The sequence below is a fragment of the Pezoporus flaviventris genome, unplaced genomic scaffold (genome assembly GCF_033815535.1).
Source record: "Pezoporus flaviventris isolate CSIRO_AGI_PZ_B2104156 unplaced genomic scaffold, CSIRO_AGI_Pfla_v1 ptg000031l, whole genome shotgun sequence".
Lineage (NCBI taxonomy): Eukaryota > Metazoa > Chordata > Aves > Psittaciformes > Psittacidae > Pezoporus > Pezoporus flaviventris.
The window spans coordinates 62,028,778-62,079,684 of NW_026892579.1; the positions used below are offsets into that span (position 1 = coordinate 62,028,778).

The 50,907-nt window shown below is 46.0% G+C and overlaps 1 protein-coding gene and 2 long non-coding RNA genes across 3 annotated transcripts; 1 reads left to right on the forward strand and 2 right to left on the reverse strand.

The window, feature by feature from the left end:
* The first annotated feature begins 17,055 nt into the window (after positions 1–17,055).
* Positions 17,056–21,913, forward strand: LOC133273503 (uncharacterized). The gene is made up of 3 exons (XR_009744847.1): positions 17,056–17,421; positions 20,591–20,733; positions 21,752–21,913. It is a non-coding gene; the product is annotated as an uncharacterized LOC133273503 (long non-coding RNA).
* On the reverse strand, positions 18,789–20,738 carry LOC133273502 (uncharacterized). Its single transcript, XR_009744846.1, has 3 exons — positions 20,600–20,738; positions 19,116–19,247; positions 18,789–19,016 (listed from the first exon to the last, which is right to left on the reverse strand). It is a non-coding gene; the product is annotated as an uncharacterized LOC133273502 (long non-coding RNA).
* A 5,642-nt stretch (positions 21,914–27,555) lies between the features above and the next one.
* Positions 27,556–47,149, reverse strand: ISM1 (isthmin 1). The gene is made up of 5 exons (XM_061461533.1): positions 44,758–47,149; positions 36,662–36,929; positions 33,367–33,510; positions 29,855–29,944; positions 27,556–28,218 (listed from the first exon to the last, which is right to left on the reverse strand). Exons 1-5 carry the CDS (start codon positions 45,103–45,105, stop codon positions 27,701–27,703), a joined length of 1,368 nt encoding a protein of 455 aa, XP_061317517.1. The 5' UTR covers positions 45,106–47,149; the 3' UTR covers positions 27,556–27,700.
* Between the last annotated feature and the right edge of the window lie 3,758 nt (positions 47,150–50,907).

The following is a 50,907-nucleotide window of genomic DNA, read 5'->3' on the forward strand; positions in this document are numbered from 1 at the left end:
TTCATCTTAACTTCTCCCCTTGCTGTCCTTTTGAGGAGGGGAAGGAAGAGGGTGGCTGGGTGGGCGCTGGCAGCCACCACAGGTACCAGTTACAATTGCACCAAGAACCCTGTTCAGGACTGAAAGCAAAGCATTTGCAGGAGGTATTGTTTTGGTAGGTTCGTTTTCTCTTGGGCCAGTGAATTGATTTTTTTGTGCTCTGCAGCTGCGTGTTTGTTAGAGCTAATGTAAAGGAAACACGGGAGCACACAGCTGGAAGAGAGATGGGGAGGGTGGGGTATAAAATTAAACTGCCTTCTCATTGTGCTCGCTATGATTATTCATCTTGTTGGTTGTTGCCCTTATTGCTTCCAGTCTATCTCTGGAAATCACTGCTACAATGCAAGCCGAAATGGATGTTGTTGGGAATAATTCACTGTGTTTATAAAGTTGCATTTGTGTCTCATTTCACAGGAATAAGCTCTAGTTAAGTGCAGTTCTCAATCTGATGAAGAAACAGACCCTAAAGTTTGGAGGCCAGCCCTTTTGAAGCACAGTGAGCTCCTCTGGGGAGATAAGAGCATGCCAAAGCTTGAGGTAATTAACAGTGTTGTGACATGATGGCCTTTGAAAGTAATACTGTGTGTGTCTGAGGAGGGGAGAGTGTTTCAAACCCCATGTTTAGTGTATTAATGCATCACGTAACGTCCATGAAAAGAAATTAGCAAACCAAAGGACAATGCCATGGCACAGCAGAAAGTGCTTTGTGATACATGATCTGCAAGATGCTAGAGTGTGAGAGCTGCAGTGCAGTTCATTCCCCAGCGAAAAGGATGGAGGGATAGAAAAAGCATCATTTTGAGCGTCTTCTTTGCATATTAAGACATTAGCTATTCCCAGGTAGGTTTCAAGAATCTCAACAGAAGGGAGGTGCCTAAATTAGAAGAAAACTCAAAAATAAGGAAACTCCCAACTGTGAATGATGAACAGAATCCCAGGATGAAGTTCACTGTTAAAAAAGAATATACAAGGGGCAGAAGGTCACTGAATTATCCTGTTGTCCAAACTGTGACTCAGACAGAGGTTTAAGTTCAGGTATGAGCTAATGCTGTTTTCTTCTTTTGGTACTTCTCTATTTTATTTGTTTTCACTTTTAAAACTAAGATGCTTTTTTTCCCCTCCTTGTTAAAATGTTTTCATTTCAGGTATCTCTAAACTCACATAAACTCATTTAAAACAAAGATGTTTTTACTTCAGTGGAGATGAGTAGTAGGTAGGGGCTAACCCTAAGGGGAAGTGGCACCCAAAAGCAATCAGGTGTCTGAGGAAATGGGGTGGGTTTTCAGCACTCCCTTGTTCTTTGTCTTCAACCTAGTTTAAATTCTGGTCCTTCATCTATTTAACCAAAATAGATGATCTTAAGGTCCTTCCCAACCCTAACTGTTCTATGATTCTATAAAATAAATAGAACAAGCCATAGACACATTAGGTGGTCTCGTAAATGATACACAGAGGTAAAAGGCTTCTTTTTACTCCTCCTAAGAGATAATGAAGAACACAAGACTTGTTGGCTTGTTTTTGTCCCCCAGAACCGAAGTGTACCACTCACCTGGCCTGAACCCTGCCCTGAGGACATCAGAATTTCTCCAGCATGCTTTCTGGATGTTGCAGTGGTGATTTGCAGTCGCAGTACGCAGAGTACTCAGCCTGTTTCTAACACCCAGATGCTGTTGCCCCTTCTAGCAGTGAGTTACTGTCAAGGGTCAGCAGAATAATTTGATGCCTGAGAAAACCCTTGAAGCCCCCATTTTAAATAATTCAGGGTATTCGCCATAAGCTACATTTTAATGATGTTTTAGTTATAATGGGTCCAGGTTGGGCAGTGTGATTACCTGGCAAGTCCTAGGAAATCCTAGGTGAGGGATTTTCCAGGCTAGTGTGCTCCTGTAAATGAGGATTTTGTGTGCATGTGCTGTCTCTGTTGTATGTTCATCTTTCTTCTCTCTCCCCACAACAGCATCACTTGTACAATACTAGGAAAACAATTAAGTTTCCCCAGTTTAATTAATGATGTGGCTAGGAAGAATAAAGAACTACAATGAGTTTCTGAACTAAAAAGAGACTGATGAGTCCCTTGAGGATCCATGCAAGAGCAAGCCTTTATAAAGGGTTTTTTTCCCCAGTTAGGGCTAAAATCTAGGTTGCTGTGAGTTCCAGTGGTCACAAATCTGGAAGAAACCAGGCGTTGTTTGTTCCAGTGATTGCAGAACAGCTTGATTCACACTTTGGTTCTTTTAGGTCTATGCAAAAGTTGGTTTGTTTTGGTTTCCCTCCAGTTTATTTGCCTTTCTCAGATATTTTCACAACTGGTAAAAATCACCTGCACAACAATGTAGTGCTAGGCTTACACTGAATAGGAGCTGCAGAAACCAGTGCATCCCTGCTGGCATCAGTGGAGCTGGTGAGGGTGACAAAGGATCCGTATCTGCTGTCTGTACTGATGCAGTTAAACTCTCCCATAAATTCTCCGTCACAGATGACCCTTCATTAGTGCTCATGCAGTCCTTTTGCTAAGAACAGTTTGCTGATGACACCGAGCTGTGTGGTTCGGTTGATACGCTGGAGGGAAGGAATGCCATCCAGAGGGACCTCGACACGCTTGTGAGGTGGGCTGATGCCAACCTCATGAAGTTTAACCATGCCAAGTGCAAGGTCCTACACCTGGGTCGGAGCAATCCCAGGCACAGCTACAGGTTGGGCAGAGAAGAGATTCAGAGCAGCCCTGCGGAGAAGGACTTGGGGGTGTTGGTTGATGAGAAAATGAACATGAGCCGGCTTCAGTGTGCGCTTGCAGCCCAGAAAGCCAACCGTATCCTGGGCTGCATCAAAAGGAGCGTGACCAGCAGGTCGAAGGAGGTGATCCTGCCCCTCTACTCTGCTCTTGTGAGACCTCACCTGGAGTATTGTGTGCAGTTCTGGGGTCCTCAACATAAAAAGGACATGGAACTGTTGGAACAAGTCCAGAGGAGGCCACAAGGATGATCAGGGGACTGGAGCACCTCCTGTGTGAAGATAGGCTGAGGAAGTTGGGGCTGTTCAGCCTGGAGAAGAGAAGGCTGCGTGGAGACCTCATAGCAGCCTTCCAGTGTCTGAAGGGGGCCTATAGGGATGCTGGAGAGGGACTCTTCATTAGGGAGTGTAGTGACAGGACAAGGGGTGATGGGTTAAAACTTAAACAGGGGAAGTTTAGATTGGATATAAGGAAGAAGTTCTTTCCTGTGAGGGTGGTGAGGCACTGGAATGGGTTGCCCAGGGAGGTTGTGAATGCTCCATCCCTGGCAGTGTTCAAGGCCAGCTTGGACAGAGCCTTGGGTGACATGGTTTAGTGGGAGGTGTCCCTGGCCATGGCAGGGGGTTTGGAACTGGATGATCTTGAGGTCCTTTCCAACCCAAACTATTCTATGATTCTATAATTCTAAGATTGCAATGTTCAGGTGTAATTTTGCCATCAAAATCCCATGTCCATTGTATAAAGGTAGATACAGGGGCTTTTTGGAACAGGGCTTACAACAACAGCAACAAAAAAAAGTAATCTTTTCTTCTTCTTTGCTGAAACCTTTTCCTCTCCATTTGCTCCCTGGTGTAGCAATGCAGCTTGCAAACTCACTGTCCATACGTGAGCACAAGCCCAAGAAGGGTCACCTCTTGTTTACTCTTTCCTGTCCTCCTCGTAGCCTGTAACACATCCCTGTCTGCTGGTGAGCTCTGGAGGCTTCATGCAGTGCTTGTGGCCTCAGTTTTTAGAGGAAAGGGTTGAGGATTTTGTTCCAAATCCCAGGAGATGATGGGGGAAGCTCTGTGATTTACCAGTACGTCCTGGCTTTGAAGTCTGGGATTAGCCTTGGGGGGGGGAAGGAAGAAGTCCTGCATGATGTATCCTTTGATTTGATGCTCTGGTGAGTGATGATGTGAGTCCAGCGCAGGACTGTGAGGCTTCAACCCTCTGCTGAATGGGTGTGATGAGCCCTTCCTCTCTCCTGGGACAGGATATCCTCACATGCAGGGATGGAGAAATCCTGGAATTCCCCCATTCAGCGCTATAGCTTTGTTGACAGGCTTATTTTTCACTTCAGCATAGTAAACAGGGCTCGTCTCCTGCTTGGACATGATTCATCTCTCATTATGTTTAATAATCAGAATTCCATGCTTGCCTGCTGCTTCCCCCGTGCTCTGCCAAAGTGAGCGCTCTCTGCTCTGAACAGCTCCATCTGTTGGCACCGCGTTGCCATATCAAAAGGACAAAAAAAGGCTAAAATACAAAAATCCATGCCCCCACACCCCAGGAGCACCTGGAATAACCTTTCTGCTTGGGCTGGGAAGAGAAATGATGGCCGTGGGGCCTGGTGCACCAGCCGTCTGCCTCTGAAACGTGCTGGGTAAGACTCCTGCATCCCTGGGCTCCTCTGTGTCTTCAGCATCCTCCAAAATCAGGAGTGCCACGTGTGAGCTGAGCCCGCTGCAGATCTGGGCAGAGGTGAGGAAGAAAGCCCTGTGCACCTTGTGTCCTCACACCACGTCCTTTCAATCCCCCAGCCCAGACTTGCATTGCCGAGGGCTGTCAGGGTCTGTGTGTGCTGCAAAGGGAAGGGATGGAGGTGTCTGGTGATGTGCAGTGACAGTGTGGGGCTTTTGGGCCCTGCTGGGTTGTAACGTGTGGAAAGAGGCAGGAGCCATCACTACCAAGCTGCCCAGCTGGGAAAGAGCAGCTCCATTCCTCTGGGCAGCCAGGGGCTGCTGTGCCCTGGGCCCGGGGAGCTCTGCTCTCACTGAGGGCTTAGACACCGGGGGGACAGTGCAGAGATGCTGGGGATGGCTTTGAGGTTGCTATGGATGAACGTATGACAGAGACAGTGGGGGATGAAGAAGTGCTGCGTGTGGCGCTGAGGTTGCTATGCATGACCACAGGGCACTGAGAGAGCTGGGGGTGAAGAAGTATTGCGGGTGGTGAGTGATACGGGTGAAGCAACCCGAGGAGATGCCGTGGAAGAAGAGTGGCAGGTGGCACGGAGGTTGCTATGTCAGACCTGGCCACAGGGGGGTACCACAGACAGTGACACGTGTAACACCGCATCTTGCTGCTCCCTGTCCCCTTCTGGGCAGAACTAACACATGTAAGATCACATCTTGCTACTCCATAGCTCCCACTGCCCCTCTGCTACAAATACTTGAGAGCAAGGTGTGAGCATGGCAGAGCAACAGCCTTGTATATTGAACCTCTGCAGTGTTTTCTCCCCGTGGCTGTTGGGAATGCATCTTCAGCATTAAACCTTCACGTTGCTCTTGAGGTGTTAGCAGAGAGCTGTGACTGCTGCGGGATTGCCTGGCACACCAACTGGCACACGGACCGATGCTGCTTCCCAGCTTGGCTTTATAAAGACGCTGAAAACGTCCTCAGCAAAACCGTGTTGCTCGGGGAGGTTGAAATTCAACACATTCCTCGTTCTGTTCGTAAGGACCTGGAGCCCGGTGCTGAGTGCCAGTGAATTCAGTCATCTCCCTGGTGGCTCCGTGCACGCTGGGCTCGGCTCTGTGGCTGTGTTTGAGCAGCTGCCTCGCTTGCACTAGGCTGGCATCAAGGAGGGCAGCTTCAGCCGCCTGGAATCGTCCAAAGCTGGAGCTATTTAAAAACCAGGAGGTTAGGAATATGCTCACAAGCAAATAGTTTTCCCTTGTATGGTTTACATGAGCTCCTGCTTCAAAGAAAGCATTATCTGCCTCCTGAAAATGTTGTCTTCTTCCAGCTGCTTGTGGTGTAGGTATGATCAGGCTCACAGAGCATCCAGTGCTTGACATCAAATCTGGATGTTTTCAATATTGACACCTGGTCCTAAAGCAAGGATGAGGCTTTATGCATTGTACATGCTTATTACTTTTTTTTTATGTAAGCATCTTCTTTAAGGGGCTTCAGGATATCAGAAAGCAGGTTTTTTTAATGATGAGACTCAGTATGCTGGTATTTTGATGGAGGCTTTGTTTTTTCCCTTCATAAAAGGCAAAAGAAATCTGCTAGCTAAATAAATGCAACGGTTTGGTTCTCATGCTATCAAATGCAGCATTCCATATGATCCAGCCTTATTTGTGGAGGAACAGTTCTGGTTACACAGATGAAAAATTATACTTAAAAGGCAAAACCAAACAGAACTGTGTAGCTTGTTTGCTTATCTTCAGTTGTGATTGTCCTTTGGAGACTGAAGCCTGGCCCAGAGCTGACATTAGCACAAGATAGATTGCTTCCATGGATGTCAGTGGGAGTTTGGATTGGGCTGTTTGGTGTTGCAAAACTATAAATGGCTCTCAGAAGGACATGAGTAGAACTTAATTCACGATGGAAAAAAAAGTGGGGTATGAAAACTGAGGCGATGGCTGCAGATTCCCAGATTTCTCTGTGTTGAAAAGGTGTACCTGCAGATTCCCAGTGAAGATGGCCACTTCCAGAGGAGGTCGGGCAAGCTGGATTTGAGTTTTCCCTGCAAATAACACCTCTGGGTGCTCTTTGGTACGGTTTGAGTTGCCTTGGTTCCAATGTGGGTACTGCCATCGCAGGAAGAGCAGCAGCCCTCAGCAGGCATTGGCATTTAGGAAACAGGGGGCTCTGGATTCTCATGGACAAGCAGGCACCCAACCTGTGCCCTCAGCAACACGTTGGCTGTGTGGTTGAGAGTTCAGAGAAGAGCAGTATCCCCACTTTGACAGATGGAAGGTAGAGACTCAGCAGTGTCAGACAGGGAAAACGAAACAGGAGTTCACTGGGTGCCCCAAGAGCAACCTCATTGTTTTATATCCCTTGTCACAGCACTGGGACAGTCTCGAGCCTGGCACTACAAACCAGCACTTGTCATCACCAGGGCAGCAGCACAACAGGTTAATCTCCCTGCTATTAAAGCAACTTTCCTCCTGGAGTTAAAGAAGAGAATAAGAAAGCTGCTCCCCCTCACTCTCTTGCTGCAGTCTCCCCATGTTGGGAGGCAGGAGGCTTTGCTGACTTTTGTCTTCAGTAGGACTGCTGGATGCTTTCGCAGCTGCCTGATGTTGCTGTGTGAATTCCAGCCTCCTGCAGGATGCTCTGCACTTCTGCATCCTGAGATGGCTGTGGCCATAGGGCTTGGGACTAATTCTTGCTGAAGAGCTGAGCTGTAAAGAGACAAATGCCAGTCGCACCTGTGCGTGCATCTCTAGAAGGTGCTTGGATGACGCTGTGTTGGGAGCTTGAGAAGAATGAGGAGTTGAGCACCTTGTAGATGGGGATAAAGGAGGGAAATTAAAAGTGAGCTGGTTTCAGTTTGGAAGCTTTGGGGTTGTACTTCTAACAACGTGAAGTCTGCATCACAGAAAGCAGCTATGTCCTCCAGTCAGCCCCAAATCCTGCCTCTGTGCTGAGCTGCCCTAACCGATTTGAAGCAGCCTTGAGATGTCTTCACAGTTTGAAGGAAAGCCACTGCCAGGGCTTGGGAAATGTGAGCGAGTCTGATTTTGGTTATGGAAAAGCTACTAGGCAGAAGTATGAAAAGCTTGCTGGTAAATCATTTACAAGAAAATATCTTGCTCAGCATGGGGTTTGCAATGAGGGGGTCGGATTTAATGACCTGCTTCAAATGTAAGTATAAATCATTGCTTCCTCACCAGCTAAATCACGGCTGGCTAATACTCTGTGTGCTCTCGCGTAGAAATGTCACTGACTTGTGAAGATGCTGGAGTTCGGAGCCACGTGGCCCCTTGGGATGGAGAGGAAGTGCAGGCAACATGAGGGGCTGTCAGGCATCCTGAGGGGGTGATGCCTGTCCCTGCCTCGGCTGCACAGCTCCTGTGTTTTCCCAGCAAAATGCAAGACCTTTGGGAGCTTTTTGACAAGATGCTAAACCTGAGTAACCTAAATGAAAACATGTCCCTGGTGCAGAAGCAAGAACAGTTTTCAGGGGGATAAAGAAGGCGAGTGTTTAGCTTGGGTTCAATGATGCCTTTGATTTACGCAGGGAAACGTCTTCCAAACTGCTTAGTACAGCTCATGCCCGCCTTGGGGCTGTCAGCAGAGCTTTGCAATAAGCTGCTCCAGAGCCACCCTGGGTAAAACCTCTGAATCCTGCTCGGGTTATGCGTGATCTGCAGCAGTCAGAGGTGCAGGAGTGATGGCTGCGTGGCCAGAGGATGTCTGTGTATGGGGAGGGGGATCTTCCTCCCCTTCAGATCCAAACATCTCGCCTCTAAAAGGCAGCAGCCACTGCAAACATGAGAGAACACAAGTCCCACACCCATTTCTTGACTGCGGATGCACTTTGTGCTGCTTTCACCTATGTATTTTACACAAAGAAGTGGGGGAGAAGAACCTCAGTGTAGTGTCAGCAGAGGTATTAATGCCTTATAAAAGTGCACAGCAGTGGGGATGTCAACAGACAATTGGTAGCTCCTTACCTTTTTCTACCTTTAGATCATGACTTTAAAACCAATCCCTGCGCATTGCATATTCTTTGTCCTTGCTGTCTGTGAGAATCCCAGGCAGCAGGGTCATTTTGAGGGATTTTATGGTAACAGTATGCAAGTGAAAGCACTGTTTTGATGGATATGTTTAATGCAATAGTGCTTTTATTTAAGAGTGAGAAAAGTGAACTTTAATATTACCTCTTCAGCCCATAGCAAGCCCAAAAACCAAAGTCAAAGCACATTTAAGGTCTTACTTTCTTAAGAGAACAATCTTAGCCAGGGAGATGAAATAAGGCTTATGATCTGGCTCCAAAGTAAATGGATGATTCTGGATGTGGGGTGAAGGTGGAGGTGGGGAATGTTGTGTGAATGGGAAAATGAAATCTTCAGAATCATAACTACCATGAATATAACTGTGAGAGGGCCAGGAGATCAGCAAAGGACCTACCCTTGCTGGGATGTCCTATTCCCCACACAGACACCAAGGCCGGTGTTTGCCAAGTCTGCGGGCATCGTTATCCATTTTCCTGTCTCTCTTTTTATCCCTTCTCCTTTATGCATGAGTAAGATTTTAATTTTAGAGGGAATTCTGGAAGGCTTTTGTGGTCAGTTTGGAGGAGGGGAGACAGAGCACGGAGTTTTGTTTCTGCATGCAATTGCAGGGAAGTTTGAGCTCATCTGGCAGGGCCAGCATCAGGCAGGTGTCACAAGCTCGGTTCGTGTTTAAGTTCCCAGGGCTTTACTGAGAAGAGAACATTCAAAGTCAGCGTGCATAGGCAGGCACAGAGCTCAAACCAGTCACGCCTGTATGTGAATTGTACACTTTTACATTGTACACTGGTACCAGTCACCCAGTTCTGCCTGACTCTACCTCCTTCTCCACACCAGGCTGGACCTGCTTGTATGTCTGTCGCTCCAGTGCCTCCAGAAAGTGGCTTTGCAACCCCAGGTCTCTTCCCTCACCCGTGGTTGGACAGGAGGGTGCCCAGGTCCAGCTCTTATTGCCGTGTAGCTCTGTGAGGGCAAAACCTGTTAAAAAGTATGCGACCCTGCTTATACATTTTGCAGCTCCAGATGGGCCAGCATCCACCTGTATTGTAGAGGAATCTCACTGACCAGAGCAATGCCTCCAGAGGCTGAGCTTCCTTTGTGTTGTGCTGCTACTTCCTTCATGCTCAATACTACTGCAAGGGGCTCACCTAAGGGTGGGATGATGTTTTGATGGGTTTAACAGCAATGAAACAGGTAACTGAACTGATGTCACTAGTCCAAATAGGAGCCCAAGGCACCCATAGCTGTGTCTGGTGCGAAAGCAGAGGGAAAATAGCACAGGGTTTCTTTTGACTCTTACTCCTCTGACCAGTGCTGGAATCCAAGAGACACCTCTGCCTGCTCTGTTTGTTTGTTTGTTCACCACTCATCACCCCTATTTACTTACTGACACAAGGGACATTGGCTCATTCGCAGGCACTAATGACAGCTTAGGGCTCACCACCCTGTACTAATTCTGTGGTGTTAAAAATATAAGTTTTCCCAAAGGAGGAGTAGCAGTTAGCATATGCAGGGAATGGCTTTTCCCTAATTCCCAGCGTGTTTGCTTTGTCCCACACCTTTGTTTTGGGAGTTGCTGTTTTCGTAGGAAATGAGCACAAGGATGAGTAAGTCTGGCTCAGCTCTTTCCAAGTGTGTTTTCCGGGTGTTATCATGTTGGCTGACAAACAAGCTGCTTCTCACAGCCAAAAACGTGAACTGAAAATGAGGTCAAGAAGCATTGATTACAAGATGAATGGAGGCCTTTCAATTAAGGTTGGCCACACTGCCATAGGATGGTTATTACCAGTCAGACATGTCCTGAAATGCTCAACAGCTCCTACAGGGGTAGTGTCAGGAGCTAAAATTACCAATGTTTCTATGGGATTTTTAAGAGTAAGTCTTACTCTGTTCCATCACCATCTGTAGCAGTGGTGGTCAGTATTTCCCCCTCCATTGGTACAAGGGGAAATGATCAGAAGGATAATAAGTGAGCTATTTATAAAGACGTTCTGCAATGCACACTCATCTGCTTCTGATGAGTTCTGGTCATCTGAAAACCCATGAGGGATCCGAGGAGAAAATGGCTGTGTTTTATCTTGTACTTAGACTGTTCATCTACAGCATTTGACCTGACACTGTTCCGACATCCGAGCCTAGGAGGCATTTGCGTGGGCAAGACTTTCCTTGGTTGCTCTCACCTGACTGCTGAGGTGAGCTAAATGGATGGAGAGGTCCTGCATGACCACTTGCACTCACAAGCAAAAGCTCTTTGGTTTAAACGAGGATTTTGTGTGCCACTCCCTTTAACTCTCCTATAAGTAAATAGTCTGCAATATGCGTTTGCTGTGGACATGTGGGTTGCAGAACAATTCATCACAGTACCATCTTTTCAGTTGATGTCTGCTCTGTTGGTGTGGTGGTCTTGTAACACTTCTAAAATACTTGGGAATATTTGGGGAGGTTTTATTTTTAATGGAAGCAAATGCTGATTTTCAGAAGGAATAGACAGCACTTTGTGTTGTCTGGAATTGAAAGGCCATTGCAATGCTAAACTAATGGTGTATTTAAACTGCTCTCTGTGGTTTTTCTAAGACAGCCATGCAGTGCTGCATCACTGCTGGGTAGCTTGATTTCTATCCATCTCTAAAAGCAACTTCCTTATCCATTCAGGTATGAATTGGTTAAACCAGGTAGACATTGCTGTCATGCTGATAAAGAGGCAGTGTTAGGTCCTGGCCATGGCTGGGACCTCTCTAGGTGGGGATTTGGCTAGTGAGGACCCTGCTGTGCTCTCATGTTTATGCACACTCAGATTTATCAAAGAACAAACAAAAGTGCCATTTGGCCTCCAGTGCATTCTAGCGGTTAGTATATGGTTGTGTTTGAGTTTGGGAGGAATAACCACGTACAGCAGCTTTCTCTCTCTGACTGAAGAATTTCCTCTCCAACCTGGGTGTATTTCTGTGAAAGTTAACCTGAAATAGGTTTATAGTGGTCTATGGGGCCTTCAGGTTGTAGTGTCTTCTCATGAGGAGGTGGAGAAGCATGGATGGTCGCTGAGGTTTGCTACAGGAGCTGGCTGTATGCAGTAGAAAGAGTAGTCTTGTGTCTATAGGTCCATAATTAGAACTGCCCTATTAAGGCTGCTTTGGGGAATAGAGGATGAACTGAAGCACTTGTGACGAAACACCAAAAATAGGTACCTCTGTCTCACTCTTCCTCAGCTTGGACACAGGACTCTTCATGTCCTAGCGTAGTGTGAGCACCAACTAATTACTGCTCTGTGAGGCAAACAAGCATGTGTGCACACATGTAAGTTATATGGTGAACCAGATGCCCTTCTTCAGACAGCTTTCTGAAAAATGACTTCATATAGGAAAGTTGTGTTTTTCACGTCTGGCTCTCAAACATTGTTTTTCGGTGACATGGTGCTTTCTGTAATTAGCAATGAAAATTCAGGCACAAGAGTATAGTGTGTGTTTGTTCCATGAGGAGCTGGGACCATTTTGATATTTCGCAAAGAAAAAACGAAAAGCTCATTTAATACCAGTCCAGCTATTTATACCTCTTGCACAAACTTAAACATAACAAAAAATGCAACATAACTCATGAAGCGAAGGAGCGCCTTTGCCAAGTGTAATATTTGTATTTGGAAACATGGTCTATATTGTATGAAGCAGTAGCCTTCTAACTGCCTCCAAGGTTTCTTTTGGCTGGTGTTTATCCAAACAGTCTTGCTCTTCATTCATTTTAATGGCTGAAAGGGAGCTGAGTGTTTTTATGCTGTGCGACTGGCACAGCTCAGCCTCTGCTGTTCGCCTGGTGCTGGCTGCCCTCCTCCGAGCACGGGGCAGTGAGCCCCGCAGAGTGCTGACAGCGGGACGATGTGCCTAACCCCCGTGCACAAATGCCTGCCTGTTCTGCCACTCCTCAGTCACATCCCAGAACTCTGTGCACTCCTGTCTCTCATTCTGCCTATGATTTAGCCCTGCGGGTCTCGCACGATGGAAACGAGAGAGTCACGGCACCCATATTTAAAGGAGGCAATGCCCTTGGGCCGTGGGTGACTCCAGCAAAACCACTGGATGTGGGAGAAGCGCTTGCATTGGGGAAGACTTCAGGAGGTTTGGAACATTTGCAACTGGGAAGTGTCCGAAGATGATAGTGGTCAGGTAGAGAGTGGGAAATGTGTTCTTGCTACCTGATGTGATAAAATGCGGGCGCTTCCTGACCTCATACATGAGGCTGGTGTCTTTGTCACTCTTTTCTTCTCTAGAAGAGCTTAGCCAATATTCCCAGCTCTTTTTTTCCCTCTTTGAGTTATCTTTTTATCATAGAATCATAGAATGGTTTGGGTTGGAAAGGACCTTAAGATCATCCAGTTCCAACCCCCTGCCATGAGCAGGGACACCTCACACTAAACCAAGTCTCCCAATGCTCTGTCCAACCTGGCCTTGAATTAAATAATAATAATGGATAATAATAATAACCTAATCCAATAGATGTGTCGTTGCTGGACTACCAGACTGCATTTAAGCCTTATGAATTAATGTAGGGACCTACGCATGAAGTTAAGCACATGCCTAAGTGACTGCAGGTGAAGCTTTCCAAGTCCCTGCCCTGAAGAGCCCAGGATATATTTCAAGAGGTCTCTTAAACACAAAATAACTGAACTTTTGGGAATGGTGCCATTAGGAATAAGGTGCATTTGCTACACAAAGCAGCAGGAGCAAGGAGCGGGGAAGACATGAGTCATTCAAATGTGAGTCAAAGAGGCATATTAATAATGGAAACTTTGGAAGAAACAAAGACCAAGCCACATTTCTCTCTCTACTTTTCCCATCTGTCAGTTATACAGCACATTACCATAGGCCTCGCTGCTCCTGCCACTATCACAGCAGCCATTTCTTCATGTGGATGACTTATTCCTGAAAAATGCAGTTGGCACAGACCAGTCTTATTTTTCACACAAGGAATGCAGGTCTTCCTGTTCCACATATTTTTCTTCAATGAGCGTAGTTATTGTTGTCACTGGGAGGAAAATCCTCCGTCTGTCTGCTAAAATACTTGAGAGGGGGAGATAAAGCATGAAATCTTTTTGTTGTGGCTGAGGATTTCCTCTGCAAGCCTCCACTGCAGTGATTCACTGCTCTTTCCATAAGGAATGGAAGGCTGGGATGGGTATTAATTACGATTTGCAGTCCCAGGCTAAATCCTCGGCTGGTGTAACTCAGATGTTCGCATGCACCTATGAGGGAGATTTAAGCTGACCTTGGTGGTCAGAGCTCAAGCACGTGCCACCTCCTTAGTCTGCTCTGGGCTCAGGGATGAGCTGTTACGCAGCTATGGGAATGCTGCTGGGTGCCATTGGCACTGAGAGGCATTGCCAAGGAAGGGGCATCATTCGTGCTGCCCCTTTCGGCGTCTGCATGGCAAAGCTCAAGGCATTACCTGGGAAACTCTGCTCCCAAGTCGCTTGCTGATCGGTACCACAGCATGGAGTCTGCTTTTGCCCTTTCTTCTTTCAGTGGAAGGAAAGTATGTAGCTGATGGAGCCATAACGAATTTTGGCAGGGATGAAGCAAAAAACTGGAGGCAAGTGTTCTGATTTTTCCCTAAAGTTAGAGCTATTGTTCATCTGGGCAACTTTTTTGTGTATGAAGCGAAGGCAGAGATCTGTGCTTTGGGGGAGAGCCACACTGTGGATAAGTGCAAAGGAATTCTGCCACAGCTTCGCCATGAATTATATGTTGTCTGAAGGATTTAACAATATCACAAAGTTCATCAAGAACAGGAACACTCATTTTCCTATCTTTTTCTGCCAGCAAAACGAACAAGCGACTTCGCTTCCTTAAAGAAATTCCATCCGGTAGCTGTGCCAGCTCTGTCTTCCTCATGTTCGTGTGCGTTTGCTTTGTTCCTGAGTCCCAGATGGGTTTCTGAAAATGGCACAGGGTTGCCAAAATGCATCTGAAGACACACAGCATCAGTATGCACAAATTGTAAAGAATGCGGCCCCTGGAGCGATGGGTGATTTCATCAAAAGTGACTTTCCAGCTACGCTGAAACCTTTCATGTCTCTTGTGCAATCTGCAGTGCTAAAGCAAACAATTCGAGTGCCAGATTGTCATAAGTATCTGAATGCTCCAACTTATTAAAGGGCCACAATCTTATCAAATCAGAGAAAATATGAACTCTCAAAGGAGATTAAGCTGCTATAAATATACCCAGGTAGATACAATCAATTTCTCCTCCCTAGGAAAAAGACCCAACAAAGCACCCAAGCACTCTTAAACCTATCAAAGGTTTTTAATTAAAGCACTGAGCTATCCTTGCCAAGCCTTTGGTTTTCTGGAGCCCTTGGGCCACACTTTTGCGCAGTTCTGTGCTGCTGGTGGTGTCGATGTGAGCTTTTTCAGTGTCTCACCTGGGAAAGAGCAAGTAGGTTTTGGATTTTGAATGAAGCTGTGTAGTGTTGTACAGCTGGGTTTTGGTTTGGATGTGGCAGCCTATAGTTTATGGAAATAATAAAAAATAACAGAGGAAAAAGTGGATTCTGGATGAGTTACAGAATGCTTTTGGAAGGGTGGGTTGGCACTAGGGAGGTAAGCAGTGTATTCCCTATGTATTCTGTAGTATGCATTGGAACTGAAACAAGTGCAGGAGATTGTTGGAGCTGGGGTGTAGAGGGACAAGAATGTGTGCACACAGGTGTGCCCTCGCAGAGTGCATCACATTTCATGGAAAATGAGAAGAAATGAGGAAGTGAGAAGAGATCAAGAGAGAAAGTGCAAGTCTAGGAGAGAAAGAAGTAAGGGCTTGGTGCTCTGGCTACGTTGAGGATGACTGTGAGGAGAAAGGGAAGGCATTGCTCTCCACATCTGCCAGCCATAGACTTCTGAAGCAGAGAGGAAGGAGGCTTATGCAAAACGTTGATGTTGAGGAAGGTAGCTTGCTCAGGTGTGGAGCAAAACCTCCACCAGCAGGAACTTCTCACAATATATGGAACACATCTGTGTTAGAAACACTGTGCTTGATCTGCGTTAAGACTGGGCTGGGCTTCCTTGTAAAGGCTGCTGGAGCCCAATTTTCCTTTCATTAGTGGCACTACTGCAGCCACTGCCTGCTGTTGTGGTGCCTTTTTGTAGTGTCTAAAAGAAGATGCTATCTCAGTGCAGGGATTTGGATATGGTGCCTGTATTTCCCCCTGTCCCATTCCTTTTCCAGGCTCTGAGAACAAATCTTCAATGCTCGTCAAGTTTCAGGACAACAAATTAAGTAGGTCAAGTCATGACTTTGCCAGCTGATTTATTTCAGAAGAGTAAACCAGTGATAAATTCCATGCAGTCTGATGTCTCTTTTGGTAAAGGCGTCATCCCTTCTTCACTCAATTTATGGTGTTAGAAAGTCAGTATTTTCATGGCACTTTTTCTTCAGCTTAAAAGGAGATTTTAATGAAGATATTTCAGTCACTTCTATGTTATTTTGTTAATAACAAATTAGGAATTCTCTGCGTTCAAAGGCAGTGCTTATATTCTGCTTGGAAACCTCTTTTCTTTCATGCTGAGGATTTCAGCTGGATCAGCTTCCTGAGTTGAATTGCTGAATTACCACCAGGGTGAACGCAAGGGCTAGCAGGAGGCAGGCAGGGAGCACATCTGGCTGGAGGCAGGGGGTGAGGACAAGAGACAGTCTGGGTGAGGAGAACAAAGTGGATCCGACCCCTGGTCCCTTTTCCAAGGGTCTACCTACACCAGCAAAGGAGCTCACAGCTGTGGGGTGGACACTGGTGAGCAACGGCAGCGTAAAGGCACAACTGTGCCTGGAGCTGATTTTAAGCCATTGCTTTTGTTTTCCTTCGGTCTCTCTCTGAGGTTGAGGCAATTCTGACATAGCAGCAGCACCCACTGGTGTTTTCTCCCCCTTTTCCTCTCTCTTGGTGCTGCTCCACAGGCAGCCTTGTTTTCCCAAGCAAAATCCCACTGATCAGGCCCCGGGCACAGAGGCAGGATCCCATCCTGTGTGCCCTGCGGTGTCTCCTGTGGCCGGCAGGTGTTTGGTCCTGGCAGAGGCTTTGCCATCTGCTGAGCAGGGAGGAGATCAGGAAAACTGAGGCAGGAGGCAGGACACGCTCCAGCCCTTGTTTCAGTGTGATTGCATCCCGTAGTCAGTGCTGTTTGTGATCTGCTCGCTGGTGAAGGTGTCCTGTGCCGGCAGCTTCGGCAGTTCTCATCCCCTTGCCCTCCCTTCCTAATTTATCTTTTAGAAGGGGCTGGGGACGGGGCAGTGATGTGGGAGCTGATAGAGACAGCACTGATTCTGAGGAAGGGATAGGCAGGACTTGACTTGAGTTCCCTCCTTTTTGGCCTGATCCCGACTAGCAATGGAAAGAGCCTTCCTTATCACTGCTGTTGCAGGGGAGGCTGTGTACCAGTGTGTTCCCACCATTTCCTCCTTACCTACTCTTTGCTTTGTTCTCCATGGCCAACACCTGCACAACCCATCTGCCTGAGCCCTCGCTGGCATAGGGTGGGAGGTGATGGATGGGGACCGTGCCCATCAGAGAGGCTTTGCCAGACCCAAGCCATCCTCCGTGAAGGAAACGCGTGTCCCCTGTGCTTCCATCGTACGCGCGCTTACACAACCGCCTTTGTGACTCATCCTTTTGGCTTCTGCAATTGCGTTTAATAAAGTGAAGGCTGAGGTTTCACCCCACAGAGAACAAAGCCCTCCTGGATGCAGGACGATGCATCGTCGAGCCGTCCCACGAGCGGTGCATTCCTGAGAGCCGCTGAGAGCAGACGTCTGCGCTGCCTGCACCGGCTGCGTGCACCCTGCGTCCTGCTCTTGGGGGTGTGGAGGATTTCTAAGTGTGCTGCTTTGAGGTGGGGAGAGTGTTAAAGATGGGCACAGGCTTCTGCTTCACACAACCTGGTGCCTGCTCAGCTTCTGTCTAAAGTAATGGTGGATATGAGGCATAATCGCTGAAATCCTGTGAAATATCAGCATTAAACCCTGTTACAGTCCAGTGACCCTTTCTAGTAGCACTTACACCTTAAACAATGAATGGAAATCTATGGGAAAAATGATATACAGGTCCCAGTTTTGCGCAGCCCTTCCTTTCTGGCTTTGGCCAAGTCAATTCCCTTGACAGCAGCAGTTCCCTAAAAATCATGAGGGTAACATTATTTTTCATGCTTTAAGGCTGTGAGGAAAATTAGCTCTTGAATATCTATAGCAGCTGAGACTCCTGAGAGGGACTTAGAGAGCTTTGGTGTTGTGGCATAAAACTTACTGCATATGCAGAGCATTGCAGACCATGTCGGTGTGGTTGTGGTCCTGCTGCCTGTCCCACCTGAAGGTGTGTAAGGGCTGACTAAGAAGCATCAGCAGATAATCAGTTCTGGTTTTAACATAATGCTCTCAACAGACAGGCTGTATTAGTGGAAAGGGCCCAGCTCCTTCCCTATTTTGTCTGCAGATCCTGCCCATGGTGGAAGAGTGCTCTCAGGAGGGGGTTATGTGAGCTTTGCTATATGGGTATAGTTAAGCTAACAGCTCATAGTCCCCTGAAGCCTTTTAGTTATGTGCCAATAATCTAATGAAGTTTGCATTACCATTGCCTATGGTCATAGGCAAGATCCCTTGCATGGAAGTACTAAAAAGCCTCACCCATATGTGTTTGTGTGGGATCACCAAGAAGCAGCGCAGCCTTTATGTTTGCTCAGGCTTTGAGCTCTTTGTCTAACAGCACCAGTTACAACTGGCTTTTACAGGGGGGCTACTTGTCCATGAAAATTGAACTGGGACCATCAAATGGTCGCAGTTAGCTATGGTCCGGATCACAATGGTGCCAAGAGAGATGATGCTCTTCCCTTCCTGGGGAGAATCTGAAACAATGCAAAATGTGCAATGTTTCATTGGCTATTTCCTGCTTTTTCCTCCCTTGATGAAACCATCTCACTTTTCTTTCCAGGTTTCTTTCATTCCTAAGGCACAGTGCAGCATGGGTGTGCAGGTGAGGAGCCCATGTTCCAGAGGAAGGGAAGTGGTGGGTTGTCAGCAGGCATCAGCACAAGGAGGGAAAGAGCCCGTGGTCCTGGCACAGGACCGGGGAGGCCAGATATTGGGATGCTATTTCAGTTTTGTTATAGGCTCCTCTATGACCACCAACAGCTCTGAAAATTGCCCTCTACTCCCTGTTCTTTGCTTCCTAAAACATTTGATTTGCAAAACTATTGCAGCGTTTGATTCAGAAAAGTGCTCTGAGGCCTTGGGTGTGAAATACTATGACAAAAGAAGGCATTCCAGCCCTTTATTACATAGCACATTTTAAATCATGGAAAATTGGTCTTAAATATAATAAATTTAGCATAAAAAGAAATACTTTCCAGTTGCCTGTCAGGATCCCTTCAGTCTCATAAGTGCTTTCGTGTGAAGCAACGAGGGTAATACTTGTTGATAGTTGTTTGTTCCCTTGTTGTCTCGAAGTGGCTGGAAGCAATTTACAAGTTGCTCTTGCTCAATGTCTCGGAAGAGAACAGAATGGAAAATGTTGACTTGTTCCTTTTTGGTAAAGAGTCCATTCCCAAAACAACGGGCCAGGAGAAAGATGATTTGAGCCTCACCATTGGCTTTGGAGGGTGAAGGATCTGTCCCTTTGTATCCCCACTGCTTGCCAGAGGTGGCATCGAGCAGAAACCTGTGTGTCAGGCCCATGTGCCTATTGCTGTGCCTGCGTGTTTCAATGTCCATTTGTGCTGTTACCATTAAGGAGAAAGACATTAGGAGAGGAGTCATTATAGGAAGAACAGGATCATTTATTGTTTGATATTATGTGTTGGTGCAGAGTATCTTTCCTCCACTGTGCAATACAGTCCCATTGATCTAACCAGCTTTCTTGCTGGCTGTGCCATTGGCCCTTTACCACCAAAACCAGCATTCTGCTCACCTTGTGCAAGTCTAGAGCCAGTATTCAAACACTTTTTGATCAGTCAGGGTTTGTTTTCACATGTTGTCCTCATGTATGCACATCTCTTCATTGAATGAGGGATGGCTTTTGGAGCCAGAATGCAATGACAGAGCTTCTGAAGGGTTTTTAAACCATGCTCTTCCTTTGCAGTCTATCCAGGGACACCAACCCAGTGCTTTGGGGAAGAGATACGACATCTCCTGGGGACTGCATGACTCCCACAGCACTGAAAGCATCACAGTGTGTTCTTTCTGACTTCCTGCAGACAGTCTAATTATATGAGAGAGCATCGCTCTCCATTTGGTCAGAAGATGTATTCTTAGCTAAGTTTACCTAATGCTTTCCTGATTTGTGTGGTTTTTGCTTTTTTTTTCCCCTCCCCCTTGAGCTGGACAACAATTGTGATCTCAGTCCAGCAATCAAACATGAAAGAGAGCCCATATGTATAAAGTACCCTCCTCACGCTGGAACTCATCCAGAAGAGACAAATTGTCTTCATGCAGGAGGTCTGGTTTTGCCTCTTCCCATTAAGAAAAAGAAAAACCTGGCATGAGAAGTGTCTTGGGATAAGTCAGGGCCATGCAGCAGCCGTTGCCAGTGGGGCTGAGCTGTGCTGTCAGGCTTGAGAGCCCAAAGATGCAGTGATGTCCGTGCCATGTGTGACTGCGTTCATGCAAAGCAGACACAGGGCTTTGCATGAACACGGTGCTGGTACAAAGAAGGACCCAGCAGCTTTTGGCATTTTTGGGGGTGCAGTGATGTGGGGGATGTCAGGTAGCTGTATGTGGGGTGATAGTGCTGCTCTTTGCCTTTGTTTGGCTGCCAGACAATGAACCTCCCTGGAGGGCCATGGCTTTGAAGAGGCTGGAGAGCAGCTATGTGCTGAAGTGGTGGGGAAGTTTGCAGAAGGCAGCCTGTGGGAGAAACAGGTGGATATTCTTGGGAGGAAAAAATCCTCTGTTTCAATCAAGTTTGCTGCTCTCTATTCAAGCTCTGGTTAAAGAGGCTTTGGCAGCTCACATTGTAATTGCCAGCCTGGAGGTGTCAGATACACCAGGTAGCCCTGTGTGACTCCCTGGCCTTGCAGATCTAAAGCCAGTGTTACCTGGTCTCATCTCCTTTCTAATGCAGGACAAATACCTCCTGACTATGACTTAGAAGGCAAAGCTCAGCTCTACTTCCCTGTGTCCCTTAAATGCGGGTGATGCCCTGCTGTCTGCGTGCTGTCTTCATCCCAGGGCCGAAGTGCAGCTTTGAGGTACATGGGTCTCGAAGTATGTATCTCTTGGGTCTTCCCACCTTCCTGCTCCCCATCAGTGCTGGTCAGGCACGGAGCACGGTGCTGCTTCCCTTCTGACTCAAAGACTGCAGGGTAGTCCCTGCGGCTGCAGGGACAATGCTGTGTGTGTAACCAGGCCACCCAACATAGCAGTGACAGATGCGGTTGTGTTTGAGGTTGAGGTTGGGCCAAGCTTCCTCTCCCACCTCCAGCCCGTGCGTGGCTTTGTGCCTCCTGTCTGTGTGCTAGGAAGACGAGGCCAGGTCTCCCTTTCCATATGGGGAAAGAGTCTTGACCTGCAAAGTGACCCAAGGCATTGCCCCTGTGCAGCCGGTGGTGCTTGAGGAGAGGGAATCCCACTGCCTTGGGTGGTTGATATGGGTGTGAGACAGAGGGGGTTGACCTTTGGAGCTAAAGCCACATTAAATTACAGGAATACTGACTGCTGTGCCACTATGGGCAAGGGCAAAACATAGTTATTTGTCAAGGTTAACCACCGCCATCGGCCTCTTGCGGGCAGCTGAGAGCTGTGGTGGAGCTACCACTGCGAGCATGAGCCCATGTAGGCTGTCGGTCAGGAAAAGAGGCTCAGTGACTTTTCCTCCCCTTACACCTACCCCCTGTACCCTTCCATTGGGCTTTCCTGCTGTTGTGTACCTCGTGGTGATTAAAGACGTGATGCACTAGTTGGGAATGGGTCTGTGAGCATACGGCAGGGCAAGGGAAGCCCTCAGCCTGCTGGGGATGTAAGCACTGCTTCAGCATTCCCTTTGCTAGGCTCCTTTTCAAGACTTGCTTTGTGCCTTCTGACTTTCCCCTCTCTGAGACTATCATTACCCACACACTGTTATAAACCCTGATGATCCTTAATGAGGCCACTTTGTAACCCAATGCACTGCTGTTTCCTTTTCACACCGGCCAGAAGCCATTCCCATTCCTGTTTCTGTGTCCTCTTTCTTAACCTGGTGAGACAACTCCTATTTCTACACCCTTTTGCTGTTTGTGTTTTCCAGGCAGGTTGTAAGATAAGGGTTGTGTAGGAGAACTGGTGCAGAGGCAGACCTTGCTGGGTTTCCAAGCCACTACTTACTGCTATGCCTGGATCTGTTGGAATAACCAGGACATCTGCACATGAAACAAAGCTGTGCTTTTGCCTGCTGGTGGTGGCTGGTTTTAGATGGAGGTGTTGTGCTGGCTTCATCTCCGCTCCTAAATGTCCATTCCTAAATGGGTTACGGGGACTAGGACGGTGCCGGTAAGTTGCTCGAGGTTCACACTCACGCTTCATTGGTGGGTATATGAAGCCAGGCTGTGCCGTGGTTTGAAGGTGCTCCCCACTGCCTGTAAACTGATAGTAACTGGTAGTAAATGCTGCTGAGGACAGTGAGCACAGGAGTCCCTGTGTCTGCGCTTTTGCACCTTTCCCATCCTCCTTCCTGATTCAAGGAGCCCATCTCAGCCGGACAGGGCTGCACCCAGTCTGCTCTCTGCAGCTGAGCAATATCCCTTCAAGAGCTGTCCCTGGGAAGTGGGGAAGGGGATGGCTGCAGCTTGGCTTTGGGCACAAACAAGCAGGTCAAGCACAGCTGTGCAGAGGCAGGAGCCAGCCTGGAGATGGTGCTTGGGGTGGGAGCTGGTTCCCAAGCCTTCTCTGCTCCCCAAACTTTCTGACTCACATCCTGCATCTGCCACCATGGTGTGCAGATGCTGTGCCTTGCTTCAGGCATGTTCTGGAATCATACCAGAGCCCTCCTCAAACCCATGGAGCAAAGCACCCTTCCGCTCTTATGTGAAGCATCGGTCAGGCCCGTAATAAACGGCAAAAACTCTGACATTTAACACATGTAATGTTGTTTGCCCAGTTTTTAAAAGGAAATATTATCTAAGCACTCCTCCGAAAACCAGAGCCACCCACACTTGGTTTTGTTAGGTTTGGCTGCTTTGACCTGTGTCATACTGCTATCACCTCCCCAGTATAACATTCTGAACCCCTTATAAATCGTGCGTTTTACTGAATGAAAAGCTTCTCTGTGTGCTTCAAATACCGCCCCCCCCCCCCGATCCTTCTTGTGATAAAGCACAAACAAGGAAGAAATGTATAACTCCCTGAACTGATAGAAAATTAGCACAGTCATAAAAGGTGAAATGTGGCGTTAGCAATGCAGCTGAAAAGGAAAACCGAATAAACCTGCCACTCACAAAGTAAACGGCAGAGCTGAAGCCATTTCAGCTGCACAGCAAGGGCAAAAGTGCCCTCGTCCCCCTGCGCTGGTCGAAAGGAAGTGCTCTTCTGCACAGGGTGTCTGCAGGCACCGCGCGCCACAACCTACTGCCATGGAGCACATGACGAGAGGATATCCTAAATTAATTTACACAGACATATAAATATATGCATGTGTGTGTATTTTGTATGAAACATGAAACCAGGGATTTCTTAGCCAACCCCTTAATTTGTCTGAAACAGCGCAGGCATAATGGAAACTGCCCACACATTTTTCCATTAAAAGCTACAAAGGGAAAAGACCGGGGTGGGGGGGAACTGGTGATGATAGAAAAACACATGCTCGCTCCACTGTCACAGACATGCCAGGCAGCCACACAGAGCCACACCAGTTTGCTGGAAGAAGTGTCATCTTTAGTCTGGTCTTTGCCCTCCCTCTCATGTGCTCCAGGATCCGTGTGTATGGAGGGGAGGGACATGGCCATGCTTGTGCAGGTGCACGCAGGGAGCATGAACGGACCCCAGCTTGTCCATATCTGTTTTGCAGGCTTCCTCTTCGGGGTTATAAAGAGAGCACCTTGCCACGCCACTGTCCCACGAGGGTGGGTGACTGCACGGAGCCTGCAGAGTTACTTTGGATGGAGGGTTATGAGCAGACTCACTGCCCTGCCAGCTTCTTGACCAGCCTTAGGAATGGTTCTCACGAGGTTTCTGTGCTGCCTGCCCAGCCTGAACATGAATGATTGTCTCCAAGGACGGATGAATGCATTGACTGCTGCTGAGCATAAGCTGCGGTGCCACACTGGCTGCTGGTGCCTTGATGCCAAAAGCAGGAAGGGGAGCAAGGGGAGGCACGGGGGAGCACCAGCAGCTCCTCAAGCAGCCCCTGGACCATCACCACCAAGTGCAGGTGCTCCCTCACTGCCTTCCTGCTGCTGACCAGGAAGACCACCACAGGTAGGAAACGTTGGCATCAGGGACTGCTGTGTTCTGTCAGGGCATCCCCTTGCCGAGTGGCTCACATGCATCCCGTTACCCCTGCAGGTAGCAGCAGAGACTTCCACTGGGAGAGGTCGCTTTTCACCCTCTTCAGCTCGTCTGACCCCACTCAGGTGGAAGCATCAGGTGCATCATCACTGCACCCTACAATCCCAGTGGAGATGCTGTCTATGGAAAAGGCAGGCCAGTGAGCTCACTGGCATTTTCTGAAGCAATGCATGTTGACAGTACTAACTACTCTGCACAGTGGGGGGATTGCAGCTGGTAACTAATGCAGGACAGTGGGGATTCGTCAGTATGTGTGTGTGTGGTTTTGCTTTTCGCTGTATTGTCCTACGACCCATATGCCTCAGTGTGGGATATGTTAGTGGAATTTTGCTGCTCCACAGCTGGGCGATGTGCAGCCAGACCCGCTCATCCTTTTAACCATCAAAGGTACGTGCTCCATCCATTTGTGTCTGCCTCGGGGCACCGCTCCGCACATCTTTCTCAGCAGCAGTGCCAGCTTTAGTTATTCCTGCCAACTCGACTAAATCCGTGAGGTAATGTGTATCTGCTGATCGATCAGGGTTAAAAATAACTTGGATGACTTGGCTGGTTCCTCTTGCTGCACAAACAGCTGTGCTTGCCCAAGAGAAAGGCAGTGCAGAGGAACGAGAGGCTGGGGGGTGAGCACACCCTGCTCTGGCCTTGCTGATAAGACACTGGTAAACACGATAGTTCAGATATGGAGCAGTTGTGTGTAGTCTATAATTCAAGTTCCCTTTTGGGAGCAGAGTGACTATGGGAGTGGGGACTCTGAGGATTTATCAGTGTTGAGACCACACGTGCTGTTTAGCTCTGCTTGTTTCTATCCCACTCACATCTTTGGTTGGGGTCATCCAATAGTAACTTCGAAATGTAACAGCTTCTTCTAACAACCGCCCTGTGCCTCACGAAGTAAGAGCACAAACCCTTCCTCAGGTCTTATTCTAACATGAAGAGCTCTGTATTTAAGACACTGACCCAAATTTGGCCACGGTAAACTCCAGCACCTTGCTAAGGACTCCTACACAAAGTCATTCCAGGTACAATTCAAGTCATTGGAAATGAGAGAAGGAAAACAGAACAAAAAGCAGTCCAGCCCTGAATGGATCATAATTTATTGTAAAATAGGACTGTTTTCCATTCAGACTGTAGCTGAAGCCTGCAGAAGTGTGAATGAATACTCTCTCAATCTGTGCTCTAGGACTCATCCTACAAAAAACCTGGTAGGTCCCCACCAGTGGTTCTCGGGCTCCTTCAGAGCTGCTAGCCTTGGCAAGCTATGAGTGGGAACACTTAAAGCTGTGTGCGTCATTTCATTTATTAGAATAATTTCTCTTCCCTGACACTTTGTTATGCTCAGTATTATTGATGCAGCAGCATTTCTCAGTAGCACCATAATTTACTAATCCATAAACTGCGGGGATGTGTTTTGTGTCTGAAGAACTGTGACTGGAGAAACCTGAGACTGTAGTTCCCCCCATGCTGCTCAGTGAAGTAAAAAGCAGCGCTTTCTCCCCCATGATGCAGAAAATACCTGTCTTCCCTATGAAGGGACTGATCCTGGAGCTGCTTATGCCTTTCACCCATCTGCGATCAATTTACCTGGCTCTGCTAGCCGGTGGCTCCTTCTTACGACCTCGCAAGAATCTGCAAAACCTGGGTTTTATAAAAATGAAGGAGCAATCCCCATGTTTACCCTCTTGCTCAACCAACCATGTTTTGTTACCACCAGCGTGTGCTATAATACATCCACGACTCCCCCCACCTCCAACTCCAGCCCACATCTGGGGAGATCCAATGGCTTGGCCAAGACTTCCAGCTGCTGCGGTCACCTCGGTAGGTCGCTGTTGTGGGTGCTCAATGGCTTTGCTGGGACCATTGTCTCTCTGGAAACCTGGCCTGTAAAAGAGCCTCTGCAGCATGTGCACCACTCCTCTGGTCAGAGCGGGTCTCCAGGCTGCTTTTTAATCCTCTTTCACCATTTGGGCAAACCAACACAAGCCTGATGCTTCCCAGGCACAGCAGACTTGCCATGCACACGTTGATGCTGGGGGGCCATGCACATGTACATCTATCCAGGAAGCTGCAATTGACCAGCACCTGAAAGGACACAGAGCTAGAGAAAAGCCCTACAGAGTAGATGGGTGTATGTGCATAGCAGGAGAAATTGTCTTTCATGGCCAATCTTTCAGCTAAGACTGATGGCAATGCAAGATTTGCATTGCCGCTGTGTGAGGTTCCACACATACATCAGCCCACGTAACCCAAAAATAGGCATTACTCTAGTAACATTTAGTCTTAATTTTCCAAATGAAGACATGGACTTGCAGCAAGACAGCCTTTTGGAGGATGGAACTGTGTTTATTTACCCATGGGGTAGTTTTTATCTTTCATAAGAATGCAGGTTATCAGCTGCTTAATTACAGGATTACGTACGTAAACTGGCACTCTATCAAAATTTGGAAGTAAAACCTTTGCCTAACAACAGCCTTGTTCTTGGCAATCGAGTTCCATCTGCAGAAGCCTCTCATGTCAGACACATATCCCGCATGTGAGTTATTGTTACAATTCAATAAATACTTTACAAAAATAATGCTAGCTTTTTAAAACTTAAGACATTTTGACTCACCAATAGTTCCTCCCACACAGCTTCCTGAAAGAACAGCTTCTTCTGTAGAACGCTGTGCACTTGGTGTGTGGTAGATGGGGGAAAGGGGCTGGATGCACACTTTGTCTCAGGGAGCTTAGAAATGTGTGCTCTGATTTTTGTTTTCTTTTAAAAAAATGATCTTTCTTTTCTTAAAAGAAAGAAACAAACAGATCTCAACACTCTTCCTACAGAAAATTGGGAAGCAACTGTGATTTTTCCTTTTATTTCCCTTTGACATGGTTTCCTCCTCTGGCCTCACTCCTCCAGTGACCTATGGCATGCCCGGTTTACAGGTAGCTGCCCTGAAGATCTGCTCCCAGTGTAGAACATAAGCCCTGATGGCTGTAGCTCCATACCTGACCTGTAACTCTTGCACAATCACTGCATCAGACCTTTTCTGGTCCATAGGAAAACCACAGATACATCTCCCTGCAAGCCTACCCCAGGTGGGCTGCAAAGACCCGAGCTCGACCATAACAGGAAGAAAACCAAGACAAAATTGCTAGTAATTGTCTATAGCCACTTTTGAGTATTACCCTTCCAAAAAAATAGTCTTCCTTTCTTAGATATGATTAGTCATGAAGTCAATTATAGAGAAAACTGATGCTGTAGGTGTATTAATCTTGTAAAACGTTCCCATATGGAAGAGTGCATTCTTCAATCCTATTGTTTATAACAACTTTTAACTATTTGCCCTCCTCAGTTGGAGCCTTGGGGCCTGACGGTGACGGCAGCTGCCCCCCCTTGCCTCCACCTCACACTTCTGTTACAGTTGGGGAATAAAATGAAATGCACATTGTTAAATGAACATTATTGCAGTATAAAATCCTACCAGGACAAGTTTTATGTATGTCTGTATGTAAAAATAGGTGTGTGTGAGATAGAGAGATATGTGTTTATAAATTACACACACTATGAAAAATACTTATGTATTATATTACAACTATATACATTCATTAGAAAGAAACTGATCAACCCCTGTCAAGGAGACAATGCAGCAGCCGTTATCAGTTCTTTGGCATCCAGGAAACGAATGCTATTTTGTGTCTCAAGAGGAGGAACATCTCAGTATTCCCTTGCTTCTTGAAATTGCTTGTAGTAGTCTTCATCTGAAGGGTTTTCTGTGCACTTCTGCCCATTGTTTGGAGGCCGCGCTTCATTGTATCGGCTCCAGTCACCTTTGCATATAATCCAAGGCAGAATGTCCACTTTGTAATGGAGTTCTGCTGAGAATTCAATGCTGATCAGGTTCGGTGTGCCTGCCCCTTTCCCTCTGGTAATCAGCTGCATATTATCATCGTAGCAGCAGTGCTGTGCTGCAAGCGTTGTGCTTTCCAAAGAGAGCATGGAGCGGATGCAGTACCGTGCAGTGGGTTTATAGATCTCCAGTTTTTCCTTTGGACCACTCGCATCTTTCCAGCGGAAGTTTTTCCTCTTCAGTCGATCATAGATTTCAGCAGTGCTGTATGCAACTTCTCTGGGGTAGGAGCACGGGCAGCTGGGAAGATCATTGACCACTTTGTGCATGTATTTCTTCAAGAACTCGCTTTTGCAGCTCATCCATCTTTCGCAGCTATCAGTATCTGTTTAATGGCAGGAAATGGAAACTTAAGAGACATTATGCAACATCCCAGTTCGTATGATCAGTGATAACAAATAACTGCCCAGCACCAGTGCTTTACTTAAGAAGGAAAGGGCACTCAGAGCTTGCCTCCCTGCAATGTGCTGTCTTGACAGATGAAGAAATCACATGTGTGACTGCCTTTAGGGCCTCAGGCAGTGCTAGTCTGAATCACAGTGCACAGCTGTGCCAGGAAGAATCTTCAGCTTTCCTCCTACCTGGCAGATTCTAATTAAGCTGCAAGCATCCCCATGCAGCACAAGAGGGTTTACAAACTACTAGGGGTTTACAAGTGACAGAACTGAAATAGGGGAGTCAGGGTGATTTGATGCTGGTCTCCAGTTTGAATCCCTAGACCACTCACCTTGTAAGAGCAGCAGATCCACGTGTTGAAGTTTCTCATGACGCTAGAAATGCCAAGGTGGCAAGCAAGGCCTGGATTGCTTTTTCTGAAGCTCATTATTAAGCCCTAATTTGGTCTTTCCTTTAACTAACAAATACTTTTTCTGTTTGGTCTCAACCTTCCCAAAGGGGTATTTCAAGTAACTGTAGTTCAAACGTGGAGACTGACAGCTGGCCAATGCAGCCAAAAGTGATTCAGATTCTAGAAGGGCACATGTGACATAATATTGGAGTATCTACGTTAGGAGGATTTAATGTCACCAGAGCCATGACTTACACCTAGGATTAAAGAGATTTATAGACTAGTAGCATATTTAATACTGGCACTTTATTATTTCACAAGAGTCTGGGGAGAATCCAGTTAAACATCTCCTACCCAAAGCATTATTCAGCGTGTCTGTATCATGCTACGGGTTTTAAAACTCCCTGAACATCTTGCTCCACACTTACTTAACAGGACTCTGGGGTAAGGCAAAGGCTGGGACCTCAAACTCTTACAGCAAACATCTTTGCAAAATATTTACTTAGTGACTGTGTCCTGTTTTTTTATCTCCTTAAAGAGTCCTATTGTGCTCTACCACCATAGAAGGGAGGTGCTGGGTTACATTATTTATCCAGTTAGCCCACATCCAGTGTCAAAGAGTGGCCACACTACGGCTTCGTTGGGGGCATGAAATCAGAACGTTACAGATGTTGAACTCAGTTTTACATAGATCAGTGTTGAGTTATGCCTTATAAAATTGCTCTGGCTAGCCCTACTGCAGAGCACACAGTTATAAAACTGTGCACGCTTGTAAAAGTCACTGTTGTTTTTTCTCAGCTGTACCTAAAATGCTTTTACACTATCTTCCATTTGAGGCTATTTCAGCATAACGCTGAAGATTCAAAGCACAGTGTTTGATTTCCCCCCTCCTCCAGTAGCATGGAGCCTTACAGCCCTTTTTCTGAACTAGGACAGAGAACCACCAGTTTATAATGAGAGAAGCAGAGACATTTACTAAGGCTGAAGAGGAGGCAGGTTTTATGGCAGAAGCAAGCTAAGGTTCAGATCGTAAACTTAAGCAAGATAATAAATGGCCTTTACTACTGACATTTTCAATGGTAAACTCAAAACCTTGGTCCTACTGCAAAAGTCAATCCAGGAAAATCTAAGGAAGTCTCTTATCTACTACTGGAAGAGTGACAAGGCTGCTTACCAACTTCAAACAGCTTGGTAGCGTTGAAGTCTTCACTTCCTGCAAGTAAGCTCACTTCTGTGGCAGCTGTGCGGAAGGTATCTTCAATCCCTAAGACAAACACATGTTAGCTGTGATGGTGTTTTCCTATTAAAACACAATGAGATCAACTGCTTCCCTGCCACCCCTCCTTCCCCAGTTCTTCAAGGTGCTTTTGTTCAGCAGGGCAGTAACCTGAGGTTGCTGCTCAAAGAGGTGTTTGTTTAAAAGTATAATGGCCATGGAATCTATGATGTTCAGAGGATAAAGCATTAGCTTAGGCCAAAGGTCAAAGGTTTTCCAGTTGCAGAGCTTAGATTATATTTAAGCAGCAAAGCGGTCAGTTATGAACACAGTGCAAGGGCAGTAGTGAGGGACCTGACACAGGTCCTCCTCTTCCTGAAGCAAGGCTTGCCAGCCTCTCCCAGTAATTCCAGTTGGAGCTTTGTACACGCTTTACCAAAAGCCACCTAGTCAGCTTTACGTGACCAGCACCTTCTCGAGAGCATGGGTCACAAGTTACAAACAAGTGCCCCAATGGCAGCTCTAACATGTTGGGCAAAATGTGGTGTCTGAAAAGAGACAGCTTTTGTGCTACTTCTAAAACAGAGACATGCCTGAGGACAGGTAAGTTCACATCCAACCATATATGAAGTAGGAGGAAGAGTGATGCTACTACAAGAAGATTGGTGCTTGTTGGTCTCTCCCAGTCTGGGGAGTTGAAAAGTGTGAGTAGGCATGAGATAAATAACCTCTCCAATCAATCCCATCTCCTACCACCTACAGCAGTTTAATACCAGGATCTTCCAACAGCCTCCAGTTAAGTTTGCTATCAGCATAGAGACAGAGGTCTTGCCAGAAAATGTATTAATTGGTCTTGCCAAAGTAAACATCCTCTCATTGCTGCTTTGGGTAGGCCTACCTACCAGCTCAATGCTTCCCTCATTTCTGTGCCATGCAGCCTTAAAACAAATGTCTCTTCAAAGAAGCATTTGAACAGGTTTGGGGTTTCTTTTTTTGCCTCTCCATTGAATTAAAGACCTCCAAAGAGAGCAGAAAGCTCTTTAATATATGATAACTATATGGTTAATAATGGAGCCTGTTCAGCATCCAACTTCTCGCCAATGAACTTTCTCCTGATCTTTTGAACTGGGGTATAATAGTGGCTTGCAAAGCTTCAAAACAGCCTCAGGCTGCTCTTCAATAAAATTATCATCGGGTTTTGCCTTAACTCCAGCAGTAGATGCAGAATAATAGATACCCAAGAACCCATTACAAGGCATTAATTCACTGCTGGAACTACAAACAGCAGAAGCTGAGCTTTGCCCTTGTAATTTCAAAAATGTCAGCACAGCCCCAAAGAGTGAACATATTTTGCCTGCTTATCGTCGGAGGTCTGTTATATGACATAATATCTCCTTTCAAGTTTGCCACTGTTTGATGCTAGCTGGTAATAAACACTGGAGAGTATAAGTGGGGGCTACATGCTCTCTTCTGGAATTAACCCCTTATTATTGCAGGTTTAGGATGCATGAGAGCATCCAGGAACATTTTTCTCCTGAAGTGCTGAGCAGCCATTACCTGGCAATGGATGCGATTGCAACTCACATCTACCTGCGAGTGGGAAACTTCTATCGTTCTCACTGGGGATCCTGTGTCTTCTCTCCAGCACTGCTGACATTTCACTTCCCATCAAAAAACCTGACCTCCAGTTTAAGTATTTCTGCCTTTCTGAGTCATTAAGTAAACTCAGTGAAACGCATACCACCACAGCATGTGTTTTTATTTCTCTCCCATCTCGGGAAGTAACGAAATCGCGCATATCCCATGCATTGTGGCAACTCCTGCATCACTGCATTACACATTTGCCTAAACCCTAACAGGCAGCAGCATTTAAAGAACATCACAGGAAAGTTTTCCATAGCAGCTTTAAATGTTTATGACGTAGGTTTGAGTGCTCAGCCCTGCTTTCACCACTGTGTGATGGTAAGGATGCCTCCGTTACTGGCATTTAAATGCCAATGCCTATAGATGGGTCGGAGCTAAGTTAAGGCTCCTTGGCCATATATTCTGCATACAGTCAAGCCAAAACTACACATTCCTTCATCCCATTGTGCACAGATGTTGTGGAACCAAACTCTGCTGGTTTATAATTCTCCAATTATTAAGCACTATGTATGGAAACAGAAGTGACATTTCCACCTTAAAATTGACTTTCCAGGACAGGAAATCTTGTAGCTTAATGCCCAATGGACCCAAAATCTCTGGGGTGAAATGCAAAGCAGGTATCTGAAGTGGTTGTTTTTTTTTCCATATTAATACACGTGCAGTCTTAAAGCAACTCTGTATATATTAGGCACAAAACTTAAAAGCCATAAAGCTGAGGGGGAGCTCTTTGGTCACAAGACAGGCATGCCCACCCATTGCACAGCAAAACCTGAGTCACTGAGGTGACAGCACAGCTGTTTTGAAATGCTAGAATTCATACAAATTTGTTTCCATAGAGTAGATTTCACCCCTTGGAATACAAATGTGCTGTGCACAGAGATGACTGCCTCGGAAAAGCCTGTACTTGTCTTTCAAGTGCCAGGGGACAGGGGACTGGATCTAGCAGCGCATTATTGCTAGCAAAGAACCTGCCATTTAATGAATGGCCTTGAAAACCAGTGTGGCTCTTCCCACTGGGACTCTTACCTAGCCAGGGAATGAATGGCCCCATGGCTTTGTGGACAGAATGGCTCTCCTGCCCCTTGCCTGCCTCTCCCCACTCCCCAGCTCAGTGAACACAATCACAGCTGGGCCAATGGCTCTCTGGACATCACAGCTGAGCCAGTGGCTCTCTGGACATCACAGCTGAGCCAGTGGCTCTCTGGACATCACAGCTGAGCCAGTGGTTCTCTGGACATCACAGCTGAGCCAGTGGCTCTCTGGACATCACAGCTGAGCCAGTGGCTCTCTGGACATCACAGCTGAGCCAGTGGTTCTCTGGACATCACAGCTGAGCCAGTGGTTCTCTGGACATCACAGCTGAGCCAGTGGCTCTCTGGACATCACAGCTGAGCCAGTGGCTCTCTGGACATCACAGCTGAGCCAGTGGTTCTCTGGACATCACAGCTGAGCCAGTGGCTCTCTGGACATCACGGCTGAGCCAGTGACTCTCTGGACATCACGGCTGAGCCAATGGCTCTCTGGACATCACGGCTGAGCCAGTGACTCTCTGGACATCACGGCTGAGCCAGTGGCTCTCTGGACATCACAGCTGAGCCAGTGACTCTCTGGACATCACGGCTGAGCCAGTGACTCTCTGGACATCACAGCTGAGCCAGTGACTCTCTGGACATCACAGCTGAGCCAGTGGCTCTCTGGACATCACAGCTGAGCCAGTGGCTCTCTGGACATCACAGCTGAGCCAGTGACTCTCTGGACATCACAGCTGAGCCAGTGGCTCTCTGGACATCACAGCTGAGCCAGCAGCTCCCTGGCCATGCTCATACCTGGGCAGTTGGGCCGGTCGCAGGTCCGTGACTCGGTGGCCGTGCAGGCGTACCCACAGGACCTCGTCCTCTTCTGGTTGCCGCTGCCGCAGGTGACGCTGCAGAGGGACCACGGGCTCCAGTCTCCCTCGCCGTCCATGTAATCTGTGTGAGAACAAAGATGAGGAAGGAAATGAAGAAACAAAACTCCTACTGCCCCAAACTACTGTGTAGTGGTTTTTATTAAGCAGGCAAAACAAGAATGGAATCCAGATGTCTCTACCTGAAGCTTGGGCTAAATGCCAGGCGTAAGCCTGCTATTTAAATGGTTTTCACACTTGATGCTCCTCAGGGAAATGCATGCAACATGATTTGAAAAAATATTTCCTTTCTCTTTTGACCTTTTGGCAGCTGAGAACCCTCAGCTGCGGAGCTGGGTCATGAACTAACAGTGCACGTCTATCCACATCATTTCCCTGTGTACAGGAATATGTTTTCTGACCACAGACTAATCAGGCACAGGGTAAATGAGGTTTTCTTTTTTGTCTTTTCAAAACACACAGCAATAGCACAACAATACTCAATTAGTTTTTAGGACACAAGCATGTTGGGCTATGGGAGGCAGAGGGGTATGTGTGAAAACAGCAATTTGTTTTTCAGTCCCTTGAACAGGAAACAGATACTGCAGGAATACTGCTGTGAGTATAGGGAACTGCATAGGCATCTTGCACCCAGAACAGCATGCAATTTGTAGTGTTTCATGTGAATTATTAAATAACATCAAATCTGACTGTTTACTAGCAGGAACCTTCTGAAAACAAAGCATAACTTTATTCTGTTCTGGTAGACAGCCAAGGGCAAACCATACCAAGTCTGCACCACCATAGCTCAGTGCCACTGTAAGTACCTAAACACCTTAGAACCTTTGTTTGCAGAGCTACCCCTTGCACATCCCACCTTGTGAAGGCCCTCAAATGGACTCCATGAACCATACACAGTGTCCTTGCCTTCTCACTGGCCTCCCCTGCTTGAGCATGATCTCTTGCTAGGGAATGTCTGGCTTAATGGATTTCTCTGCAGCCTACAGGAGATACTGGGCTGACCCTATGATCATAACTCGCAGCCTTTGCTCACTGGGGTTAAAGCAGCACTGGCAGCAAAGCAAAACTGGGCTTAGTGACTCTGAGCCAGCCCTGCTCTATTGCTATAAGCAGGATTTGTATGTAGAGGCAAGAGCCAGGGACAGACCCCTGCATGCACTGGCCTCTGGGCTGCATGTGATTCCCACTCCCCCCTCACTGCCATGCTGTCTGTGGGCTTCCTGAGCTGGTTAGTAGAACACGTAACTTGATTTGTACCATATGTAATGACTGATGACAACTCTGTGGGGTGCTATTAAACATTTATTGCCAGGAGTATGGCAAGGTTATATATCTCACTCGCAGCAAGCTGCCTAGATGTGAGCTCCTCATGGCTGGGACCTCGTGTGCTTTTCCTCCTTTTCTTACATGGCTGCCAATCAGGAAGCCACCACACTGGCATCAGGTGTCCATGGTGGATGGGAGCATGGTTAATGCTTGTACGCAAAGACCCAAAATCCTGGGAGGACAAGGGAAACAGAGCCATGAAGCGATGGGTGGTACTAGCATAAAAGCCTCATACAGGTAGGATCTGCTGCTAGGACAAGCAAGGGGTGATGGGTTCAGACTTAAACGGGAAAGATTTAGGTTAGATATAAGGAAGAAGTTCTTCACTATGAGGGTGGTGAGGCACTGCCTCACAGGCTGCCTAAGGAAGCTGTGGCTTCCCCATCCCTGGCAGTGTTCAAGGCCAGGCTGGATGAGGCTTGGAGCAACCTGCTCTAGTGTGAGGTGTCCCTGCCCATGGCAGGGGGTTGGAACTGGATGACCCTAAGGTCCTTTCCAACCCAAACCATTCTGTGTTCATAGGATTCTATGATCCTCCTGGCCAAGGCCAATGGCACATGACATTTTAGGTTAGTCCACGAAGGCCAGGAGTCTTCTCCGATCAGTAGGGTGCTCCGGTGTACAGCAGAGAGCTCTGGGACAATTTCTAGGCCTACCTACCTAGTGTTTATACTGCAGTGTGAAACACAGAGTATCTACTGTTAAATATACATTAGGTTTTCAGCTGGAGCACAACCTGTTCTTCCCATTTTTATATCTGTAATCATAGAATCATAGAATAGTTAGGGTTGGAAAGGACCTTAAGATCATCCAGTTCCAACCCCCCTGCTGTAATGCTTATTAATGTTTTTCTACCACAATTATTTGCAAAAGCAATTTTATTTTACCTGCCTAATATATGAATTCTTGGCAATAAAGTGTGCCCACAAATAAATGCAGGTGCAGAAAGAAAGGACAGACTCTAATCTTCTGGCCACAAAATTTAATACATATGTATGTGTTTAAACACGCGATTCCATGAGAAGTCTCTTTCAATTGTTAAGTCTCTAGGACTGCAAGATAACCAAAAGAGGGGAAAAACGAGATGAAGCAGTGCACGAGAACCACTCTGCAGTATTTAGGGAATGCCACAGAATTGCCAGGGTAAAAGTACTGTGGCTTCGAAGCCCTGCTCTAACAACATCTGGGTTTATATTTACATACACCTTGAATACGAGAGTCTCTGTGCTACCTGTGAGCACCTATTAGTTCACCTCCCTTGAGTCATTCTCATGCGGGCAGTTACAGCCCGCTGGGGCAGTGAGTGACTGTAGCTCCCCTCTGTTTCCAGTTTCTGCAGCTGTTTCACGCAACAAGCTGAAAACAATTGTTTTCACCATGACACATCTGGAAGAGAATTGCACACGCAAATACACAATGTTCCTGCTGCATATGCCACTCCCCACGCATGCACCAACATAATTCATCTTATTTGTGTATCCACCAAATACTACCATGTCTTAGATCTCGCTCATTTATCCAATAATTACATTTGGGCTCCCAGACCACCGCACAACTCTAAATTTGTACTTCTCCTTACTCTAAAAATAAATGCGAAACCTTGTTTCCTTTGCTTTTAAAAAAAGTACACTTAGGACTAAAAAAAGGTCCTTTTATGGGATAACTGGTATGATTTTCAAGATTATAGACTTACCAGTGGAATGCAGCTACCACAGTACAGCCTGTGCATCTGCGCAGCTTCGTATTTAAAAGCTGATGAACAAAAGCCACATGCTGAAAAACCCTGTTTTGCTTGGCACGCTCTCAGCGATGCCTCGCCATTCTCATTTCCCCCAAACTCGTTTTTACAATCCCAAGATGCCCATACGAGGCCTGGAATGCAAACTTACCATACTCTGGCTGCTCCTTGGACTCAAATGTCCGGTGACTGGGTGCATGACTATCCCACCCACCGAGAGGGTTTAGGAAGTTGCTGTCCTCAGTAGTGCTGTCGTACTTGTAGTCCTGGTCACCGCTGCTCATGCGAGTCAAGGTGGAGGACCTTTGCCACCAGTTTCTCCATTCAGGCGATGGGACTGGCCAGCTAGGCTTGCTGCTCTCTTTCTGCAGATCCTTGTCCGTCTCGGTGTCAGGGCCATCCACCACTTCAATGGTAACCTATGGGATTCAAAACAGACCAGCCTGTCAGTGTCTCCTCCTAGTCAGTGGGAAACTTTCTATACAGTGAAGACAAGTGACTGGTGTTGCCCTGCAAAAGGGCTGTGTTATCCTGTAGGGTTCACATGTTGTAAACCATATGTGGGTTACTGAGCCCAGAGATATGCAGCGGCTGAATGATTCCTTCTGCTACCTCTGCTGAATCAGACCTTGGAACAAAGGCTAGGAAAAACCCTGCACAAAAGAATAACCCATGCTGTGCCTAAAAGCTTTGCAGGAGAATTCGCTGCCTTAAGGGGAAAAGATGTTTAAAGCCAAACATACATGACCAGGAAAAAGAAACCCAAATCTGATACTCTTGTTACGTTGAGGCTCATTTTGAAGCAAGCATGAAGCACACCAGTGTGCAGAACCCGTTTCAAGGACTTGGACTGGCTCAAGATAGGGCTGAGTAAGACCAGAAGTGCAGATGTGGAAGATGCAGAGCGCAGGGTCTGCCTTGCCTTGCAGAAGCTCAGCCCAGCCCCTTGCAGGGCCCATCCTGTGGCACCAGTGCTTCCACCACATCACGGGTGGGCTGTCACCCAGCATGTGAGACCACACGCTGCCGTGATGAGAGCCAGCAGCTCTTCCAGCCATCGCTGAGTAAGTCACTGCTAAGCCCTCTGAAGTAGGTCCTCCCTATGTACAATGATACACAACTCGGTCACAGTCTCTATAGAAGCCCAGAGCCAAGACTCAATGCTTGCTGCCCAATTCTCTCACAGACACATGAATGTAAATATAATTGAGCACAGGAATACCCCTTGATTACTCCTTCTCTGTGTCAAACAATGTGTAATTATGGAACTCTTGGATAAATACTGCGTGCATATAGGTGGCTATTTAGGTAGAAATAGGAACTAGGCATCAGAAACTCCAGCTCTGTGAGTCATGCAAGCATTGTGTGGCCAGAGAGAAATCATAAGTGCACTGATGCTTCGTGCTAATGTATGTGGTTCAGTGATTACAATGGACTGGCTAAACAACCATGATACAGCACTGACTATCAGAGAGATCTATAAGGTCTAATATAGGCACAGATGTATTCTTCGTTGTTTACAGATTTAGAAAGCAGTATTTCAGGACATTACTCCATGAAAATTGGGTTGTCTAAAACCAGGAATAACAGAATAATGTTCTGTTATACTAAAAAACAGTTACCCAGCTCTATGGATTTGCATTGTGGATTAAAGGTTTCATTTTATACAGTTATTATTAGCAACATCACAAGACACACACATAAAGAAGAAAGAAAAGTGTCCATGTTTCTTCAGCTACCTGTGCACCACAGAGGAGTGTGATATAGACAAAACCCAGAACTGCTGCCATAGCTTCGGAGCTGCCAACACAGCTGCACAGACAATGCCCACACATCCTTTTTTGGAGAGAGGGGATTTTGCATCTATTTCATGCTTTGCATTTGACCATAGACCAAGCCATTGAAATGAAATGACTCTGAGGCTACTAAGAAGCTCCACTGGGAGAAAGAGCAAGAGCGAGGGAAAGTGCAGTTGTCTGCCTAATAGCATCTTTACACAAAAGATATTTTACTCCCAGACTAAATATGGACTTGGAATGATTACTTCATTAAACCTCAGTTTCTACAGACCAAGAATTAAAATGGATTTCATAAGTTTGAAGACATGAGGGTTTGTTCAGGGACTCAAAAGTGTTGCATCTATCCAAGGAAAACAGGGTTTTCACAATAAGTGAAAGGAAACTGTTACTGAGCGGTCGCAAGGCTTTAGTACTGCCCATGTGAAAATTAGTAGGACTCCAGTATTGTAGTAGCAAGTATATTTAAGACCACATTAACTCTGTAAGCAATAACTCAGCAGAGTGGAAAAAACCCAAAAGCAACACAAGCCCAAACAAAAAAACCCAAAGCAAAGAAAACCTCATAAAAAAGGCGGGGGGCACTTGATAACCATTCCATTTGCTTTGGAAATCTGTGGTTATGTGATAGTCAACAAGCATGAACTCACTTTGCTTCAGGCAGGTATGGTTTGAAAAACCATAGGGATTTGATTTGAAATCCTTATTCAGGATGCCAGGTCAGTTTAAGCAAAAGAGGGTTTGTAGGGACAGAGACACTCCTGCTGAGCTTTGTGCTGCACAGGGGAAGAGAGGCAGGTGTAACACACAAGCTTCCAGCACCGTTAGACCTCACCAGACCTCCAACAGCACTGCCACTAACTCACTTTCAAGATGTGTCTGTGCAATCAGATATCCCTCTTCAGTCTGCTTTTACTACCAAAGAGGCTTATAGCAGAGGCCGTTAAAATGAGTTTCCCAACACGCTGCCCATTTAAAAACTGAACATAACCAAAGCAAAATCCAATGCTGACACACATCTATATTCCTCTCTCTGCTGTTTTAAGCTTTGATTACTGAGTTATTCGTTTAAATTGCAGCATAAAAAACACAGAGTGAAGGAAACTCTATAAAGAAACTTGGGATTGCCTGAACTGCCACTCTTGGAGATGAAAAACAAAGGCAGCTTCAGTTGACTGTAAATCTGTGTGTTTCAGGGACTCAGCCCCATTTGCGTCCAATGGACTTTCCAGAAGCAGGGAGGAAATCAGTGAGTAAGCCTTGTAGTCCCCCCATAGTATGACCCAAAGTTAGGGCAGAGGGAAGAGAAGAGGCTGCTTCGGGTGAGCTATTGCTCCCTATCCCAGCCTGAAATCCTGAAAATCCAGTATTCACTGGATTCATCCCAGTCCTTACAGACAGACTTAACATTAGCCCATGACTGCACATACATGGTACATGTACCTGACACACAAACACGTGTCTTGTTTGATCGGTTTCCACACTGGGGGTTGTTTATAGAAAGGAAAAAAGTAATCAGATCTAGAGTAGTTAAAACCAGGCATTTAAAGCAGCTCTGGAAAAGCTTTCACGCTGTGTAACGACTCCAACAAAAACATGTTCTCTCAAAAATTAAGAAATAGATCTGGTTTAGGACTTCTATCTTGGAGACTGTTTAAAAAACTTCTTTTCCTCTGATTTTTTCCTCCAGTGATTATCAAAACTATAGAGATTATTTACTTTTTTTTTCTCAAGCTTCCAAAAATGTCTGTGGTAACATGGTCCTGGTCTAAATCCACAGTCATCTCCAGAAGTATTCAAACCTAAGATGAAGTCACTTCTTCTATGGCTGTGTGCGCTACAGATTATGATGTTCCTCTAAAAATGGTTAAAAACAATTGGCATAGGTACATTAGAACAACAGATTTGCAGTCACCTTCGAACGAAACAAATGGATCAAGCACAGATGTCTTGAGACACCAACATCCAAGTTTCTCCTGGCCAAAACTATACAGAAGATAAATATATCCCTGCCTGTTGGAGTGCATGAAAAGTTCAGTGTACTTCATCCTGTTTACTGAGACAATGTTTCTGAATTCCCTTTAACGGCATAAACATTGCCCTGAGCAACTGGAAGACCATGTTTCAGGAAGAACTACATAGAATCATAGAATCGTTAGGGTTGGAAGGGACCTTAAGATCATCCAGTTCCAACCCCCCTGCCATGCGCAGGGACACCTCACACTAAACCATCTTACCCAAGGCCTCGTCCAACCTGGCCTTGAACACTGCCAGGGATGGAGCATTCACAACTTCCCTGGGCAACCCATTCCAGTGCCTCACCACGCTAACAGGAAAGAATTTCCTTCTTATATCCAACCTAAACTTCCCCTGTTTAAGTTTTAACCCGTTACCCCTTGTCCTCTCACTACAGTCCCTAATGAAGAGTCCCTCCCCAGCATCCCTATAGGCCCCCTTCAGATACTGGAAGGCTGCTATGAGGTCTCCACGCAGCCTTCTCTTCTCCAGGCTGAACAGCCCCAACTTTCTCAGCCTGTCTTCATACGGGAGGTGCTCCAGTCCCCTGATCATCCTTGTGGCCTCCTCTGGACTTGTTCCAACAGTTCCATGTCCTTTTTATGTTGAGGACACCAGAACTGCACACAATGCTCCAGGTGAGGTCTCACAAGAGCAGAGCAGAGGGGCAGGATCACCTCCTTCACCCTGCTGGTCATGCTCCTTTTGATGCAGCCCAGCATACGGTTGGTTTCTGGGCTGCAAGCACACACTGAAGCCGGCTCATGTTCATTTTCTCATCAACCAACACCCCCAAGTCCTTCTCCGCAGGGCTGCTCTGAATCTCTTCTCTGCCCAACCTGTAGCTGTGCCTGGGATTGCTCCGACCCAGGTGTAGGACCTTGCACTTGGCATGGTTAAACTTCATCAGGTTGGCATCAGCCACCTCACAAGCGTGTTGAGGTCCCTCTGGATGGCATTCCTTCCCTCCAGGGTATCAACCGAACCACACAGCTTGGTGTCATCGGGAAACTTGCTGAGGGCGCACTCAACACGGCTGTCCATGTCAGCAACGAAGATGTTAAACAAGACCGGTCCCAACACCGATCCCTGAGGGACACCACTCGTTACTGTTCTCCAGCCAGACATGGAGCCATTGACCACAACTCTTTGTGTGCGGCCATCCAGCCAGTTCTTTATCCACCGAGTGGTCCATCCATCAAATTGATGTCACTCCAATTTAGAGACAAGGATGTTGTGTGGGAAAGTGTCGAACGCTTTACACAAGTTCAGGTAGACGACATCAACTGCTCTACCCCTGTCCATCAGTTCTGTAGCCCCATCATAGAAGGCCATTTATGCTAAAGCATAAAATCCCACTTGAAATGATGGGTGATATTACAAGGCTAGAATGCCTTAGATAGACCAGTAAGGGTTGTCCTGATCTTGCACACAAAAAGTCACATTGCATTTGGATTACTGCAGCTCCAACTGCTGTTTCTGAAGTTTTTCCTAGAAGACAGTCCACTGTACTTATATTTGATTGTCACCTGATAAATACAGTATTATCTGGGAGCATGTTAATTGTCATAATTCCTGTGATGGTGTTCTGATATAGATTAATATTTAGATTGGATATAAGGAGGAAATTCTTTCCTGTTAGGGTGGTGAGGCACTGGAATGGGTTGCCCAGGGAGGTTGTGAATGCTCCATCCCTGGCAGTGCTCAAGACCAGGTTGGATAAGGCCTTGGGTGAGATGGTTTAGTATGAGGTGTCCCTGTGCATGGCAGGGGGGTTGGAACTGGATGATCTTAGGGTCCTTTCCAACCTTAACTATTCTATGATTCTATGATATCTACCACTTCCTGAAAGAGCACACAACCAGAGCATGATACAGCAATTGCCATCTCATGGGAAACGAGAGAAGGACTGGGCATAAGGAGAGCCCATTGGAATATCTTTTCAACCTGCTTTTCAGGCTGTGGTTCATGCCTGTTTACTAGGGTTTTTAAAATTTCCAGGTATAATTTCCCTTAAAAAAATGTTATTTTTGGTCTACGTAGGTTGGTACTAGTAGAAACAAAAAGAAGTCGTGGGGCTTCGAGAAGTAAATGTGGCCATTGTGCTAGATCAACACACACAGGCTTTTTTCTCCTTTCCAATCTCACAGTCTTAAGAGGACTCTCAAATTAACAACACCAGGGTTGTAATTTACAGAGCCTGAAGCCATTGTGTAAAAGGCCAAATGAGCATCGATTCGGCTCTCACCTGCCAAACAGCTGATGAGAAATGTGCAAATCAACAACTGGCATTATTTCCATTCAGGTCAGCGCAGTACTGTTTAAAGAGAAAGAATTCACTGTAATCCTGGGTTTCCCAACAGAGTAAGCCACCTTTTAGGAAAAGAAATAAACTTTCACTGACTGCGTAATGAACTAATGGGAGTTGTATCTCCACGATGCCTGACCTGCTCCAGGACTGTCAACCAGGAACTTAAAGCAGCTTTGCATATCCTTATCAATGCACATAAGTAAGCAGAGTAAACATAACGCAGAACTTAGGGAGCCTGTTTCAGAACGAGCTGATCTTGTGCACAAGAGCTCTGGGATTAATGTTGCTCAATGTTTCCCAGTTTACAGGACCAGGCTTCCCAGTTCTCAGAGTCCAGCAACTCTGCTGACATGTGTTCCAAGATCAGGTGGTGGAAAAAGAGGTCATAGCAGAAAGCACTTCCTATAAAGACAATCCAGAGAAATGTTTCCATTTATCTCTTCCCTGGGTCTAAACATTAAACGCTGTTACCAATCAGAGAAGGTTGTTTTTTCCCCTTGTCTTCCTCTGTGGTTTACATACTGTTCAAACAATGATGTTACACTGTTTACCTCATGCCACAATCTGGGGCCCCTATACTTCCCTGCCTTCCTTTCCTAAGGCTTTCTGGAAGGCTTGTCCTAGTGTGAGGGATGTACACAGTCAGCACATGTTGAGCACGTTTACTACCTTGGCCCATCAAATATTGGCCGTGCCGTTGATCCAAATCTGTTCAACTTCTTAACATTGTAAGCCATCTATGATGCAATGGAGGGTCACTGGAGACAGCTTGCACTCGCCTGAACACAGAATCACAGAACAGTTTGAGTTGGAAGGGACATTAAAGTTCATCCATTTCTGACCCCCTACCACAGGCAGGGACACCTTCCACTAGACCAGGCTGATCCAAGCCCGTCCAACCTGACCTTGAACACTGCCAGGGATGGGGCAGCCACAGCTTCTATGGGCACCCTGTGTCAGCGCCTCAGCACACTCACAGGGAAGAATTTCTTCCTAATGTCTAATCTCAATCTTCCTTCTGTCAGGTTAAAGCCATTCTCCCTTGTCCTGTCACTACAGGCCCTTGTAAAAAGTCCCTCTCCAGATTTCTTGTCAGCCCCTTTAGGTATTGGAAGACTCTAACAAGATTTCCCCCGAGCCTTCTCTTTTCCAGCTGAATAATCCCAACCCTCTCAGCCTGTCTCCACAGGAGAGGTGCTCCAGCCCTCTGATCATGTTGCTCTCTCACCAACAGATTTATTATATCTTTATGTACATACTTCTTAGACATATCAAAAGAATGGTAATTTTGTGGGCTGGGGAACTATACGAAGCCAGGAATTAATTTAACCAGAAAACCAGTTCTGTTAGTGTATTGTTTTTATAAGTACATCTTAGGCAGAACAACATTTCACGTTATTGTTTTGGTTAAAAAAGACTGCTTATTAATGCCAATTTTGCTTTAAGGCTCTGAATTAAAAACAAATCACTCATTTTTTCCTCTTGCTAATCCTTGAAGTTTCAAGATGCAAGTGGCTTGTAAGAGGCCATTCCAAACCCAAGAACAGTTTGAGGAATAACAAAGTTTCTTGCAGTCAACTTTTTTTTTCTTAACTCCAGGCAGCTGCTGCAGAGATTAACTTTGAGTCTTGGTTCCATACTGAGGACCACGTTTTGAGGCGAAACTTAAAGACTTGCTGTCTTATAAACTTTGGGGATGGTTGCGTTTTCTAATAGCATGCCAAAAGAGATGCTCTTCGCAAACAACGTTTGCAAGAGAGAATTGAAAACAGAATTTAAAATGCCCATTTAATATCGACAAAGATAATATGTTCCAAAATGGCAACAGCAAAGATGGCTTCAGTATCATAAATGGGTCTGTAGTGATGCTCACACTTACGCAATCAACACTATCCACAGAGAAAATAAAACCAAAAATGAAATCTATGCATTCAGTTAAGGCAAAAACTACTTTATAGACATGTATATATTGTATATATTATAGTCATTCTTTCTTGGTGCTACTGGTAGAGAGACAAGGTGTCCTGACTGCACATCGTAGAAGCCAGGCTGAAAGTTGTCACGGTTCAGTAAAACATTTTGTGCAGCTCATAAAAAACCCCACACGTTAACATAAATTTGTACCTGAATGTTTGGATTCTGCCCATTGATATCTGCTTTTGACAGGTCAGGGAAGTTTGGGAGATCCAGGAGGAAAGATCTGGGTCCATCTCTTTGCAAGGATGTATGCCCGTTCTCCTGCCTGAAGCGCTGCTTGGGGAATGGCCGGTGGGCAGCCTGGAGATCGGGGTATTCTCTTCTGTCCTCAGGGTTCAGGGTGAAGCTGTGTTCAGGAGAATGGTCATCTGCAGTGAGTGTGTTCTGGGGAGAAAAGCAAGGCACTGTAACAACAACAGAGAGCATGCAGTCCTGCCAGTGCCCCGTCTCCAGCCTCCTGCCAATGATGGCTGCAGCACATGGACCATTACTCATTATTGAGACACAGAACTTATCACTTGTGTTTTCTAGGGTGCATCTGACCCTCACTGAAATATACTTAGAGACAGTGGTGTAAATCTGTAACCCACCTGAAACAAGATAAACCAGAGTCAGACTTGGGTGCTTAGCTCTTTCAGGCTCCTCTAACACTCCAGCCTTGTGGTGAGCACTTTCACATTGACACAAGCATCTAACTTAGAGCAAATCTGGAAACAAATCTGGAAACATTATGCAACCCCTGGGAAATCAAACAATATCGCATTAAACATGTCCCTAAAATAGTGAAAAGTATCTTTATTATAAATGGTTTTAGCTTGCTTTGATCCAAAGTGGAGCAAAAACACTGCCTAAATGCATGTTGAAATTTCTGGTATTAAAAGATCCTACCGCTGAACTGGCAACCTCCCCTTCCCTCCCCTCAGTCTGCAACAACTTCCCATCTCGTCGCCTGTGTTCCTCACCCAATTTCTCTGGTCTTGAACATCTGAACCTTCCTTCCTCTGGGATCTCATTTTCATGTTTGCCTAATGGTGGGATTGAATTTCACCAAGTTGTGGGTCAGCGGTTAATGCTTTTGTTATTGTTGAGCGTACTTTCGGGTGTTGTAGTACATTACAGCAGGCTGCCTTGGAACCAGTAGCACTGCTGCCACTGCCTTTGACCTCACTGAGGAGACACATTTAGTATCAAAACACTGGCTCCCTGGGTTAGGACCGGCCTGGGGACTCGGGAAGGAAACCAGTCCAATCTTCTTATGGCTACAAAAAATGCATGGGGCAGATTGAGCGCAGGTTTTGCATTTGACTCAGCTGAAAAATGTTAGGCTTGAGGTCTTAGTACGACTGCCTGGGGAGCTTTTATTTTCAGTTCATAAAAAGACAGCAAGCATGGAGAGGGTAAATGTTAAAGACCTATCTTTTAAAACAAGCACAATTAAAGTGGAATGGCCACATGTGATTCTGGCTCTACTGAAGCATATTTTTGCCAGCATTTCTGGTTAAACGCAATCTCCATCCAGCTCTCCTGGCTCAAATTAAGCTAGCATACCTTTTGTTAAGCTCTCAGCTAGATAACAGTGCCAATGCCTTTTCCTTTACTTCGTGTTTATTTGCTTAGAAGGTTCTAAATTGACCTTTGAAGAGATTTTTACAATATAATCCGTGCAAGTTATAGGAAAATACCCGGTGACTTAAATAAACCAAGATTTAAGAGTTAATCTGGGACTATGTGAAACAAGTCTCAAGCAAAAAACTAAGGTGATTCTACTCTGCTCTTGTTGCTGCACTGCATGTGCAAAGAGCAAAAGCAGATTTAGCAGAATTAATGTTGTCTTGGTATTTTCACAGTCAGAACGGTTATACTCGGATGTGTAAAAGTCCCTTTTGGCACTTTCAATATACAACGTAGATGCAAAAAGTCCAGTCTGAATTAGCACAGAGCTAAAACTGTATGTGCTCCTGACAGTCTGTATTGCTTTAAGGCTAAATCAAGAATGCTTCTCTTTGCAGAAGACCAGGTAGGGCTTTCAGATGCTTGGGTGGGCCACCCGTTAACACATCCCTCATTCAATACAAAGTAGAAAGCAAATCACACAGCAGTAAGCTCTGGTAAACAAAACTGAAGGTCACTTAGCTGGCTTTAGGTTCCTTACCCATATGCTAGAGCTTTAATTTAACAGAATTTAACTGCAGACTACTTCATACATGAGGATTAAATGGCTTCTCAGTTATGTCTGACTAACAACGAGGTGTAATTGTGCCGTTATTAAATTACTTTGGACAGGAACCAAAAAAGATGTGCTACTTAACTAGTTTTTTCTGGGACATTGTGCCCATAATCTTACCTTTACTGAAAATAAAGTAAGATTTTATTAAGAAATACTAAAATCCTCACATACAATTTCATACTTGCCCTAGCTGCTTGCTACTCCAGGAGCATCCTTGATGTGCCACATTAACATACGGTACAGCTAGAGCTAGCCAAGGACTTCAGAGACCTTCATTTAATTCTCTGATAAGACTTGCTGTGTGATCTTGGCAGGTCATGGTCTGTCTGTGCCTCAGTGGGGATAACAGCACTTCCCTTCCTCACTGTGATGTTTGTGGGGAGCTCGGCAACTACAATTATAAGGGCTATATAAAAAGTTTTTAATAGTGTCAGACAGATGGAATATCACATGGAGCTAGTTAGAATATTGTCATGGTGAAGTAATGACATCAGGCTGATCAGGCCCACTACCAAGGTGCTTGGGGCAGGGACTGTCATTAATTACAGACTGAGTTGGGGTTGTTTAAGAAGAAGAACTGAGGGGGACCATGGTAACTGCCCTGTCCCAAAAGCTGCTGCAGTGAGGAAGAGGATGGAACACTCTGCTTGCTCTGGGTGGACATGATCAGAACATCCTGGTGCAATGTTAGCTATGTATTTCCAGTGGCAGTGATGGCCAAGCTTTGTCCCCCGCTTTGGCAAGGGGAGTTCAAGCCTTTAAGAGCAGGGTTGACTAATGGCTGGCAGGAATGACACAGGTTAAACAGTGTGTCTGTAGCCTAAAAGCAGTGCTACCTCTTGCAGTCCCCTTCATGCTAGGACAAGCCCACGCTATTTCTCCTTGGGGCTTGTGTGTCATACTGCAATACAAGCAAACAGAAATGCTCAGTACACAGCATCATTTCACTTATCTGCTCATAGTACCATGAGCAAAAGACCATTTATACCCAGTTTCTAAGATGAACAGAATGCCTGTTGTTTAAGTAGATAGTTCTTGCTGTAGTGTCTAAGCTGATTTGCAGTATTATTAGAAATTTATACTTCTGGTAAAAAGATAAAAGAACCTGCTATCAATCATAAGTGAGCTTGAATTGCATGTGAAGAGAATATGGGCTCACGCTGTTCTACTGCCTTTACTCAGGCAAAGGCTCCTCCAGGACCCATCAAGCAGGAAAAAGTGTGTCCTTCCTGCAATGACAGCGTCCTTTGTGAAGAAAATGAAGCTAAGAGATTAAATATATTCTTATCTTCTTGTTTCTACGTTATTTCACATGTTTATACTTCACACTGTTTATTTTAAGGTATACACAATTTGTATTCCCATTGCCTTTGGGAAAGCGCTTTGCTTGCCTTCCTTTACAAGATGTATCACTTCATTCTGCATTACTGACTCAGTTTCTTTGAAGTTCTGACATTTCCAATTCAGGCACATTGTTTTTTTACTCAAATGATGCATCTGCTCAAAATACTTTCAGATAAATCACTTTTTTTCCTTCACTTAACAGCATTATTCACAACTTTCAAATTTCCATTCAGATGTTTTTTGGGGGTTATTCATGCTTGCTGCCAGCTACAGTTCTGTTGCCCCATGGGATCAGATATTTATAGATGTTCCTAATACAAAACCAGTTTAGGATTTCTGGGTGTTCCAAACATCAACAATATATAAGGGAAGGAACACATTATTGATAGCTGTGTAACAAGGCAATGAAATAAACCCTACAGAGAGAGAATCTGCCGTACAGATTGTATTATAGAATAACACACCTCTCCACAACCATCACTGATAAAGAGAGGGTAATAGTGCAGCACATATCCACATCTTTTTGTCCATCTGTAAACCAGGGAAGAAGAGCAATACATTGTGAGGATAACTCTAACTGTGGGTGATCCAGGTAGGACCTGTCAGGATTTAAAGCACCAAAAGACAATCCCACATGCAGGAAAAGTTTCCTACCTGACACTGCAGTTTAACTTTTCAATAATCAAATAGGTGTTCCAACTCCCTCCATTGCCCTCCTGTTTTGTTTCTCCCTCTGTCCCGTTAGCTCCAGGGAAGTACTACTGGGGAAAGTACCGTTTCTCTTCCCCATAGAGAAGTTAGAAATAGGAAGTTGTAAAAATACCAAAAGGGGGAAAAGGGAATTTCTCTGCATTTTTGGCATGTGAGGAATCCATCTCCCTCTTCTCTTCCTTATTTTAATTCCATTTCCAGTTCTGAAGAAGCAACAAAGGATAAGTAAGGAATGACTGGAGCTACGGAAAATACTCTGGAGCAACTGCTCCTTCCCTGTCCTTCATATTTCTTACCTTCCTTCATTCCCTCCCCACTTGCCAAACTAAGGGCACATTTGCAAGCATTGCTAACTATGGGGTTGAAAGAATTTGGGAAAACTGATGCAACTTGTATCCCTAACAGCTCCCAGACAGCAAGGGAATCTATTACCAAATCCCTGCTGCAGCTACATGGCTTTTTTATTTCTTGTGTACTCCTTTGAAATATCTTGTAAAATGATCTTGACAAGAGGTCTTGAATTGAAAACCAACAGTCTGTCAGTGCACTTTCATGATGCACCTGTACAGCATCTTCAACCACCAGGACCAAGGAACGCTTATTTATTAGGAAACTTCACAGACGCTATAAAAGATTATATTGCTATCAGAGACAGAATGAGGCCTGGGGCCTTCAGAGAAAACCATTATGGCCATTAGGACTGGTTTCATTTCCCACCTGCCTAAACAGATTGTTTTCATTTTGAAGGCTGTCGTGTGTTTCCAGGTTAGTGCTAACTGATCACTTTAAAATTAAGCGGTCTGGGGAGGCCAAGCAACACACCGGGATACTGCATGAGCCTTTTGCCTCCACAGATCTGGGATCCGTAATGAACTTGGGTGATCTCATGCCTGGGGTTTATTTAGTTTTTTGTCTATCATGAGTATAAGCAGCACAGGACCCCGCAGGAAAAGGTATGAGGACAGCGGTAGATAAGCAGACAGTGAGGTTAACAGCTGAAAAGCATTATCAGAGATACACAGAGAAAAACGTCGTCTGTGATTAATGCCACCTACAGTCCAGGCAGTCACAAGACCTTTGTTCTGGTCTTAGCCATGTCTTGGCTTTCTCATTTAACAGGCAAATATGAACACTTGGGTTCATTTGTAAGTGCTGTGTGACTAGCTGGAAGCATGGGGTGGTACTGAGCCCCACAGCTCCGGTTCACTCCGAAGAGTCACTGATGGTTTGTATCTCTGGAAGGAGACAAACCAGAGGGTGGCACATCAACCGCTCGCTACTGAGATGCTCTCATTTGCTCTTAACATGTGCTCGTCCCCGACGTTCACGTACATCAGTGAAGTGAAAGGCCTCACTTATCTTTAGAGAGCTGCACAAATCCATTGTTGCAATAATTAATAGCACGTTTTAGATAATCACTGTTCATAAATCATTTAAAACAGACTACGCTCGCCTGCGTGTACACAACTGCTTTCACTAAGGGGCCCCAAAACTGAGCATCTGCTTTAAACATTGTGTAAACAGAAGATGAATCACTGATTACGGCTGCTGATTACAAAAAATAAAAAGCTCAGTTTATCAGGGTCTATTTTTCAATAATTCCCTATTTAGTCTAGCAAAATTAGGAAAATGACACTGTATCCAGTTCTTTCCAACTTGCAGTACATCTGCATGCACGGCCAGACCAAACCCAGTCACCCCACAGGGTACTGCTATGGGACACACTAGCTTCAGGTGCTGCACGGCTCCTGAAGGGATTCTGTTTCTGTGCAGAGCAGGATGGAGTCACAAACGCTGCTGCAATAGGACAGCAGAAATGCAGAGCAGACATGTCCATCCGCAGTCAACTTTCTGAGCAGGGGTCATCTGCAGACTGCTTGGGATGCCCAAGGATACACCCAGCCCACTGCAGCTGATTTTGTGCTGCATGCTGCCATGGCTCTCGGGAGCTGCATATAGCGGAAGCAGAATCTCAAAGCATCTGGGCACATTTATCTCTCATTTACTATTTTGAA

Bases quoted from the DNA above. Each gene is read 5' to 3' on its own strand.
- ISM1 (XM_061461533.1), bottom strand. From the start codon at position 45,105: ATGAGTAATGGTCCATGTGCTGCAGCCATCATTGGCAGGAGGCTGGAG. The intron at 36,930-44,757 runs GTACAAATTTAT...TGAATCCCATAG, and splicing joins GGCAGAATCCAAACATTCAG to GTTACCATTGAAGTGGTGGA. The intron at 29,945-33,366 runs GTATGAGCATGG...TGTTTGTCTTAG, and splicing joins CGACCGGCCCAACTGCCCAG to GGATTGAAGATACCTTCCGC.